Genomic DNA, 66,363 nt, shown 5'->3' on the forward strand with positions numbered 1-66,363 from the left:
TTACCTCATGGGATCATGAGGTCGACATGATCTCTCCGCGGCCAACACCGGAGCCACCTCCGCGCCGGGACGGAGGCCTTTCCCTTCCCCTCCACACAGGTGCAGCCCCGCAGCGGGAGGCCCGGGCCCGCCGCCATGTCGGGAGGCCGGGGGCGCCCCATCGGGGCGCCCCCGGCCTCCCGACATGGCGGCGGGCCCGGAGGGGGGGCGGGTAACGCGGGGCAGCCACCCCCGCGGCCGCTCAGCTCCCCGCCCTACCCCCTCCTTCCCCCGGGGGGCTGCCGGGCAAGGCGGCATTGTTGGCCGCGTCCATCACTCCCCGTCCCCCGGCTGACATAATGAATGCGCTTGGACACACCTTCCAGCCCCGGCGAAAAAGCGCGCCGCGTCTCCGCGGAGAGCCCCGCCGAGCTCTCCGCTCCCTTCCCCTCAGCCCTCGGGGAGGCGCCCCGCAAGCCCGCCCGGCCCCATAGCCCGGCGCCCCGTCCCAGCCCAGTGAGGGGCCGCGGCGGCCGGGCCGGGCTGGGCCGGGCCGGGCAGGGCGAGGGTGGGTTAAAAGCCCTCGCTATGCTGCCCAGCGCCCTGTACTGGGACCTGGTGGGCTCCTCGGCTCTCCTCAACCTGCCGGCGGCGCCGGGCTTCGGCAACCTGGGCAAAAGTTTCCTCATCGAGAACTTGCTGCGGGCCGGGGCGCCGCCGAGCCCAGCCCAGCTCCGTCCCCTCCCCGCCAGCCCCGTCCCCCTCAAGCTGTGCCCCGCGGCGGAACAAATCAGCCCCTCAGGGGGTCCCTACCCGACAAGATGGGCTTTTCAAGTGCTTAACCCCGCCGCGGCGGACAGCGGCCGCCTGCCAGCGCGGGCTCCGGCGGCAGAGAGAGGCGGCGTCTTCCCGCCGGCAGCCACAGGTGAGCGCCGGCCCCGTCCCGCGTCTCGCCGCCGGGGAGATGGGGCAAAGAAGGGGCTTTCGCGAAGGCTCCGCGCCTCCGCACGGCGGGGAAGGGCGGCAGGGAGATGGGGCGGCTATCCCCGACCAGCCCGGAGGCGGCGGGAGGCCGTGCCGTGCGGCGGGGGCTCCGGCGGAGGGTCTCGTCCTGTCGCCGGCGAGGGGACCCCGCGGCGCGGGTGAGGGCGGCCGGGCCGGCGCACCTGTGGGCGTAGCGAGTGGTTTTCACTGCCCTCGGTCGCTGTTCCGTCGGGTCTGTCGGCCCTTCGCAGCCCGAAGGGATGGTGGAAGAGCGTTACCGCCGACAGGCGCCCCGGGATGGGATGAAATCCCTGGTTTTGGGAGGAAGACGAGCGGCCCCGTTCCCCCCGGGCAGCGACAGCGCGGGCGGCAGCGGCCCCCGGCCCAGAGGGACGGCGAGGGGCGAAGGGCTGGGCTCTTCCTACCGAAAGGAACATTAATTCAAGCAAAGCAGGCAAGGTTATGCGTTAAAGTGACGTTTTAAAGTATTTTTCGGAGTGCGCACTTCTCTCAGCCGTGGAACCGATTGAAGTTGAATTCGAAGTTAATTCATAAAATTCGGTACTAGACTCACCAGGTATATTGTATTTTGCCTCTCCGTCACGATGCATCAATTTATTTCAGCCTTGTCTGCTCTCTTCGGAATTTTTGATTACCATCATGCATTTTTAAATGTACCTAAAATGAAAATTAGACAAACTGAATCATATTTATTGAAGTAAGGCTTTAAAGGTATGAAGCCAAAAGGCTCGTTTTAGAACCAGAATGAATAACAGCTGTTTTCTTTTCAAGCATAATTTTACTTCAGTTAAATCCTACAAACTGTTCCGCAAAATCCAAACCAGTTTTTGATGCTTTAGCATGATGTAGGCAGGAGAGAGTCAAAGAAGTGTGCATTAACATTTCTGAATATGTCAGACCTCAGCTGCAGTAAGTGTTATCTTAAGAATATCAGTTATTTAAACGTGTTTATTTTAACTAACTATAGGCCAGGTCAGGAAATGGGACAAATATAATTTTTCGGGAATTGGGTGCATATTCTTCCAGCTCCCAAAAAGCTGTAGACAAAATGCTACGTTTATGTGTACAGAGCACATGTAAAAGGGAAGATAGCAGATGCCCCAGCACTCACTGCTATAGGTAAACTTTTTTGAAGTATTACAGAAGTTCCTGGATGCCGAGTTTTTCAAATGCTTGCTTCCAGGATTAGTTCTTTCTTTGATTGGCCTACTGCGGTACTCATGAATTTAGCAAAGTGCTGTAGGTCTGCCTGGTGATTTGGAGTCCGATCCTACATTTCTGATCCTGCAGGGATTTCAGAGGGAGCTTTGGGCAAAAGCAGCAGGCTCTTACATTTGAGCAGTGAGAAATACTAGGTTTCCTCATGCATTATGCACTCAGAAAAAACATCTCCTGCAAATGTAGATGTACAACAAAGATGTATATATTCTAACAGGGATCTGTTGATTCTAGTCTGAATTAATGTCTTAAAGTGATGAGACATCTTAGGTGTCTGAACTTTTATAAATGTAAATTAGATTGGAACTGTCCTGCTGAGCCAGATTTTGTGGTTTCTAAGGAGTTTCTAGTTCAGGCATATGCTGGGGGAACTGTTCGAACTGGGCACTTGCGTTTGTGAGTAAGCCTGGGGTGTCTTGTTTATGCAATGATAGGACAAAGGAGTGTTTTTCAGAATAAGAATTTTAGCCTTCAGGTACTAATGAAGGTATTTTAACTAAGGAATTGGTACTAGGTAGGGTTTTTTAAATTTACTGGGTTTTTTGTGAGTATTCACTGGTTTTTATGATTTTTTGGAAGAATAAACTCCTATTTGGACCCCCCAAATCATATAGCACTTTGGAAAATCTAGGTCTAAGTGTTTAGTAAGACTATTGAACATGATAAAGCAATATGTTTTTTTAATCTTTCTGAACTAGCAAGTGCTTTATAGATCACGCAAGGAGTAAAAGTGCTCTGTCAGACTAGCTTGGCATAATACAGGATTTTTAAAATTAAAAAAAAAAAAAACATAGAAAAGAGAATTGAAAAATAACAGATTTTCTGGAATCAGTAATCTGTGTTGCTTATGTAGTCCCAAATTCTGGTGAGGTCACCAAAAGCTCTCAGAAAGGAGGGAATATAATATCACACCAGGGACTGAACTGAATGAGCTGAACCTTTTTACAGTTCCAAAACCAACATGTATCCGCAGCACCTATCAAGGAAAGACATGAAGAAAGCACTCCGTTTTAGGGTACCTTTTAACACTCCATAAAAGTGCCAAAGAATGAAAATCCTGTGTTCTTCCTGTAAACTGAAAAACTCTTATCCATGGCTGCAGAGGAGACGGAGTGGGATGGCACGCTTCATCTGTGACGTCTGGTCATGGTAGCTTTTCCCTTTGTAACTCCTCATCAGCAGAAGTTTATCAGCAAATTTCCATTCCCATAATTTGCAAATTTAAAAGGATTTAGTTTGACCATTTAGAGTGCTTGTCTGCTACATATTTTGAGTTCTGCTCCAAAATTATCCTAAAAGAAAAAAGTACTCTCAAAGTATCACTCCATAAGATACATCATCTAATGAGTGGGCTTGAAAGAAATATCTTTATGTTGTCTGTAAAAGATTAAAATCATCACTTTCCACAGTTACACTGATTTTTAAAAATGAAGCGTAATTAAATCATAGGTTTTCAAAATTAATTTAGTTTATTTTGACTTGAGAGTACAACTGCATGAATGAGCAGTGCATTACATACAACTTAAGAAGGAGAAGCTGAAAGAGCATTATTGCTAGAGGATGAACTCGCCTGCCTTCTGCAACAGTATGCCAGTTTATACCAGCCTGGGATTCCCGCAGACTTTCTGGCATCTTGCTCTGCAGCCCCAGCGCGGGTGACGACATGCTGAACTGGGCCCACTGTCCCCAGCGGGCGTGGTGAACATTTCTGTTCATCTGAACTGAATTTCTCCTAACCTCTTGTGCTGGAGGGACTGATTCTTCTCTTTCAAGACCTTTTGCTGTGATCAAATATATGCATAAAGCTGCCTTCTGCTTTGTGAGAACTTTGCATATATGCTGTGTATTTGTGGCCCTGACTAGGTAAAGCAGTGCAGAATATGGTTCTGCTTTTTAAACGCTGGATGCCCCAGACTGTGTTCTTCCTGGCTAAAAACTTTTTAAAATGCAGCTTATACTTGCACTGCCTCTTGAAGGAGGAGGGAAGATCCAGATAAAATTTCTGAGCAAACTGATAGACTCTTAAGCATGGAGGAAGTCCTCCATTTCTGTTTGCTGATCTGGGATTTGGTCCCTCTGTTTGGACTCCCCTGCTATCATTACCTTCTGGATAAATTAGAAGACTTGACAGTTTTCCTCAGTGTTTTCTGACATAGGAAAATTATCCAGAGGATGCTGAGATGCAGTTTGTTGTGGCACAGGCGCTTGAGAGGTCCATTCCACATCTTGCCTCATGACTTGGTTTCCAAAAGTATTGTCTGACACCAAGTCAGAGTGAACTCTGTGAGAAATGTGCAGTTACTTTCCTACCTGCAATCTTCCTAAAATCTCTCCTCTTCTCAAGTAATTTGCCCTGGAGGAGGATGACAGTAAGCGCTTTACAGCCTGAATATGGTCGCAGGTGGTATGACCACGAATATGAGCATAGATGGCAAGAATCTGTCTTTCTGCTTTAATCTTGGCATTTTGGTATATTAACAGAGAAAGGAAACTGAAAAGCACTGTGGAAAAAAATAAAGCAAAAGGGTGATATGGAAAACTGGTAGCATTGCGCGGGAATAAAACCATGCCTTCCTCTGCAGGTTAACTCTTTGGACCAGCGTCAGTTTTTCCCCCTCAGGTGATGACAGTGATTCTATCCTGCAACACTCTTATTTTAATCTATATATTTTATTTCCCATTTTTAGTAGAATCTCTTGTGTTTATGGCAACCAGGAGATATTTGAATTACTGTAATTAGGTGGGGGTTTTTTCCTTCATTTTGGACCCCCTCTTAGTGAATAAGTGCTTATTTTTAATTATTATGTAATTATTGATTTCAAACCAACTGTCAGCCAGAGTGTGTCCTCAAGTGATATGTAACACTGTAACTTTCAGTAAAATAAAAGGCAGGAAAGAGCTGAGTGTTTTATCTCATCTCCCTCTAGGCTTGCAGGAGCCTCTGGGACGTGCTACCCTCACGCAGGCAACAAGTTGTTGACTGAAGTCTCGAGATTTTCCCGTTTTGTTGGTGTTTTCTGGGGATGGAAAGTTTCTTTAGGGTGGGGAGATCTATTGGCATCTCTTCTTATGTCCCAGTTGCCAGGAGCATTGAGGCTCCTTCATTGATTTAAAAGTTTGTCTTTGGAGACAGAGAAGTTTTTCTAAGTATCAGAAATCACAATCTGATTTCTCCCTGGTGCAGCGTCTTTTCCTGCTTTGTCAACCTTTTAATGGAATCGGTTTGGGGTGCCCTGCATACCTTAAGAGTGGCTGCAAAATGACTTTTAAAGGACAAATCTTTGTCCTCATTGTAAGGCTGCCAGAGCCAGACTGGTGCCAGCTACAACTCCGACCCAGCCACCAGTCTGGCAGCCTGGGCTCAGCGGGGAATACGAGCCTTGGCTGGGCAGTGCTCTTGCCTCTGGTGACTCTTGCTGCGCCGTCTCTGAGAAAGGAAGAGGATCTCCATCTTGGTCCTTAGTAAAGATTTAAGCACTGCCAGAAGATCTCAAAGCTGTGCTAGAAAGCCAAGTGGTGCGGTTTGTAGAAAAGCAGTTCACTGAGGGGAAACCGTGGAATTGGTCGTGCCTTCAGTTAGCGAATTAACTTCTGTAAAATGTACTTTGTATTGCAAGATGAGCTGGTCCTCTGAAATCTTGTACTGTATTCTTCATGTGTTTAGAAAACACATGAATGTGGTAAGGATTAATCTCATCAGGCAAGTTCTCTACTTGAGTGCAGATTTCAGGGTTCATTGTACTCTGGTTTTTGTTTGTTTGTTTGTTTGTTTTTTGCATTAACAAATTTCCATGAATTTTAGAAGGCAAGTTCTCTGCCTCCATTGCCCACCAAAGATGTTATGCATTCTCATATAATGCAGCTCTGCAAAATAACTCCTACCCTAATTTTTCTGAGTGGTACTTTTGTGGTCAGTCATGACCCATAGCAGGTAATTTTTTCAAAATGAAAACAAGTTGCAGGTATATAGAGCAGTAGGAGGCTGCTTCACATGTCAGATCTGTAGAGCCCAATCCTTATAAAGTTAGGCACCTAAGTATTTTCTGCAACCGGGGCTGTGTTTCTTTGAGGTGAGTTCGTCATGTTGGAGAATAAGTGGCCTTTGCTTTGTGGTGAAAATCTCTTGAGAGTTTCCCTTGAGAGGCTGCCCTTTTCTCAAGTTATACCACATAATTCTGTTGAGGTGTTTTGTATGTATGTTAAGGATTTTACCTCTTCTGCATGAGTCTTGGACAATTTGGTGTTGTTAAAGTCCCCACCCCTGTGATTTTGTGACTAGGAATATCTCTGATTTCAACTTGAAAATGTATTTCCTTGTACACATGTAAAAATACTAAAAACCTCATTTGTTTAAAAAAAATAAATCCACTGTTTGTTATTTTTTCATTCTAACAATGTTTAGCTGCTGTTGAGACTTTTGTCTGGTTGGAGCTGCAATACTGCAACAAGTAAAGACTGGTCCAGGTAGGAAATTCTAACTAATCAGTGCATACCACTGGAATAAATGGTGCGGTTTTGCCTATGGTAAGATTTTGCATTAGGGCTACAACAATGAAAAACAGTGAATTGCCCTCTTGTAGCATACGACCTGAATTTTGCCTTGCTTGACAAAATTGTTTCTACATAAATTGTAATATGTTGAAAATCAAAGAAAATAACTTTACGGCTGAACTTTATAATTTTTTATGGAGTCTTTATGGCTGTACAGAGGATTGTATTCTTTTGACGTTACTGAAGAAGGATAAGAAGAATGTTATAGTAATTCAGCTGTTTATTAAAAAATAGGTGTCTTGTCTAATTTAGTTGTCTAAATACCTTGTCTAATCCATAGTCAATACAGAGAGATGCCTCTGGAGAATGGCACAACTTGTCTTCTTAGCCGTCTGTTTTAAGGTGATGAATCGTGATATAGAGCTACTTATTGCTTCTCATTGACTGCACAGGAGGCACAGACAAGGAGGTTAGACAACGCACTGAACTTTTAGACAGAGAAGTGACAGTAATGCCCCTTTTGACAAGAACCGGTAAGCAGAAAGTGCTGGGGCACACTAGCACATGGGCATCTCCCTCAGGAGGACGACAAAGCTGGTGACAAAGTTGGTCAATCTACAGCTTTCCAGATCCTCATCTTTTTTCTCAGTAGCGAGGCTGTGTACAAGTCATGGAGAGGGTGGAAGCCACCTTTACTGCTTACACCAGGACACCCATGGAGTCTTTGGCAAATGGTGTGAGGTTTGGTTGTTGCTTTGGGTTGTCACAGGGGTAGATTTGACCACGCATTGTTACCGGCCTGAGGCAGCCAGGGTTCCTCAGGTGGAGAAAACCCAATCATACATGTACAGCAAACCATGCCCTAATAATAAGGCATGTGAATGACACATCTGAAATTTGGGAGTGATTCACGTGATCTCAGCTAATCTGCAGCGTGACTCTGTGAACCGCTACATTGCTGTAGATGTAAGGAAACAATGATGGTGCTGTTGACGCTTTTCAGGCCCTTTTTGGTGTGACTACTCTGCTAATTTTTGGAGGCCCCACCGAGACCCAACATAAAAATGCAAGCCCACTTCTCATATCCACTTTTTGCGTACCATTTCAAAATACGTGTTTAGAACTTCAAAACTCTTTCTATAAACGTTTGCCAATATTCTAAAACTGATCTGCGTCTGCTGCTCTGGTCTGCCTTTTTGGCTTGACTTCATCTGAGCTTTCATGCAGTCGTGTTTTACAGGAAGGAATGGGAAGCGAATAGATGGTGACTTTGGGAATGCAGGAGAGCCAGCTCTGAGGCATGCTGTCCTACAAGCTCTTGCAGTAAACTTTGCCAGGTCCATGTGGTGGTGACTGCCTTTGCTGGGATGTGGCAGGGGCTGTTTCTTCCTTCTCATGGCCAGGGGCTCCTCTTCAGCTGGCTGAAATGCTTTGGGGGTGCACAGCTGCTGCTGGAACATTACACCCTAAACACAGGAACTGCCAGGGACGGAGCCATGGATCATTGCAGGACCCAGGGCTTGTGGTTCAGGGGCAGAAATGGTGCCATGTGGCTCAGCTGGACCACTAACCTGGCAGAGCCGCTGATGGACTATTTGTAGGGAGCTCTTTGTGACATGAAACTTTCCTGCAGCTGTGCAAAAGCCTGCTTTAGTCATTGCCAAAAACGGACGTTGATAGGAAATTACAGTTTACTTGTGCCCACTTCATGGGCCCAAAAGCATCCGAGTTTCTCAGATGAAATGGGATCATTTTAGTGATAAGATTTTTAATTTGCCTGCCAGGGCTGGAGCCTGGGAATCACTGTGGAGAGCAGTTCATGTGGACATAGCGATACTTGGAGAATTCAAGGGCTGTGTTTACGCAGCTTGAGGTCTGTCTGTTCCTGTGCTTACAGTTTCTTGTTAGCTGGCTGTAGGCAGCTTTCTCAATCACTCTTCAGAGTGTTTCAGCTCTCTTCACAAGACTATACCATATTTTTATCAGTTAGCTCTAAAAACCCCAACAAACAGCATGTGCAGTGAAGGAGCTCTGTATGGGTAATACCCAAAGTTTACTGTAATTTTTCTTTTTCTCAATAGCCATTTTTCCTTCCCCCCTTTCCTGCTGGCTAATGGCCTACATTATTTCCGAAGTCATTTCACAACACTAGGATTAGGGACAGCGAACAGTGACTTGAATAATGTACCACTTTTAAGTTACATATCCATTTGAATTGAATTTTACTTAGGAACCTTACTCTCAAAATGGTGGATAGTCAGGGGGAAAACTTCTAGTCACACAGTTGGTATGACTTTAGTATGGGAGGGCTTTTGAATTTTGAATATCTTCAGAGCTGGCAGTATATTTTAAAATATCAGTATCTGAACTAACATCTGAGTTTTAGCACTGGATGAGCTTGAGGTCCGTTGGCATGTTTAGTATCACTTTATTGTCTGTTTGTAAAATGCTATGAATTCACAAAGCTGAATGTAAATGAGCATTATTACTAACATTTTGCATGCAGCAATAGTGTCAAAATAATTTATCTTTTGTGAAAAAATAGAAATAAATTATTGATTTCATTTTAGATATTTCATCCTTTTATATTTATAACCCAATAATTTTTCTTTCAAAGCATATAGTACAGTTTTTTTGGGGTGCCAAAAGGCACTTATACCCTACTCTGATATTTAATTTTCATGCATCTGTGATGCTAACCTGTAAAGTCTCACTCTTGTGAAATGCTTAGTTCCACACAGTCTCTGTTTTTATGAAATGGGAATGCTAAGCAGAAAAATAGATATCTTGAATAGAAATTATTAGAATTTGGCCCATGGTTAATGTGTACTCTGCACGGCTGGAAGCAACAGCTGCTTTTTAGTTACAGTGTCCTTCATTCTGGCCAATAAACACAGAACTAATATTCTGGCATTTCAGCAATTTTCAGCCTTACGTGAACAGCAAACAGTGTTTGCTTCAGATCGTTTGACCAACAAATATTGGTAGAGTAGCCATGATTATGTGGCCAGAAAAAAAAAAGCATAGGCAGTGCTTTCTGTATGTTGTCCTCAGCACTAATGGTATTGTGTCATTCCTACAGGTACAATCACAGTATAATTCTGAATATGATTCTGAAATACATATACATTAAATACATCATTTTCCTCTGAGCAATTTTTATTCTGTTAATGCAGTTTCACGCAGACAATGGAAGCCATTTAATGCAATGAATATTCTTTGCTCTTTCTATCAAAGATAAAAAATATACTTGTGTGTGTTAAGTTGAAGCATTAACATTTTTCTTTACATAGGGCTCCTGAGGTACAGTTGAGTATCCCTGTATTATGCCAGATTTTTTAGTGCTGTAACTCTGTGTAACTGCTACACGTTGGTTTGAATGGTTTGAGTGCAGTAGATAGGACCTGAGGGTGTAGTTTGTTACACCTAATATAGAAGTCACTTGTGCATCGGTGTAGTTGGAACACATTAAAGACGTTTGTAAACTAGACACATTGGCTATAGGTTTAGGGAGAAATAATGCCATTTTTTTTATTCCACAGGATCTAGAATAAATAAATCTCGAGAAATGGTCTCAGAAATCACTTGGTTCAGAGTTAGATGAAGGTATCACCTGCATCTTATTTCTTAAGCAAATGTTCTGCCTTAGAGGGATATGCACCACACAGGCAGAAAAGGCAGTGGTTGGTTGAGGGGATTAAGTAAAATGCCCAAGAAAGCCAGAAGCACGATTTCCATCAACTTGAGCAGAATTAATGCCAAAATCTCTACTGTTTGCATCATGATGCTGTGCTAGTGCACTAAATCATTGCCAGCAACATCCATGGAAATACATAGCTTGTTTGGGGTTTCCTTATGCAACGTGCCTCAGGTTTTGACCCTGATCCATCTCCTGACCTTTATGCTTGCTGCTTGCTTGTTGAGAGGCATAGTGAATGGAGAAAACCTATCTTTTCCTGTTCCTCTATCTTTATTTGCAAGACCATGCTATCTATCTGAAGCAATAGCTTATTCAATTCTGATTTATCCCAATGTATCCTGGATGTGTCACATATCATAGAAGAGAATCATAGAATACCTCACCGAACAAATCATAGAATCTTCATGGTTGGAAGGGACCTTTGAGATTGAGTCCAACCATACACACACAAAAAACCCCCTACAATCTCTGCCATTAGAGCATGCCCTGAAATGCCAAATCTACACATTTCTTAAATACCGCCAGGGATGGTGACTCAACCACCTCCCTGGGCAGGCTGTTCCAGGGCCTGACCACTCTTTCAGTAAAGTAATTCTTCCTAATATCTAATCTGAACTTCCCCTGCCGCAACTTCAGACCGTTTCCTCTGGTCCTGTCATTATTCACTTGGGAGAAGAGGCCAACACCCACCTCTCTCCAACCTCCTTTCAGGTAGTTGTAGAGGGCAATGAGGTCTCCCCTCAGCCTCCCCTTCTCCAAGCTAAACATGCCCAGCTCCCTCAGCCTCTCCTCATATGACCTGGTCTCCAGACCCCTCAGCGGCTTGGCAGCTCTCCTCTGGACATGCTCCAGCACATATCATTATGAGCACAGCATTATCAAAAAAGAGCAAGGAACTGAAGAGAGTTAAGAAATCATAACAAGGAATATCAAGGACAGGCCAACGTCTAACAAAAATCATATGAGTAAGGTGCTCAAGCAATGATTAAGAGTGAATAGGACATCATGACAGTCAAGGAATATATGGGATGTGTGAAAAGGAAGCAAAGAAATTGAGTGTAATACCTTCTGTATACTAAGTTGTATTTTTAGAAGTGGATGACTGTAAGGGAAAGTTGATAATGGCATGAGGAACATGGCTCCCAAGGAAGGGAAGGAAGACTCTTTACCTGGGAGTTCAGAAACTGCAGCAGATAAAACATCAGCAGCAGATAAAACGTATTGTAGAGAACAAGCTCTCATGTTCAGGAGGAATGGATGAGGTTACCTCGCAGGTATTTTCCTTCCCCATCTCCTGTGCTTCTTCAGTTAAGGTCAAATCCTTTCCAGCTTACACACCCCACCAGTTGCACTGAAGCCCTTTGGATATGTAAGACAGGTAAAATTTGGCTGCACACTCTCGACTCTCTTAAGCTCCTTAGGACACAGTTCCGCATGGGATGGTCTCGTGTGAAAGAGAAGCATTAGAATACTAACGCCTGATGTAAATCATTCCTTTTTGTAAATGTTTTGCAAGCATATACCTCAAAATAGGCAACTAGTTCCTCTAGGAGTATATTTGTGTTTCGTTAGAAACAGTAAAGTGTTGATGAAAAGCTGTAGTAATAAAATGCTTATCAATTTGAAATTATAGTTGAAGAAATTTTCATCTAAGCTTGTATGAAATAAGACAAAAAATAGAGGCAAATATTTGCAAAATATTTAGAGTTAGGCTTCTACAGCAATAGTTTATTGCCTTGGGAGATCAGCAGATTTGAACATCCAAAAAGTTATTAAGATGCCCTAATATGTACCTAGGAACCTAATTTTGCATGATCTTTGGTTTTAATTTCAGTAGAAAAATCTTTAAAAATTGAGAACATGGCTTAGAAACATTTATCTATTTAGCTATCTTTCTTCCTGATTATTCTTCATTTTTTTTATCTAAGTATGCAGTTAATTTTTTTTTAATGAATCAGGTTATTATAGAAATTTAGAAAAACTATAGCACAAAGTCTATAGCTGTTTATTTTCTGCCTAAACCAAAACAGGAAAGTGACAAATGTTTTGATGCTGTTCCCATTTTACAAGTGTACACTTCTAGCAAGCATGATGTATCTATTTTCAAAAGAAAAAAGTACTCCAGGTTTCACAGCTGACTAGTACGAGCAGAAATTAATAGGTATTTAAGATTAATGGAAAAGCCCATGAGCTTAATAGAAAAAAAACTAAGGGATTATTAGATAATGAAGATCTTTCCAAGATCTGGAAGCACTTTTCAGACATAACAGGAATTTTGATTCATTGGTTCAAAAAACCCTATAGAAATTTTACCAAATATTACCTAATTCTGTGAAATGATTTTGCATTTTTTTTGTTATATTAAGCAGAGCCTTCTTCAGCAACTGTTTTATTAAATTTAGAGCTCTTTCTCAGCAAGAACGAGTTTACCATCAGGATGGCAGAATCAGGCCCTGTAGTTTGTGCCTGTAGAGCTCAGCTGGATCATCACGTTGCATTTTATAGAATTTATTCATAAAAGTTTCTTATTTATTGATGACCTTATTGGTTTGAGTACTAGTAACAGCATTGGAGTACAAGGAGAACAGACAGGATTCACTTTTTGATTCTGTTTTTCTAGGTTATCATGCTTACTAGAGTTCTTTAAAATAACTTTTTCAGATGCATTATACTCATTATTTCAACAATATGTTATTTAAGCAACATGTTCAATCCCAATATTTAGGAAAAAACCTCCATAATTATAGCAATTACAGAAGTAAATTTCAAATCTGCAGGGTTTCATTCTTAACGATAAGCATATCGAGAGTTTTGCATATTGTATTTAAGTTACACATGTAAAATAACCTTGCTAAATTAAAGAGCAATTACTTGGTTTATCATTGTTTGCCTTAAAAATATCACCATCTTGAAAAAAGGAACAAGACTTTAGAAGGGGCAGGACTTTACACACTGACTTTTTTGGAGGACTGTTGTTATGAATATCACCTAATCTCAATGGATAATCAATTAGATCTATGCTTTCTTTGCAGCTCTTTCCAAACACTTTTTTCTCCGAGCCCCGCCATTCTACTCAGCGTGCTGCGGTGGGTCCTGTCAGCACCCTGCATCCCCCACTGCTTTTCCAAGTAAGTTTTTATGCTTCATCAGTAATGCTTGAGTTATTCTGTAAACCAAAGCAGCAGGATTTAATGTGTTCTGGAAAACTAATTGGTGATGCAATGGCAGCAGCTAATTCCTTAGTAAAATCACAGCAATCCTATTCAGAGGCTTTCCAAAGATTTATCAAACTTAAGTACACTGAGCAATTGTGAGAGGTTTCTAATGGCATTGAGACACCCAGACAGAACTAACCTAGGAAAGCTCCTTGTTTTCAGTTTGCTAGAAAAGATTCTTTAAAATCAGTAACTCTTTTAAAAACCTGTGTCAATAAACGTTTGCAAATAAGAAAAGAAAAGAGCTGAAAGATCTTAAAATGGATGCTGCATTTTAATGTCCGTTAGGGATAAATTATGATTCAGGAAGCTCCAACATTATTTAAATAAAACAGTCACTCTTTTTGTGGCAGTCAAATGCATGCACATGTTTAATTTTTTTTTCTTTTTTAATTATAATTCCAAAAAAATGAAGTAAGTTGAAGAGAATTTTGGCCAGTATACACTATACGCTCAGGATTAAGACCTGGAACACACTTCCATTTATTCCAAATCTAAATTTAACCTCGATTGTGAAGTTTGTGTGCCATAGTGTAAGAATGGGTATTCATGATTGTACGTGTTTATGGCTCAGGAATACAAACAGAAGAGGCATTTTGTAGTCCTTCAAAATGGAGAAAAAGCACAAATCGCCTTGCAAATCCAAATGAAAATTGGAGTTTATGTATGCTCTAGCATATCGGGGTTTTTTTTTATCACAGTTGCATTCGAAACCTTCGTGACTACGTGCATGCGTTCTATGAATGTTTCAGAAGGGCAGTTGCTAAGTTGAATGATTCTTGACAAGTGAGGCAGCAAATGCTGGCAGTTTAATGAGCTGCAAGTTTCTGAGCACCTCTTTAGGGGGCTGACACTTTCCCACAGAGCGTTTTACATGGCCCCGGCTCTCCCACAATGCCTGACAGCACCATGACCAATCACCACTTTCACTTTACTCATCCACACGCGACCTCACCACAATTTTTCACTGTGCAGATGAACTTTAGGAACCATTTCACATTGAAAAGGCCTGGGCAAGGGTCAGTTGCCCTTTTGTATGTCCATAAAGCAATACTCTATGTGCCAGTCTTTTCTCCTGTCTCACATTCCAAGGGATTTTCTGGACACCATTTAAAGCACTTGACTGAAAAATAAAGCAGTGAATGAAACTGACTTTTATAGACTCATTCTAGCTCATCTTCCCATATAACCCTGTCTACCTGAAAAGGGATTTAGTGGATGAGCTGAGTGTATACAGGGACTTGCTGAATACATAGGCCCATTATCAACTGTGGGGATTGTTTATTAACCAGGACTGATACACTACTATTTTGGAAGTGACCTATTAATTGTCCATTTAACTAGAATGTATTGAATTCAAATGAAAAAATGGAAACCATGACTAAAGCTTTTACTTGCTCCTTCAAGGTGGTCTCTGCCATGAAGGCAAATGAAGATTGTTCCACAGATTAAGAGGACATTTATCACTATATATTAGGGTACAAAGGAAAGACTTAAAAAAACAAAAAAAAAAACAAAGCAAAACAAAATTCAAACCAGCAACAGAGGAAATAGTTGGTAACAGATTCACGTTTATGTCAGCAGAGCACTAAACCTTTTCATGCATGTTCAGACCGACAGGCTGCAAGCTGACTTATTTCATTTTGATGGAATTGTTGTAATGTACAAATGACTGCCTATCCCACTGTACTGAAAAATCCTTTAATCCACAAACTGAAATTTAGTTTTTGTGTGAGCAGTCGGAATGCACTTTGGAGTATGGGGTATTCTTAAAAAAATTCTCTAGGCTAGTCAATTGGGGTTGACTATTCATTATCCCAAACACGAGTTGCAAATTTGTTGACCCAGTGGCTGTTTGCTGATGCTTGTGAGCATTCTGCACATCATTAAATTTTGTTTAGTTAGACCTTTAAAATCAGTCACATACTGTGCCTTAGAGTGTGTAGATTCTTCCCTATTAAATTAGTCTAATACAGGTGTTAAGCAGTACCCTACATACTGCCTGCACGGGAATTAATTGGCGCCTCGGGGCTCTGGCAGGAGGTTGTTTCTTTGCTGATTGACTGTTAACAACTAGCCAGGCAAGACAAATTTTAAGGGGTCACATAATCTGGCGTTCTCTGTCCTTGGCTGACAACTCCATTGTGGCATGAAGGCGGGCAGGCGAGGACCAGCCCTGTTACGCCTCTTCCCTCGCTGGTGTCTCTTGTCCCGCGGCGGGGATGAGGGGATGCACCAGCTCCTCTGCTATCAGACTGTACCTTCCAGTACTTGAGAATGGCAGAAACTACGTGGAGGCTACCTGGAAAAAGGTACCTAAATTCACCAAATTTGAGCAAGAAGGAGAGAAAACATGCTTGAGGAAGAAAGGCCAGTGTTTGCCCCCAGCTTCATGGGCAGGATGGGAGCTTGGGCTGGGGGTCGTGAGGGTGTGATGCACTCCTCAGAGAAATATGAACCTAGCTTGCCCTTTGCAGAAACCTTCATCGTGACATTTTGACTTTTGTTCTGCAGATAGTTTATTTTGGTTTGGATGGAGTCTGACTGTGTCTCACTGTGTCATAAATATCAGGACAGTAACCAGTAGGTTATGATTTTTGTATCTGATCTCAAATATAATTTTGAAAATTGAAATACATCTATATAAATTTAGACTGCTTTATATTGCAACATTTTAAATCATAATAATTACTTTTTGCCACAGGCTGTCATGGGGTACAAATGTAAAGGTGGCTTCTAAAGGTGTAGAAAAATTGAAGAAAGTCATGCCTAGCAGAATGCAGTCGTCCCTAAATCAGTTGTGTTTGACAGTGGCAGTGTATTTTAGGGAAGGATCATTGTATACTTGCTGAACTTCTAATGTTCTTCCTCTACTGGTCACAGCTGCAGGCAGGATACGGGGGTAATGTATGTAGTATGAAACCAGTCACACATACCCGACAACTTTAGTCAACTTTGCAAGACATACAGATATACATTCCAATTTCTCAACATTATACATAGACAGTTCTACAATATCCTCAGTGTACATGTGTTTGTTTCTCAGTGGCTGTTTAAAGATACACATACCCATGCATATATATGTATAATATACAGAAGTTGAAGTGCGGTGTAGCCCCAAGGAACAGTTTGTGAAAGCTGCACCTGGATGTAATTAGTATTTTCAAGGCCATTATATCCACTGAGCAAATGTGTTTAATCCCCCCTACCCCATTACAGCTGACTAGAATAGATAGACTTTTTCACAAAAAAGTGCAGTCTTTTAGACAATCTGCTTTACATGGGGAATTTGCCATTGGCTTTGGTATGTAAATGATCAGATCCTTGACAGAAATTGAACAGCAGCACACCTTTGCACCTGCTGTAACTATAAACCAGGACAGCGATCTTGGCCCACGTACGTGGGAAGGTGGACAACAGGACAACAGCTTGCACCTTTACAGTCTGAATTGAGTGGGATATGAACTAAAGCCACATTCCTTGCTACCCTCCTACAGGAAAGCCATTGGTGTCGGTGGCTATATAGCCATGGCACAGGTTCCTGAGTCAAAGTGCAGCTCTTTCGTGGCCTGCTTGCAACTGCCCCTTGCAATTGTCACATACCATCCTTGGTGACAGGCCCTATTCAACTGGCCTCTGGTTCTGCTCCCTGGGAGAGCGTCTGGGGAAGCTGGGAGTGTTGGAGGTGTCCCCAGGCCTCACTAGGGACTGCTCCCCATACCGCACATCCTTCTAGGGAAGAGGGAGCAAGGAAAAGCACTATGGCTTTAGGCTTTATTGGGTGTGAGGAAAGCGAGAGATTTATCTGGATTTGGGGTTTCTGTGCTGTTTGTGAGGCCAATGAAGGGACAGTGTGAACACTTCTACTTCTCCACTGCAGCTCTGTCCCCTGACTTTGAGGCTGTTTTCCAGGGTAGGGTTCCCTGTAGGCATGGATCAAGGGGATGTGATTGGATTCATTGAAAACTGCCCTCCCAGGACTTGCTATGAGATGTCAAAGGATTAGAAACCAGGCTGAAAGGAGTAAGTTCAAGTACTCCCCAAATCCCGTAATAAAGAAATTGCTGCGGTTTCTAGAATAAGTGAGTGAATGGCCAGGGATTTTCTGAGAAATAGTTCACTCTGAAAGCCTTTCATTAGTAAACAAAACTAAAGAAAGCCCATTTAGTTTCTTTGAAGCAGTATTACAGACCACTTTTATCTGGTTCTACGTTTCACACAAGGAGAAAATAAACTCCTAGGAAAACTTACTGCAGTTTACTCAGTGATGGTAACATGCAAAGGAAAAGTGGAGAAGTTTCTGCCTGACTATATTTGAATTTTACAGTAGCATGGGCCCTGTGTTACTGTTCCTCTATGAACTCATCTGATTTACTTATTATCATGTCAAGGGGAGACTTTTGACCACTGACAACACCTCTAGATCCAAGTGAGGATTTAGTCCTTAATGAACATGACTGAAGCATTACGACACACTTATAACACCAACAAATCAAAAGTGGGACAGTAGTCTGCTAGCATTATAATGAACAGCGCTTAATATTTCTCTGATATGTGTTAGATATTATGTGAAACTCTCATCCATTTCCACTAGGAGAGGAAAGTGTCCTGCCTCTTCTGACCCAGGAGTCTAACTCCAAAGCCCGGAGAGGTATATTAAGAAGAGCTGTCTTTTCCGAAGACCAGAGGAAAGCTTTGGAGAAAATGTTTCAGAAGCAGAAGTATATCAGTAAAACAGACAGGAAGAAACTGGCCATTAGCCTGGGTCTAAAGGAGTCTCAGGTAAGGAGTGGCAGACCATCTGTGACTTTCTGTCTTTTTGAGGAAAAATCTTTAAAATGGCTTTGAAGGAGGAAAATCGAACAGCACAGGGGCAGCCTTGAGCTCCTTCACTGAGCAAAGACCACAGTAAATCAGTGGCAGTTTTAACCAAGGAATGCTTAAACAGGTTCCTAGTTTATTTTCTGAAGGTGTACATTCAAAATTTGATCACTTTATTTTTGCACAAAGTGGGAGAAACTTCACCTCTGCATTTCATTTCCAACTCCCATTTTGCTGTCTGACAGAGCCCCCTCAGGAGCGTTGGGGTGGGGAACTGTGCTCCATCCCACTGCCTGATAAGCAGTGATCCAGAGCATAGAGTCCTCCTGCATTCCTCTGAGCACCCTTTGCACTCACAGGTGAACAGCTAGTGACAATGCAATCAACAGCACTTGCTCTGAAACCATTCTGTCCCAAGGGACAGGCAACCATCCCTACAGAAAGAAACTTAGCTGCACAAGGAAAGAGATCCTCGGAGCTGGGAGAAACTGTAGAAGGAAAAATTTTGCAGGGTGACCTTCTAAAATGCTCCCACTTTACTTGCTAATTCACATTTTGTGTGATTTTTCACGTGGGTCTGAGTTGGCTTACTGCAGGACTTCAGAGTTTAGCTGAGGGTCTGATACCTCCAGTGAGCTGTTCTCACTCAACGAGTACATTAATGGTGGTGCTGAGTGTCAGTAGCCCAATCTGGATTCTCAGGGGCCTGACCTAGCTGCAGATAAAACCAAAGGAAAAGTGCCTGGCCTGAAGAGCAGAAAACCGGAAAGAAACTGGAAAGGGTGTTTGTGAGGGCATGTAACAACAGAAAATGAACATGGTAGCTGCTGGCAGGTGGGATTCTGAAGGTGCTGGAGTAGATGCAGAGCTCTAGAGTACAGCTGAAAGAGAGCAGAAGTACAATTTTATTTCTGCACGCAACAGGAGTGAAAGTGTTTAAGATGTGTATGGCAGAAGCTGTCTGGGGGGCAGAAAAGCCTGGGAATGGCAATGGGAGCTTTCATCATCTTTATTTTGGAGATTTTCAGAACTTGACAAGGCCCTCAACGACTTGATCTAGCTTTGCAGTTGGCTTCACTTTGTGGAGGAGGTTAGATCTTCTGGTCTGTGGTGGTTCCTCGCAACCTGAATGATTCTTGACTCCATCACAAGCACTACAACTATAGACAAAAAGAAGCTCAGTGTGATGAGCAGAGCTGTAATCTCTGCAGGATGAACTATTTCAGTCAAAATGTGCACTTGCACTCACCAGTGTGCTACCTAAAAATTTCCCAATATGTAGTCAAATTCTTAATACTACAGTTGTTTCCTTGAGTTTTTCTTCTGTTCTTCTTATTCAAGAGAGCCCAGGGGAGTAAAAAATAATGAAATGACACACAGATAGCAACTACCACTACACGAAAATAATGTCATGATAAAGCAGATGATATGTCTCTCTCTTTTTTTTTTTTTTTTTTTTTTTTCCCTGAAAGGGAGAGCAGTTCCTGTGAAGGTTACTTCAATTTTCTGACCAGTTGTACTGGAGGAACAGTACCTGCCATCTAAGGCAACGATTCTCAGACCTTTGAAAGCATAGTCCCTTTGTCTCCGTATCAAATATCTAAATACCAGAACAAAATGCAAATATTTACTGGAAAACAGAACATAATCTGAATAATTTGAGTGATTCTGCCCCCCGCATTTCTTCTTCTTATGTAAAACCAGTTCCTAGATGTATATTTCCACAAACTTTTCCCAGCATTTCATAAATGCCATTGAACGCTTGTGATCAAGCTTTGCAATTCAAAGTTTTTGAAAATGGATTTCGTCTCAAAAGCACATGGATTGTAGGCTGGAAACTCCTGGAAAACTGTTGGCAGGCAGACAAGATGTCTTTAAGTCCTCACTGCTTTGTCATATGTCATCACATACATTTTGAAGCTATAAGGCTAGGCTGTTTTTAGCTATGCTTGTGAAAGGGTCAGTCATAGTTCTTAGAGCCCCTTTTAAATAAAAGGCTTCACATTGCCAGTAATATGAATTAGTTTTGTTAATGACGATGCTAATTTACTCTGAGAATCCTTTTCTGTCTAAAAGCATGTTGCTGTAGGAAATTGCTCTATCCCTAGCCACTGGCCTGTCTTTTTTACAGTCTAAGCTAAAAAATCACCTCTTTGAGGTGGTGAAAGTCATGGAGAGTATTTGACCCAGCTGTAGTAAATAGTGATGGGAAAACCCTCAGCGAATGTCAGTCAGTCAGCTTCACTGGATCTACTATGACATTGAATAAAGAAGGAACATGAAACTAAGGGGATGGAAAATAAAAAAAAAACCAACACCTTGTTAGGGCAAAGTTGTTTAAAGAAAAGAATGATAATAAACTCTTGTTAACTTGCAAACAGGTGAAAATTTGGTTTCAGAATCGAAGGATGAAATGGCGAAACTCCAAAGAAAAAGAAGTGCTTTCAAACAGGTGCCTCCAAGAAGAAGGTCTTCAGGAGAACTACCTCTCACGATCCACCATGAATTTTACCTCCCCGTGCCCATCTGTGTGGGAAGTGTCTCAGGAGCAGGCAAGTCCAAGGTGGAGGGAGAATTCTCCAGGAAATTCTGAAAGACTGACCAGTACACAACCACCTCCAAGAGCAAATTCATCGCAGAGCCCGCTGTATTTGTATCCTGACCAAGACACTGCAAATAAGGCAGTTACATCATCAGCCTAAGGAAATAGGGGCAGTTTGTAAATTGAGTGGAGAGCACAGGCTTCAAATGAGCAGTCTTCTAAGACTAACAATATTTGGACGTTGTAAAGCTAACTAGTTTATGCCTCATAAATTTGCTAAAGTCTAACACCATTAAAATGACAAACAACTAATGATTTAAGAAGTATTCTTCAATACTCAGTCTTTTCTTGTGTCTTTTCCAGTCTTGTACTGACCTTAAAATGAAATAGGAACTGAGGGTAAGTAAAATGAAGCGAAGAACATGAAGCTGAATTTGTGCTCTGATTTATACATCTGCACTGTATACGATATTCATTAAAAACATACTGATAGAGAATCACTTCTATCTCTCATTGCAGTCAGACCAATTAATTTATCTTGTGCACAAAGTAAGAATAACCCTATTTCCCTCAAGACCGTAAGTTACTTTGGGTTCTTTTTGAGATCCATTGAATGACACAATAGGTTCATATCAGACAAATGTTAAGGATTTTTAGTGTTTCCTCCATCTGTCCTCATCTATCACTATTCAGTTAGTTTTAAATAGCATGGTCACAGGTCAGATGATAACCCTAGTAAAGTATTCAATACTAAAAGACAACCGACCAATCCTATAAAATATTCCGTCTTTAAATCACTTGGATTTGAATGCGTGCTGGGAAGCACAGTTCGCTAGCTCCTATCTTTTCTCCTGTGGATGAACCTTCTGGCATTCTTAACTATGAATTCCAGTGGCATTTGTCAGACTGTTAGTGCAATCTCTTGTAATTTCTTCTCTGTTTCAAAACTGTAATGGTGTTACGCAGAATTGTAGCCCAAATGCTCTAAGCAACAGAACTATAATTGGAAAAACTGCCACTACAGCCATCTCGGAGAAGTACTTAAGGAGATGGCACACCATATTGCCTTATTCCTGACTTATTCCCATTTAAACTGGTGCCAATAAGTACGCATTAGCATATATCTGTATCAAAGACAGGACAGTATATTCTGTATAATACAAGTAGCCTGAAATAATATTATTAAAACTGCTTTACTTAAAATAATTTGCTTGCTTCATCCACTTTAAGGAAATCACTCTATGAATTTAAGTATAATTTTTTGTTTATTTGCAAGTCTTTATGGCTCAAAATGGGAGCAGAACTTTTTTTTTCTTTATCATATATTTATAAATGCATTTGTTGAGAAGAAAGACTGAAGGTGTTTTATGTTACAGGCAAAACCTTTAGGACAACATTATGGTTTTTTAGGGACTATTTAATTTCTGGCTGATTCATATATTTTGTAGCCAAAAGACATGGTTATGATAATCTAGTCTGGCTTTTGTCATCACACATGCTGTGAATGTTTCTAATTATTCTTGCCTTGAGCTCCAAAGCTTTTTGAACTGTATCGTACATCTTCCAAAAAGCCATAAAATTGTTATTTAACGTTTTACCTTTTGGTGGATGATCTACTATTCCCCTTGTTAGGTTGTATTATCTGGCAGGTGAAGTTTAGATACATTTGCAGCTAAATAACTTGAGATTGCAGTGACGAAGCTTGTATCATAAACTTTATGCGCGATCAGGCTAGTTTTGTATCCCACCTTGTGCATGTCTTGCCTTCTAAGTGGTCAACTGTGCAGTCCTAGTCCTGCACTATATGTCATTCTTTGCATGTGATTTCCTATGCTTGTTTTAAAGAAAAAAGAAATTACAGAAAAATTAAGAGGTGTCTCCTCCTGTGGTCACAAACCCTCATTAGTGTAAGCTGCCTAGATACCTACCCTCAGAAGGCACTTGCAGACATTTAGTATGCCATGTGTATATGCTATTCGGTAACGTGAGAAGTTTAGTCCTGTCCTGCAACTGAAATCTGAGAACTAACTCATATTCTGCCTGAAAGCTTTAGGGATGAACAGACAGATTGCAAACACATGGGGATGAATTTACTGTCCAATTGTCCTGTTGAAGTCGTAGTCCTGCCCTGCTTGACTAACTCCTACTTGAAGGACCAGCAAGTGTTGGTGGCCCAGATTCTTCTGAAATGGCATTTGCTTGTGTCTGCTTACAGTGAAGGGCATGCAGGTATTTCCAAATTACCATCAAATGGTGAAGTGGAGGTACGTGTGTGTGTGGGTATTCATCAGTGCTTCCCATTTTGGAGGAAATCAGTGTATGGTGGGGGTGATTGGGATTTTCCCATCTCACCTTTCAGGGAAAGGGAGTCTTGACAGCTGTTCGTAGTCTTTTACTGCAAATCCATCGAGCATCAGTATTAGAAGCAACATTTCTGGAGAGGGGAGATGGAATTCAGTGTGTTCCTTGGGAAATTCTTTCAGTTGATGGTGTTGCAAGCACCAAATGGGAACCGCTGTCAAAACTCTAAGCCCATGTGCTAAACAGAGTACATCTGAAGGATGTCTCACTGAGGCAAAGATCAAGCAAGGCTCATGCAGAATTGGTTTCACAGTTATAATGTTATACGTGTTTTAAATTGAGCAAGTTCTGGTTTCACTGTAGCCTATTAAAACTTACACCATTTCACGACCTTCCAAACCTCTTAACACGTCCTACCAGTATTCTTATTCCACAGCTAGAATAAAGTTTCAATATGCCAGATAAAACATTCTTCACTTGAAAACGCTGATCAAGCTTTCTTAAAAAACCTAAATGTATACATGTGAATTTTGAATTATACCTAAAATAGTCTGATTCAGTCAAAATGGATTTAGGCCCATAACACATACAACCTTGATTCCTCTCATTCTAAGCTATTTAAAGAAGTTTCCCTCCAGTCCATGCTGTGAAAACTTGGTAAATGAGAACCAGGACTCAGCATGAATACAAAAGTATGATATACTTACAGTGCCAGTCTTTTCTGTATGAAGGACCAAGTAGTAAGTATTTGTTTTCATAGAATCATAAAATTGCCTGGGTTGGAAGGGACCTTTCAGATCATCAAGTCCAACCATCAACCTAACTCTGACAAAAATCATCACTAAACTATCTCTCTAAGCACTATGTCTACCCGTCTTTTAAATACCTCCAGGGATGGTGCCTCCACTACTTCCCTGGGCAGCCTGTTCCAATGCTTCGTAACCCTTTCAGTGTAAAATTTTTTCCTAATATCCAGTCTAAACCTCCCCTGGTGCAACTTGAGGCCGTTTCCTCTTGTCCTATTTCTTGTTAGGAGAAGAGACCGACCCCCATCTCTCTACACCCTCCTTTCAGGTAGTTGTAGAGAGCGATAAGGTCTCCCCTCAGCCTCCTTTTCTCCAGGCTGAACAACCCCAGCTCCCTCAGCTGCTCCTCATAAGACTTGTGCTCCAGACCCCTCACCAACTTCATTGCCCTTCTCTGGACCCACTCCAGAATCTCAATGTCTTTTTTGTGGTGAGGGGCCCAAAAAAGGACACAGTACTCGACGTGGGGCATCACCAGTGCCGAGTACAGGAGGATGATCACTTCCCTACTCCTGCTGGCCACGCTGTTCCTGATACAGGCCAGGCTGCTGTTGGTCTTCTCGGCCACCTGGGCACGCTGCTGGCTCGTACTCAGCCGGCTGTCGACCAACACCCCCAGGTCCTTTTCTGCCAGGTAGCTTTCCAGCAACTCTTCCCCAAGCCTGTAGCACTGCATGGGGTTGTTGTGACCCAGATGCAGGATCCAGCACCTGGCCTTGTTGAACCTCATACCATCGACCTCAGACCATCGATCCAGCCTGTCCTGGTCCCTCTGTGGAGCCTTCCTACCCTCAAGCAGGTCGACACTCCCACCCAACTTGGTGTCATCTGCAAACTTACTGAGGTGATAAAGATATTAAAGAGAACCGACCCCAATACTGAGCCCTGGGGAACACCATTCGTGACTGGCCACCAACTGGATTTAACTCCATTCACCACCACTCTCTGGGCCTGGCCCTCCAGCCATTTTTTAACCCAGCAAAGAATACTCCCATCCAAGCCATGGGCAGCCAGTTTCTCCAGGAGGTTTATGTCTTCAAATAATGCGTGCACACTAGTTATAAAAGAACAAAGCACAAATTGTACACAAAATACCCAGAAGGTGTTTGAAGTGCTTTGTGACGGGCGCATTGCAGAGGTGTAAGGCATAGAATGCATCTGGTATTACGGGGTGACATGGTAGATACCTATGGCATCTCACGGTTAAAACCAGCAATGTATCACTTTGACTTCAAATGTATGACCTGGCGGATGACCTTGCAGCATGGTTGTAGGGTATCTATCTCAGGTACTTCCTACGTGTGGCATTTTGAGACTGCAGCTCCAGACTGTAGAATATAATGAAGGACATTGGGATCCTGGGGCTGGGTAGAGTTCAGGTACCTCAAATTCCAAACTGCAATTAAAAAAAAACCAAGTCTTCAGAGGCCATTAACAATGCAGATACTTATACTTGCTGGGCACCTCTCTGTTTAGTCTGGCAACTTATCAATGCTAATGTAATACAGAATACAACAGGGAAAGGGAGAAAGGGCCAAGACTCAGTACTCACTTTGTTACCGGAGCTGCAGGCTCCCGTGCCCTCGGGCTGCGCTGCTGACACGGGGGTCTGGCTGCACAACCAAGCAGCCTGAGGAACAGGAGAGGCTTTTCTCGCCCCACCTATTGGAGATCCTCCAGACGACTCTGCTTGTGGATCTTGAAAGTCTGTTCTTTAAGTCAGGCGCTCAAAGGAGCTTCTCTGATACCTAACAAAAAGGTGCCGATTTTCATTTCTAGGCCTGGCTCTTGGTCTATTAAGAGGTATTACAAATAATACAGATTATGCCAGCCTACATCTGCCACAGTCACATTTTATTGCGTGTAAACAACTGTGAACATGAGAGGCCAGCTAGCTCCTCCGTGGACCTCATATAACATTGCTAAAAGCTGGCTTTGCTGACCACACCTGTGTCAGCACTTACACTTTGCTTGCACAGATTTATAGCATAAAATAATTTTCTAACAGTTCTCCTGTTTGTATTGATTCTTTGCCAAGCAGGAATTAATTGTTACGATCTGCTGAGGAGAACAGGACTCCTTTAAGGCACAAAACTGCATTGCTAACTTCAGTGTCAGAACAATAGTACAACGGTCAAATGTCACTCCTGAGCTGCAGTAATACATCAGATTTGTTTTATCCACTGGGATTTAGTAGTACTGGGTTTTAAATACCGGTTGCCATCACTGTAGCCACACAGCTCCTCTGACGAATATATGTTCTGCAGTCAAAAGATCGACATAAATTAAGTACATTCACATGCCTCAGCGTGCTCTTTCCAAGAAGACTGTTACTGATTTTCACAAACTAGAAGGGAAGACAAACCAATTTCAAGCAAGTTAGCTGTAAATTCAGTGCCTTAAGAAAAGCCCAGAGAGAAATTAGGGCCCAATTAACTTGAGACTTAGTTTTGGACCATGGGGAGACCAAAAGACCCGCACAGGGATAGGTTCACAGTGGACAGAATTGCCATTGACTGTAGAAGTCTTTGATGAACGTGCTTTTAAGTAAGTTCTGTGCCTGATGAGTGCTGCTGTACAAGGTAAACCGAGGTACATAAACCTGGAGCCGAGATGCTCCCCATGTGGGCTCGCACCTAAATTAGCTGCCAGGTTGGTTTCCTGTGGATACTGGTTGTATTTCTAAGCAATGAAGCTGGGCATGGTGGAGGGGGATGTCGCAAGGCAACATCTCAACAGCGATCCTCCAGTATGCACTCAAACACACAGACATCTCACCTTTTATAAACATCCAGCCCTCGAGGAATTCTTAGCTTTTCCCAAGTAATTTTTGCTTTGCGCGTCAACATCCGAATGTAATACAGGGTAGCTGAACATTGATGCCTGTTGTTCAATGAAGTCTGTTTCCATTTGTTTCTGCTTTGCTCTCATATGGTTTTAGATCAGAGTTGAACGACAAGTCCCTCTTGTGACATCTGTCACTTAATCTATCATGCAAACATCAGCACATATCCAGTTCAGTCTAAATTCAGCATACACTATCAAAGCCATTTAGCACATTATAAAAGAAACAAAATGCATTTTCAGTCACCGAGAGTGTCTCTATCATCCTTCATCATCCTGAAAAAAATGGAAAAGTTATGACAAGGGAATCTCTAACGTACAAAAGTGATTGGAAAAAATGAATTGGACTATAAAAAAGTCAGTATTCTGGGGCTACCCTGCAACATTTCATGGAATAAGGTGTGAAGAACAATGCAGATATTTTTAATTCTTAAATTTGTTTGGCTGACAAGGAAAGTTAATGGATACAGGTTGTTCTGCAAACTGAAATTACATGATGATTTACGTATAAGATACATGGTTACAGATAGATGCACATGAGCCCAGCACTTCACTGAAAGCCAGTCCTGAATTTCTGATTTTTCCATTAATTTGCAAAGTTGTTTCTCTTAATATTCTCAGACGCAAATGCTGCATTCTTAAGCTCCAAAGCATTGGATTGTAGTGCACAATTTTACATTTTCAAAGGTTCCTAACTAGCTTCACTGCTGTTTTGGAGAGAAATCCTGCAGGAGATGAAGTATCCCCCTGTGTAAAAGGCAACCATCACTGGTATTTCTGTTGGAGGCATCGGTGACCAGAGGGAAAAATATGCCCTTTTCAACCAACTGCTCAGTTGTTTTCTCACTCAAAAGAGGAAGCAGGGCGGCAATATAGGAAAGCACTTGTTTTACCAACGCGCCTTGCTTCAGCCAAAGGCAAATCTTGAAATGTAACACTAATTAGTGACGCCAAATGAGTATGAATGACTATGGGTAATACTTTGGTGCATTGTTGTTCCTCCTGTGGCACCCGCTTCCTCATTTTCTCTGTTTTCATGTTTCACTACAGCAAAGCATTCCCAGGGTTTTGCCCTGTGAAGGAGATGAGAATTACTTTTATGATCTGCTCCATTTGCAACATTTTTTTCCACCTGCCCCTCAGCTGCAGCCCCTGGTGTCTTCCCAGCTGCGGAACTTCCTAGTAGCCAATACGGTTGATTTCCAAGTCACCTTGCAGCATGCTCTGAGAGCCACCAAGCTCCCGCGGGGCCACCTCCCGCCCGCAGGGACACGGCCACCTCCCGCCTGTGGGGACACGGCCACTTCCCACCTGCAGCTCCCACGGCCACCTCCCGCCCGGAGGGACACGGCCACCTCCCACCTGTGGGAACGCGGCCACCGCCCGCCCGTGGTGCCCACGGCCACCTCCCGCCCGGGGGGGACACGGCCACCTCCCGCCTGTGGGGACACGGCCACCTTCCGCCTGCGGTGCCCACGGCCACCTCCCGCCTGTGGGGACACGGCCACCTCCCGCCCGGGGGGACACGGCCACCTTCCGCTCGCGGTGCCCACGGCCACCTCCCGCCCGCTGGTCCCCGCGTCGCCCCCGTGTGGCATCGCAGGGCTCAGCGCGTCACCCCCGGCCGGGGGTTCCCGGGAAGCGGGACGGGACGGGGCCGGCACTGCCAGTCCCGGGGGGAGCCTTCTTCCGTCAGCCCCTTCCATGTCTGTCACCTGTCGCTTCTGGTGGAGAACACATTGTCGGGCCTGCTGTGACAACGGCGTCTCTTCGCCGGGCTGGAGCGGGGTGACACCCCACCCTGACACCGGTTTTCTCCTCAGCGAACGCACGCTTTCCCGGTTTCGGCGTTTCAAGGGCAGCGATAATCCCTTGGTGGCACAGGAGACACACCACGCCAGCGTGCTGCCATCCTCTGAGTCTGCGGCTGCGCTAGGTGACAGGCAGGCAGAGCATCCCTCTCTGGTTCCATCGGTTTGCCCGGAGGAACCTTCCTTTAGTCTCTTTGGAACTGTGCTTTATTTCCAGAATTTCTTCAAAATTTGCACGAGTGCTGTATTGCATTGTGTGTTCATGGTGCCGTACTGCCTAAGGAATTGCAGCTAGTAACATCTTCGGGACAGGCACTGTATAACCCCTTGCATTCCTACCATACCTGGCACGGCAGGGACAATATAGGAATGGTGAACATTCACAGCTTTTAGCTGAGAAAGTACCTCAGCTGTCTACTAGATGGCAGATACCTGAGGATATCTGCAGTTACGGAGATGCAACTGAAAAGGTTGTTCCTCTGTTCCACATAAATGTTTCTTTGAAACGTTTTCCTGCTGAGTTTCTCAAGCCCAAATCCAGTATCATTATTAAATAATCACCAGCATTTTACTCTCCATTCTTGGCAGCCCAAGCTCCAGCTACTGTCAACAACCATCAAGATCAGGGGAGGCCAGAAAAGAGCATTCAGGGATGAAATAGTCAAGAATATTAAAGATAAATCCATGTTGATTATAAATGCCTCATTCAGGATCTGAATGCAAAGCTGTTTTACTCTAGAAACGGTCGTCAGCACCACCCCACTGCTAGGAAAACGTGATTGCTATAAAATATCTGACAGCTTTCAGATTTTTATTTACTGTGGAGTTTGTCATCATTACTGCAAACCCCAAGCCCTGTGTCAGCACGTGTTATGGGAAAGAGACTTATTTCTGCGTCAGCCATCCTCAGCCCTCGGACCGAAATGGTATTTGGACCAGAATTCTGACTTACCTTTCAGATAGAAACTTTTTCTTTAGGAGTTTCTGCTGAAATCAGTGAGGCCATCACAGGTATAAAAGAGCATTCAAAATGAATAAAAGTGCTAGGAACTAGATCTTATGGGGCACGCGTGAAGGCCCATAAAAATTAGTAAGTATGTTATGAACAAAAAAGTCTGCCATGGGCCCTGCAGTTACACGAACTGAATGACAGCAACACCACTCTTCAGCGTTAAGCAACATTCTGCAGGTAATTATGTACGTAGAAATAGGGGGAAACTTTTTTTTTTCTTACATAAAAATATACTTTATTGATAGTATATAGATGTATTTGTACCGAGGTTTAACAAACTGAATTTCACTTTCAGCTATGTATATATCTAAACTGCGTGAATCAGACATAATACAGTCTGTCACAGTGTGCAAGGACATTTATTTATCTACTGCTAGAGTACTCCTTTTTATCTATCTATCTGATGCGTTAACTCACATACACACACGATGCTTTATTTAATATTTCATCTGCATAGGTCAACTGTGTCAAGGAGCTGCCAAAGAATTTCAAAACCACTTTCCTATTAAAATTACTGCAAATGTGGTAATTTATAAATTCTATTTTTTCATCTTTATAAACAACATGCTGAAGATTACTTGTCAAGAGACTACAACTCAACAACTATTTTCTGGCATAATCCTACATTTAAGGATTTTTAAGTAGCTTTGTACTTTATTGGAGTCTCTCCTGAAACAGTGAATAAAGTCGGAGTCACTCATCATGTTTGCTTCATTACTAATTGATAAACCAGCGGCTTCAGATGATGTCATTCCATTTAACGAATTGCTGATGATCCCCATTGACTGCATCTGTATTGAAAACAGGAAAAGAAGTACAACTCGTAACTACACATACAACAAATCTTTAAAATACTAGTGCGGAAGTCAACCGAAGCATCATTATGTTGGGCTGTTCAACTCCAGACCTTTCACATGCTTATTGAAGATAAATGTGAAGTTCCTTACCTAGAATAACATTGTCTTTTAATCTTAACAGTATCTATACAACCTTTAGACTGATATACTAGTAATGCAAGAATACTGGGCTGTAACTCCATCTGAGTGTAAACAGAGGAACCCGTTTGGTAATCATTATTTCCTCTTGAAGTAATATAGCAAATCATTCTTGAAATTCTTTAGCCATTTATTTTAATGACTTTTGTGAAGGGTAGCTTCGAATGTGAGCATTCACCAGTGCTGTTTATCTTGGTGAACTCTACAGGCTGTTACCAGCCCTCAGAGTAGGAGCTTCACAACAGAACCAAGCTTAGAATAAGTGTCTTAAAGAAAAGACATGGCTGCAAAATATTGGAATGCATTTGCATTGTTTGCTTCATTTTTCTAAATTATATTTCTACCTTGTGGTATGCCCATAGTACAGAGAGGTCAAAACTTCAAAGCCTTCCTGCTTAGTAATTCCTTCAAAGTTGTTTTAGAAAATCGGGCAAATATACCAGAAGGGTGCAGCTAGCTTAGAGTTTGATGGCTTGCTTCAGTTACAGAATGAAGCCAACAAAGGTCAAGCTTTGAGGTTGAACACCTTTGAACTTTAAGGCCATTTTAACCCCGAACCTTGGCTGTACTGGGAAGATGGACTCTTTCCATTTGTAGCTCTCAGTGTCACCTTCATCAGGGCTGCATTCCAGAGCAGGGTACAATTCCTCCTATTCCAGTGATGAGCTGCTTATCATTTTAAAACTTTTATTCCCCACCTGTGTTCATAAAGCTGAAAGGTGATCTACTAGTGTAAGATATTAATTTATTATTCGCTTTTTAGTGCAACAGACACCTTGGCAGTGTAGCCATTTCAGAGAATGGACACGCAGCCCTCTTCTGTTTAGCCCAAACTACAAAGAAGTTTAGGCATGAATGCACAAGAAATACAAAGATCAGGACTCGTAGCTAGTAATAAGAAGACAGAAATGGAAATGACAAAAAATTGCATCCAATAATTTATATATGATCTGCCAGAATTTGGAGTGGAGTTTTGAAATTGTTTTGTGACTGGCATCTGACTTCAGCAATGCCACTGTTGTCTTGAAGAATTTATCCCAGCATAAAATTCTTGCCTTAGGAAGGAGCTCTTTGCAGCGGACAGCAGTGATACTTGAATTACTTGGGATGTAAATCCAAATAAAACTGAAAACAATAATTAAGTATTTGTCATGCTTTACCCACATCTCCCCTGCTGCCCTAGAAAATTCAAGTCATTACTGCTCTTATATGAAGCTGTAAATGGCTCTAGTCTTTGTACTTGTGCCTTTCTTTCATATATTTCAAATTAATAAAATATTGTTCTACACATATGGGCATATATAATGTCATCTATGTATCTGCCAGCACATAAACTAAGTCACATCCTTTGGCTGAAAAATTCCTGTATCTCTAACAAAGTCCAGCGTTGCTGGATCAGACCCTCTGTTGGCATTAAGGCCATAGACCAAGTGAGAGCAGGCATTGCCCCTCTCCCCCCCGACAAAGTCACTCACACCACCTGACTGGTGTAAATAAAAGCTACATTGAAAATCTTGCCTTTTCTGTTACTTTCTCAACTCCAGTCTTCAGCTCGTGTACCATATTGCTGATTTGCTTAGCTTTGCTAAGGCTGTCATCAGGAAGCTCTTGATGGTGCTGGTTAAAGTGGGAAAGTGGTTCTTTCCAGGCTTGCAAAAGTTTCAGTATCAAGTGAGTTAATTCTTCTCTCTTATAAATGAAAACAGTAAAGAATTTCTCTGTTAGTTTGCAGCAGGTCGTATGAACACTGTTAGACAGTCTCCTGGTGAAATCTCAGTGAGATTAAGATTAACATCTGCAATTTCAGAACTCAAGGATCTGTCTCTGGTTATTAGCTTAGATATAAGCAACTCACAGAAGTTGTGTTTGTCTTGTTTTCAGGTTTCTTAGATTCCTAAACTCTGTTAATACCTAAAGCTGTGGATTGCAGCATCCGCAAAATGGTGGCACTCCTGTCAAGCTTACTTGGTACTGAAAAAGTTTTCTGGAACTCCTAGATGTCTCAAGAGCCCAAGGAGCCTCCTCTAGACATCTCTGTTTGCTGGTGTGGAAGTGCAGGTGCTTCCTCACACCTGCCGTGGTTGTAGCTGTGTGGTTAGAGGTGTGCTGCAGACACACTTCCCAGAAGGTGCCTGGTGGTCAGGGCTTCTCTAACAGAAGCTCAATGGCCATAAGACTTCTCTTGCAAAATAAATTCAGAGAGAAGTTTGATTGGTTAAAGCCTCCTAAAGCAGGCAGGGCTTCATTTCTCATTTCCCCTCCAGGGGAGCTTCTACATGTCTTGGGGGAAGCTCCTCACTCCATCACAACCAAAGAGCAAAGCGTTAACATTTGTCTCCATCTGCCTCCTCCTAGAGGCAAAAGTTTCTCCCGCTGTTGTATCCTCAACTTTACAATCTGCTTTTTCTCTGTCTAAAGAAACTCCTCCTGCTCTTCTCTAAACTAATAACGATTTTTTCCTCTTTGCCATTACATGTCTAAAACAATTTGCTGCTCTTTTCCCCTTATCTAACTACCGATTCAGAGATAATGACTGTTATTTCTTTCTCCTGATTGCTTTTTGTACTTTTCAGTGACACTGATTAATTTATCTGTCACCTGCACAGCTCCCTAAGTTTCCCTTCTACAGAGACTGCCACAACAAAATCAAAGGGATGTCTGTCTGTCAGTCATTTGCACAAAGTACTACTGCAATACCTCTATTACAACTCATAATTTAAGCATATGGAACCATATACAGCTTTTTTAATAGAACGAAATGATGATTCATATGCAATACCTCTGTCATGTGCACCTGTTTGGGGTCAAAACTTACCAGCTTCTTCAATCCAAACTGATGATGAAGCACCAGAGGCATAAAAACCTCTGCCCACCTCCAGCTCGACTGGGGTGAGGGACCACCGCAGCGAGATGGGTGAAATATCTCGGGGCTCTGACGGGACGGGTGGTATTTTCCCCTTTCTTCAGGGGGGAGAAGGAGGCGGTGTGACCCGCGGAGCCCTCTCTCAGCCCCCCCAGCCCCGCGGGGGGTCCGCTGTGCCCCCCCGCCCGCCCCGTCTCCGCTCCCCGCCGCAGCTCAGCCTTACCGGGATTTTTTGGGCGTATTCTTTGCCGTTGGGGGTCAGCATCCCCGACGTGTGGCACTTCCGAGCGGGCTTCCCCAGCTCGTTGTCACGGGGAGGAAAATGTTTTTCCTATGGGGGAAGAATACCTAAAGAAACACCGAGAGCACCCCCCCGCTCTCCCCCCCCCGCGCCGACCGCCGGTCCCAGGGCGGCGGGAGCCCGCTCCGCGGCGGCGGGGCCGGCCTGGCACTCACCAGCTCGGCGTAGAGCGCTGTGGAGAGGCTGTGGATCCTGCCCGAGTGCCGGATCACCCGGTCGAAGAGATCGGCCACGGTCAGGAGGCGGCAGCCGGCCTCCCCCGGGGCGCAGACCAGCAGCCACAGCAGCGCCAGCGCCGCGGCGGCACCTGCGGAGAGCCCGGCGGCGTCGGGGGGCGTCGGGGGGGGGTCGCCCGGCCGGCTCCGGCCCCCTCCGCTCAGCTCCCCTCCGCCCTGCCCGCCTCCCTCACCTGCTCGCCCCGCCGCCCCGGCGATGGCCATGTCGCCGCGGAGCCCGCCGCCCGGCGCGGAGCGGCTGGGATCGGCCGGCGCCGGAGCTGCCCCCGCGTCCCCTATATATGGCGGGTGGGGATGTGGGCGGCAGGGGAGGCGCGGGGGGGGATCTCCAGGTCATGACGGGTCCCTGCCTGACGCGCCCAGCCCGCGGCCACCGTGAGCAAGCCGCCCGCGGGGCTACCGGCTCGGCGGGCGGGCGGGCGGGCGAGACCCTGGCACGGACGGGACCATCTGCCTCCCCCACCCGGCAGCCCACGGGTGCTCCAGGTTCCGTGGTGGGGATGCTACCCCCCGACGCCGTGGGGAGGGGGCTACCCTGGTGTCGGTGTCACAGCCCCCCCCGCCGTGGTCAGAGGGGGGCGGCTCCTGCTCCCGCAAAGAAGTGGCGTGGCCAGGTCTCTACTAGCACGCCCACTGCCATCGGAGGGGGTAAGGATGTGACAGCTGAGACCAGGCAAATAAACTGCTCTTGTCAGTGATAACGGGGGGTTTATACAAGGACAGCAATGGAGCAACGTGGGGGGTAGGACAGAAGCCTGGCCTGATGACGTTCTTCTCTTAACTATTTCTTCTAATGACACTGTTAAGATCAGATCTGCTTTCCCTGCTCTCTTTCAGCTGGTCAGAGGTAAGACCACTGAAAGTGTGATAGCTGGTGACTGCATGCTTGGTGGTGCAAGCGTGCCTGAAGACGCCCCGTGATGCCCCATATGGCTAAAAGGTTAAGGGAGTAATACAGCAAATCACTCAGATCAGGATCCCCAAAGCGGTGCAAGTTGTATGGACTCAGTTGCTCTCCTCAATTTCTGTGTGTGAAATCCTGAGCAACCCGGCAAGACATACAAGGAAAGCCGAGATGCTTGTTATGAGGTTCAGCGCTGCTGACAGGTCAAACTAGGAGCTGCTTCAAGCTGACCAACAGGGGAACCTGTGTACAGGGTATTTCTGCTGTGTTTTCTGGGTTTTGGCACCCTACCCCTTTGAAATCCAATGGGAACAGCTCAGAGTCTGGTAGAGCTGGAATTAGGCACATTCTCTGCCCATGGGTATTCAAATCTGAGGTTAGCTGGAGGACTGCTGTAACTGGTGGCTCTTATGACTTGGTGAATGAGTCAGCTCTGCCCTTCTTGTTGAAGGTTTTTCACTGCCAAGGGAGTAGTTTGCTTAGAAATGAGGATACATCTGACATGAAATCTCCCCTTCTACTCTGCTCTTTTGAGACCCCACCTGGAATACTGCATTCAGCTCCGGGGCCCCCAACATAAGAAGCACATGGACCTGTTGGACTAAGTCCAGAGGAGGGCCATGAAGATGGTCAGAGGGCTGGAAAACCTCTCCTGTGAAGACAGGCTGAGAGGGTTGGGGATATTCAGCCTGGAGAAGAGAAGGCTCCGGAGAGACCTTATAGCAGCCTTCTAGTACTTAAAGGGGGCCTACAGAAAAGATGGGGAGGGACTTTCTATCAGGGAATGTAGCGATAGGACAAGGTGTAATGGCTTTAAACTAAAAGAGGGGAGATTTAGATTAGACATTAGGAAGAAATTCTTCACTGTGAGGGTGGTGAGGCACTGGAACAGGTTGCCCGGAGAAGTTGTGGATGCCCCATCCCTGGAAGTGTTCAAGGCCAGGCTGGATGGGGCTTTGAGCAGCCCAGCCTGGTCTAGTGGGAGGTGTCCCTGCCCATGATGGGGGGTGTGTGTGCGTGTGAACTGGATGATCCTTTAAGGTCCCTTCCAACCCAAACCATTCTATGATGTTATGATTCTATGGAATTGTCATCTTTTCCTCTGTGACTACCGCAGCCACGATGCTACAGTCATGTATCTGTTTCCTAGTCCCTAATCCCAATTTCTTTTATGGAAAATGTAATGTCCATACCTCCACCAGAATGTTGAAAAATGTCCCTCTCCCCCACTTTTTAAGGCCATCTGGGTGACTAGGACCCCCTCTGGACGTGGAAGATGTGAGTTTGACTAGCTCTGGGTCAAGGAAGAGACTACCTTGGTCTTCTATAGTCTGTGTGGATGCTAAAAAAATGGTAGAAAAAAAGAAGAGGCAGCTACTTCTTTAGCCAAATTTTAAAAGTAATTGTCACCTGCAAATGCATTCCGTTTCCAAAGGAATTATATTTTGAAAATAAGAGCTTCTTCAAGGAGTTAGATGTCAGTTTTTAGGCTCTGAGTAGGTGTCTGCACGGCTATCCACTGAACGCCAAAGCCTGTCAAAGCTGACGCATTTTGGGACGTGCACAGATTCAAAATGTTGAGAGGTGAAGACCTTCGTGCGGAAAATGCCAGGAGAAGCCACTGCTAAGTAGGGGTCCTCTTTCCCTTCTTGTGCTCTTTGCCTGGGTTCTGTTTTCCTTGTTTGCATCTGCTCAAGGATTTGGCTTTTTGTTAACAAGACTGATTTATAGGTGGGAAAAAAAGAGATTTGGATTTCCTTTCGCCCAAAGAAAGATTGAAAAGATAGCACATGAGAAGGAATTATTCAAATGTCTTTCTCACACAGTCTACATTGCCTTCATTCACACAGACATTTCCAGTGAAGGTTATTTCTCACCGAGAGTTACCCACAAATCTTGTGACCTTCCAGGGAACTTGTCTTGCCCTGGTGTGCGCTGAGCTAGCTAGATTTCATTTAGGTAAGTGCGTGCAATATCTGAAAAGAACGTACTTTTTTCTTGACGGAGTTGGATCGATATATGCAAATACTAGAAATCTCACTATTGGGCTAGTCCACACGCTGCTCAGTCTCTACCAGCCCTTCAAACCAATACATCTCTGAACCCAACAGACCAAACTCCCTTCTCCAAAATTCCCCAAAGTCACTTCTAAAGTTTGATAGCACCATGGGTCCATTCAGATACTTTTTATCCCTCATTGTTTTTGAATTTCTAAAATTAGTTTTAAAAGCAGTTCATTAAAATGTGTTTAATGATCTACGCTATTCAGCAGAGGTTGTTCCCATTCTCTTACCTCTGCTTTACCTCTAGTGAACAAAACAACGCAGTTCATTTCAGTGGTTAGAGCTGCTGAGCCAGTGGGGGATCATACAGGAAGCCTTGGCGATAGCTCTGAGCTCTTTGGTAGCTGATAAAATACTTCTGGCTTGTGGTCCAACTAAAGGCTTGGAATATTAGTATTATTTCTGATAGCTAGCAGAAAATGAGAAATCACACATATGACAGGATCTGGAAAACACTGATAGTGTGCATATGGGAAGAACGTAGATCAGTGACTTATTTTTATTGGCAAATAGCCTTTCTCTTTTGGTTTTCGCATGTCTTGGAGAAATACTGACATACGCAAATCTTATCCTAGAAAAGGTTCCTTAAAATGTTAAGACAATTTGTGAGTTATGAAGGAGCTGTGAACTTGTGCTGTGTAAAATGTAAATGACTTGCACAGCAAAAAAATGCATTACAGCTTAGAAGAAATGATAAAGTTTTATTTAAGGTTCCAGTTTTGAAAATGAATGATGTTTTCTTAACCAGTGACATATCAATATCCAAAGAATTGTTTTTTCTGGCTCTTCACTGGTGTTTTAAGTTTGTGGATGACACCAAACTGGAAGAAGTCACTTGCATTTTAGAAGTTAACATGATCTTGAAAATTAGAGAAATGGCCTGAAGAAAGTAAGGTACGGTTCAGTAAAGAAAAACGCAAAGAACTATACTGGACAGGAACTTACAGAGAACAAGGCAGCAGTTGCACTAAAGGCGGATCATGACTTGTAAGAAATAACAAGCTGAATCCAAGTCAGTAGTATCTTACTGTTGCTTTGCCTTGTTTATTTCATTTGTTTTGCAATCTGGGGTATGTACTTTGAAGAAGAATTCTTCTGCCATCCCTTGTGTTTGTAAGGCCTCCACTAGAATACTGTATTCAGTGTTGGACATCCCATTTCAAGAGAGATATGAGCCAGATGGAAAGAGCCCGGAGGAGAAAAACAAGGATGATCAATGGGTAAAAGACCCCATGGCCTACAAGGAAAGACTGAAGGAAGTGGGGCTGTTTACTCCCTAGCAGGGAAAGAAGAGGCAGGGATACAGTTTTCAGACATGCAGAAGGTAGCAGGAAAAAGGAAGGGAATCAATTATTCACCATATTCATTATGGATACAAGATATAATGGGATTAAACTGCAATGAGGGAGATTTAAATTAGATATGAGAAAGAACTTCTTAATGGTTAGGAGAGTTAAGGACTGGAACAGATTGCTCAGGGACACCGTGAAATCTCCATCATTACCTAACCTTTCTTATAAACTTTCAAACAGCTTTCAGACAGTCAGCAGTGGTCTTCATCCTACCGTGGGCAGGAGAGTGAGTGGGCAGCATCAGACCTCTCCTCCTTCCAAGTTTTACAGTGCAAGACCAACCGGAGTTCATTATGTATTCAAAATCACTCCTAAATTTACATCATGAAAGAGTAAAAGCTGAAATGAAAAGTTTGTTTCAACCAAATAGTGCCCGCTATTGATTGGCCCTTTTCTTATAGCATAGCAACAGGCACATTTTATGGCATGAGAAGGGGCAAGTCACATGCTTTTGCTCGGAAAGTTAACAATATGAGCTCTTGAATAAAACAATATGGAAACTACGTAACCTGGATCTTAGAAGTGAAATGAAAAAAGAGCTGACTATCCACTCGAAGGGGTTGGTCATTTTCTGAAGGCTGTTTTTTCCTAGTTCTATAAAGAAAAAGGCATACTTCGCTTTCATCACTTCATGTAGAAGTGTTTGGCTTTTCTCTTCTCCCTTCTAACTTCTCTGATCTTCTGTTTCTCCTCTCTTGAAAAAAGCTGTGTCCAATCCACTGTCTCCCACCCTATATACTATACTCTAATCACCAAATTTACTGGTTTTGTCTTGATTTGGATTGCTCTTGATAGTTGCAGCCTTGAAAATCCAAAGACATAGACAATACAAGGTAAGTAAGAACAGATAGTATTTTTCATTCGATCAATTTATATAGCTGGAAAAAATGGAAACAAGCTTTTGGGCAAACATGACCTTTCTCAGAGTGAATCTGAAAAATTGTCTGTTTGCCCAATTATACATTAAAAATGAATTGTTAGCAAACCTCGTCTTGCTCTCGGTTGTATATTTCTTGCCTTTATATACTTCTTCTCCTCCTTCCTCTCACTCTTTCTTCACAGTATAACTATTCATTAGTCCCCTCATCTTAAAACAACAGTCCTTGCCTCCATTTGTCTCTCTGGGCAAAATCCTTCCTCACCCTCCATCTCTTTTAATAACTCTTCACTCACTGAAAAGTTGTTTACATTCACCAAATAGATTTCTCTCCCTTTTATGCTCTTTTCAGTCTCGTTTCTCTGTTTTGGTCTCCACTGAATCTTCTTTTGTTTATATCTATATATTATAATCAAAGCTCTCCATTGTCATCTATAAAGCCTCCTGCTTTCCTTGTCCTCTCTTGGCTTGTACAAGCATACCCTTTACTGTTTCTCCTGCTGCTTCTCTACTTTCTTACACAAAGAACCCTCACCATTTCTTCTCCAGTTTTATGTGAAGGCTTTACAGGAGTCTGTCTTGCATTTTACAATCTCATCAGCAAAAGCAAAAAATTCAGCTACTGCTTCTTACTGCCACTTGGAGCCTGCCTTTCCTGCTCCATATTGTTCTCCTTATGTCCCAACAGAAATCTCAGCTTGCCTCTTCAACATGTGCTTTTGTGTGCTTAGCTTTCAGCTCAAACATGTAAGAGCTAAAGGAAACAAGGAAATCACAGCTCTTTTTTTTTTTTCCATAGAAAGCATTTTATTTTTATTCTCTGTGCACCTCAGAGAGCTTGAACTGGAGATGTGCATGCGTTTGGTATGTTTGCTGCGATCCATGGCATTATAGAAAAGTAGTTTGGTTGAAGACTGGCCTCAGCTGCTGGATCTGCTTTCTGCATTTGTCATGTTAATTTCACAGAATCACAGAATTACAGAATCACAGGGGTTGGAAGGGACCTCTGGAGATCATCTAGTCCACCCCCCCTGCCAGAGCAGCATCACCTAGAGCAGCTCGCACAGGAAATTTGGGGAAGATGGTTCAACAGAATAAAGTGTACCTCCCTCAGCTCTCCTTCCACAGACCCACCTTGTTCTCTTCTGCATTCTCTTGGTTATGGCCTTACTCTGACCCAAAGAATAATGTCCATAAAAGATCATATCCTCCTTTCAGCACTCCGGAAAACAAGGCATTGAAATAAGAATTTTTCCCGTGGAGCACCAGGCCTTTATGGGACAAAAATCTAGAGGGAAGGATCTTGTCCTCTTTCATTTGTAAAATACTGAAGAGAAACATCAGTTCAGAGCATGCAGTGTGATCCTCTTCTAGTCATTCAGGATAGGATTTCTCTCCTCCAATTTTAGGCATCTAGAGTTTATAAACGGACACTTTCTGAGGTTCATCTGGAGAGAGGTGTTCATTACTAATTTCTGGTGGTGCCTGGTTTTGCCTGTTGATTGCCAGAGGAGCTTAGTAAGTGAGGGCAGAGGAATCTCATTTTCTGTTTGCAAATGTAGACCTGGAACTGGTGGAGCATATGCTTGACCCATCAAGTGGCACAGGAGTGCTGCTTCTCTTGCTACTTCGCTCCTGGACAACCTGTTACAGATGTTGCGTGTTTGCCACTTCTGGGGCTACGAAGATTATCCTTAGCAGCCAGGAAAACCACCTCCTTACTATTTGTGACTGTGATGGTAGAAAACAAGTAGAGAAATGTGTTTTTGAAATATCTCTCCGGAGAAGATTGCCAACCGTATCCTGGGCTGCATCAGAAGAAGTGAGTCCAGCAAATCAAAGGAGGTGATTCTGCCCCTCTAGTCCACTCTCGTGAGACCCCACCTGGAGTACTGCATCCAGCTCTGGAGCCCCCAGCACAGGAAAGACATGAACCTGTTGGAGTGGGTCCAGAGGAGGGACACGAAAATGATCAGAGGGCTGGAGCACCTCTCTTATGAGGACAGGGTGAGAGAGTTGGGGTTGTTCAGCCTGGAGAAGGGAAGGCTCCAGGGTAACCTCATTGCAGCCTTTCAGTACTTAAAGGCGGCTTGTAAGAAAGATGGGGACAAACTTTTTAGCAGGGCTGTTGCGATAGGACAAGGGGTAACGGTTTTAAACTAAAAGAGGGTAGATTTAGACTAGATAGAAGGAAGAAACTTTTTACAATGAGGGTGGTGAAACACTGGACCAGGTTGCCCAGAGAGGCGGTAGATGTCCCATCCCTGGAAACGTTCAAGGTCAGGTTGGACGGGGCTCTGAGCAACCTCATCTAGTTGAAGTTTTGCCTGCTCATTGCAGGGGGGTTGGAGTAGATGAATTTGAAGGTCCCTTCCAACCCAAACTATTCTATGATTCTATGATTAATTCCTTAGCTGATCTATTGCCTACTCATCAGAGTGAACTGCTGTGCTATTTTAGAGAAGAACTGTATGCACATAAAAATTCAGTAAAACTGAAGGTAAAAACCCAGTTACAAATTCAGGTACTTTAAGTTTTGGAACTCTTCATTATACATCCTGCCAAAGAGGTAGAATCAATCATGTAACGATGGATTGGGGTCTATGTGGAGTGTCTGAACAAAAAATTGCCACGTTAAAGAGATTACTGTAAATCAGTGATATCCGCCATACTAAGCATCACACAAGTCAAGTGGGAAAATCAATGTCTCAATGTTTTATTTATGAAATGATGGGTTTTTTGGATATTGTTTCAGTTTATTCTTTAAGAGGAGGATATTTCCATTCTCATCTCTGGTGACTGCAGTTGGATTGCTTGTATGTGTGAATTTAGTTCTACCTGATAGACTATTTACTTAATATTAATGATTTGGAGGGACTGATCCAATCACAGGGAAAGGTCAGTTCTATAAAAACTGATCTTTCCTGAAACTTGAAAGGGTAATATACCCTATTAGGTCTTGACTTTGAATTTTAGATCCTTTTCTACACAAATTTTTGTTCGTGAAATTTAATTATTTCAAATTTATGTATGTTGTATTAGATTTTGTATATTTCAATCTTACAACACCTGAATGTGGCCTGGAGAAACAAACTACTGAATTTGAACTTGAAACATAGAATCTATAATTAAAATATTTGATATTATTTAGACATTGAAACGTTAGGAGAAAATAAGCTCTGCACTCTGGGATGTACAATTCCATTGAAGAATGCACTTACATATAAATGTAAAATATTTATAAAATATAAGAAGAAAAGAATATAAAAATAGATTTAAAAAAGAGAAAGGCATGATTGAGTAGTACTATTTAATATCTACAAATGATTTTATTGCCTAAAAAAGACAGAGAGAGATGAGGTGTCATATTTTACCAGCTACAGATTTTGTAAAATGTTCAGTGGAACTTCATTTTCCTCTAAACTGCTATAAAGGATGCCAGTCTTGTCAAAAGAAGCTGCACCCTCACTATAAAGGTACATCACCACCCTTTCTACTCCTTACAGTGTCCATATAGGGTAGTCTGTATAGTACCTCTGATGAGCTATAGCAATACTAAATATTTCAAGGTTAGCCATGCTTCCCCTGTGTCAGCAGGATCAGTGGTAGCATAATAAAGAGGTGTGTAGAATTTTAAAGGAGATGGACTTGTATTTGAAGAAACCTTTTTTGAACATAAAGGTAAAATTACACATTTAGTGTTTGTAGGTGCCTCAAGCAAAAACGCATTCTTTAGCTCACAATCAACATTCTTTGGAGATAAATTTCAGGCAAGATCATTACTCCAAATCTGAGATTTTTAAGGAAATATCTTTTTCCATCATACGCTGGAGGCAATCTAAGGGTGATACCCTAGCGCCCATTGAAATCTCTAGTCAGCTTTGGCTGACTTTTGGAGACCTTGTAGCAGCCTTCTAGTATCTGAAGGAGGCCTACCAGAAAGCTGGAGAGGGCCTTTTTACAAGGGCATGTAGTGATGGGACAAAAGGTAATGGCTTCAAACTGGAAGAGGGTAGATTTAGATTAGATATCAGGAAGAAATTTTTCACCATGAGGGTGGTGAGGCACTGGAACAGGTTGCTCAGAGAGGTGGTGGATGCCCCATCCCTGGAAGTGTTCAAGGCCAGGCTGGATGGGGCTTTGAGCAGCCCAGCCTTGTCTAGTGGGAGGTGTCCCTGCCCATGGCAGGGAGGGTGGAACTAGATGATCTTTGAGGTCCCTTCCAACCTGAACCGTTCTGTGATTCTATGACTGTAGTAAACACTGTGTTAGACCATTGTGCCGTTATAGCTCTACTAACTTGGATGAATTACTTTTGGTTCACACTTTTGTTGTCACAGAGAAGGGGTTCATGTCCTGAGTGTGTATTATTGATAAGCATGAACAGTAGAAAATGAACTGTAACGCCCGGGGTTAGTTCTGTAATACCCATCTGGAAAAAATACATGCTATGTCCTCTGTTTAGGAAATCAAATTATTTAGAGCATTTAGCGAAGTAGGGAAGGAGACAATAGCATTATCCTATGCATATTTTGTTTTTTCAAGACTGTCCACAGATTTGAAATTATTCTTCCTTTAAATTGTGACTTCCCATCTGCCACCATATTGAAATCATCATTGCAGAAGAGAAGCATGTGAGAGGTACCAAAGGTCCAAGTTTTTTATGAGTGTAGTATGCACATAAGTTAACTACAGTTCATTTAACATCTGGCTAGTGTCAGGTGTTGCCAAGCTGTGTCTTCCCCACTGGCATGATAATATTTTGCAGCACAGAGTAGTTGGCAAGACCTCAAGCTTTGCTTTTTTATAGCAGGACTCATGGGCAAAACGACATAAATATACGAGTCCTCCATTTTATCAAATACTTCGTAATTTCTGCTACATTTTTTTCATATTCTCAGATATTATAAAGAAATTTGTTATTATAAGATGCTTCTTACTGCAGTTGAAAATACTAAGTATGCCATGGAATCTTCCTTCACACTCCTTGTGCATACAGGCGTAATAGCTTTTAGTGCCATGACTGAATGGCATTTTTTTCCACAGGTTTTCTGCGCTGGTTAGTATACTGTATTTGGCTCAGTAAGCAGCTGGTGAGTTTAGGTTTTCTCTTGCTTTTCACTGTGTTGTTCACTGTTCATTTAAGGCTCCCATGCCTTATTTACTGCACACTGTTCAAACCCATTCTACATACATAATCGTTTTCCTCCTGGATTCTCTCTATTGCTCTTGAATATCTCTGTCTGTTCACAAGTATTAATTAATTTATTATCCCAGAATATTCCTGAGGAGATGCTATCATAACTATTTTACAAACAAGTGGAGAGGCAAAGTGAAGTTACATACCCATTTGGACAGTCAATTTGAGATGAAAACGATATGAATAGTCTTGAGGAACGGTCTCATATCAGATTATGAAAAAATTCATATGTAAGCACTACCTTTACTGAATTCAGATATAAAAATCTTTTGTTTAGGTCCCAGCTCTGCTGTTCTCAAGAGGCATTTTCTTTCGCCCCTACCATAAGGGAAAAAATATGTAGTTTCACCTGTCTCTGCTTCAAACCCTGAGGTCTGTTTTCAGACTTTTTCTTTTACAGTGAGAAATTGATAGCAGTGGTAAGTTGTCATCTATTTCTGGGGAAAGGGTAAAGATACTGGCTGACACTAAGGTGACGCTTAGTGAGACCTGGGAACATTTTGCTCCGTCTCATGTTGTAAAGGGGCTGTGCTGTGGTCGGATACAAGTGATCTCTGGTTTAGTCTTGTCTCTTTGATACTGAGACACTGACACATGGTTAAGTATTCCCTTCACTAAATATGCCTAGTATCTGGATATTTTCTCCAGTTCTCCCCAGCCTTCTTGTTTTGAGATATCTGTTCAACCCATTGCATCCTTTCTTCCTACCTCTCCTAGCAGTCTTTCTCCTCAAACTAAGCTTCTAGTTATCCTATCTGCCCCATAATCTGTCTTCATTAATCCCCAATCTTCATTCCCTTCCTTGCAACAGACTTTTGGCTCCATTCTATCTATCTTCTCACTAGTCAGGCCTGAATCTTGATAGGACATACCTGAAGCTTGGTAGGACATACCTGAAGCTTGGTAGGACAAATTCAGGTCCTGCTTTCCTCCACCTGTACTTCCCAAACTGCCGTACACAGGACTGATCCATATCCTCTCAGTATTTCAATAGGGCAATTTCCTCTTCCAGGGTTTCAGAGCACAGCATGGAAGCAGAGGCAAAGCAGACGAGATGTTGCATACTCTGAATTCAAGTGTCATGGCCAAGGTCCTTAATCATTTCATCATCTCTGTGATGGGGGATGCTGAGTGGAAGTTGGATCGCTTGGAAAGCTTGCAGCTAATACCAAGAAGGTTATATTGCATGTATTCAGAGTGTTTTTCTTTGCCAAAGGGTTACAATTTGACCATATGAGGGTGGATTTACACAAGAATAAAAAAAATACCTATCCCAGATATGAAAACAACTCCTGATATCATGTGTCCAATCTCTACTTTGAAAGAGGAGGTGAAAGAAGAGTATTGGAATTTTATAAAGAAAATGTTGCCTGATCTTTTTGGAACGTAAGCAGAACAACCTTTTTCCTCCCTCCCTCTGTTTGGAAACATCCCCAATGATTCAGGCTGAAGTCTTTCAGAAAATCAATTCATATTCACTAGATCCTGAATTTTTGGTCATTTCAATCTGAAAAAAGCAAGGCTTGGGAAATGATAAGGAATCAGGAACCAGGGAAGTACACAGCCTCCTTTGTGATAGGCACTGTTACCTGCCTGAATGACAATAAAAAATAACAGAAAAAGATGAGAAGTCATTTTTAATATGCAATTCCCTAATGATCTGTGGAGGCTGTGTATCCAAGACGCTCTTCAGTCATAACACCTTCCCTACTTTTCCTTTTTTTAAGGGAGGGTGACTGGGGATTTTCTGAACTATTTCCATGAGCAGTATTTTCTTATTTAGCTCACTAAGATGCCAGTATGTTGGCCAGGCTGCATGGGTGGAGTGGAAACAAGGTGTGGAAACTATGTCCTCTCTCCAGTTCTCCAATTCTTTCATTCCAAGGAGGAATGCGAGCGAGCTAGCAGGCAGCTGGCCCCATTACACCTGCAGAATGAAAACCAAGGAGATAATTGACTTCTTTTTTTTTTTTAAACTTTTCCTCAACGTGCCAGGAATTCATACGTCTGTATGCGACAGGAACAGTCTTTCCTATTTTCCTTGACAAATGTTTTTCCTGGATTTGCACTACTGCTAAGATTCCCTGCCCTGAAGCTTACAGGATACCTGTGTAGGACAGCTTATAGCTCATAGCTGTCTTGTACGTGACTTCTGCTGAACAAATGCTGTTCCCTTAACTCAAAGGCTTTTCTAGTCCCTGCTCACCATGGCAGCAGTACTCAAGGGTCGGGGGAGGCAGAGAACCAGATCTCTTTCTCATAGGAAGCGCTAACAGTATGCACTGTCCCACTTAGGGGTTAGGAGGTGTTTTTTGATTATTTATAGATGGAAGAAACATTGAGTGGAAAAGTGACTTATCCAAGATGGTGCAAGGAGTTTTTCTGTCTAGTAATAAAGCCCCTGTTCGGTTCCTGTGGTCTAACCTCAGGAATCCTGCCCTGAACAGACTGGGTGCTCCTTGCTGAGGCAGGACTGGTGCACGTGCTTTGGGCATTTATGTTCTGGGATCTGTAGGAAGTTCCAAATTATACTCTTGTAGCTTTTTAATAAATATTGTATAAAGTGACAAATTATTCAGAATCAGAAAACAAAAACTGCTCCTTCTTGCTCTCTTAATGTTGTTTTTTCTAGAGGTTTTTTGTGTGTTTCCAAATCACTGACTTGTACTTCCTTTTATATTCACATGCTTATGGGCTTTATTCTTCTGTCATTCCCTGACTTTAGCCACGTGACAGCATAATGATAGTGAGAAAGCCTGTAGGTTTTCTTACCAAACTGCTGCAAACCATTTAATAGATTGGAATAAGTGGCTAACCTTCCACTTTCTTATGTAAGATGATGAGCATAGATTATTTATAGAGGCTGCTGTCTCTAAATTCGTTTACTGTCACATGGAATGTGTGTCTGTCTTTCACGTGTCTCTGTCAAAACTCCTTGGAAAAAATCAACATACCAACAAATGCTAAGAACTCACTGGTCCTGTTGTGTGTTGTAGTTGACAAGGATGAAAAATGACATACTTGTAATAAAACAAATTGGAATGAGTAATTGTGTATATATATATAATTATTGTGCTCATATGTTTACATCTAACTCATGCCAAAGGAAATCATTAAATACCAAATTACTGTAATGTAAGTTAAGGTTTCATTTCGGTGTTTCCTAATAATCTTTTGCATTCCCAGGACAGGATTTATTCAGAATGGGTGGCCAGAATGTCCTTCCAAAAGGAAGAAACAGTCATGCAAGGTAAAATTTGCTGTGTATCTATCTGCTGTAACTGACCTTTGTGTGAAAAGTGCAGAGAAGTAAAAATCTTCCTACCCTGAACCAAGCAGAATCTGTCAGGAGTACAAGATCCTTCCAGTCTGCTCTCCTCATCCTCTCGTATTTCTTAGAGAAGGAGTAATCATCTTTACTACACTCCATACTGGAACCATAGGATCTGTGCAACTGCAGGGCTCTTCTGGACTGCGCTGCAGGGCCCAAGGTGTCACTTGCCAAGATCTCCACAGCTCTTGGGAGCAGCCTTTCTCACTCCAGCCAAGCCCAGGATGCAATGGAAGCAGGAGGCCAAGGATTGCTGGTTCCTGTCCTCTTCCGGTGCTCCTCATGCTCCATCGGCGTTACAGCCCTGGGCACATCAGTATGCCTGGTCCTGTCAGGAGACAGTGCTATTTGAATAAGAGAGTTTAAATCACAGTAACATCATGGAGTTAATCAGAAGTGCAAACCACTACACTCCATAGCAGGCCTTGCCTTGGTCAAATCCTCTGCTCGCATTGTTCTTCCTTCTATTCTGTCTTGTGGAATAGAGGATCAGAGAGGAGTCAGGAGGAGGAAAAGTCTCCTCTGTGCCAGTGTTGCACTTGGCTGTGGACTGCTTGTAGCTTCAATTCCCCTTTTTTCTGACAGTCCCTACCCTGCCTACTTGCAGCTGGAACAACTCATCCCTAGGCAGCAGATGTGGACTAAGCGGTGATAGTGTGTGTGGTATATAAATCAGGGATGTCAGCAAGCATTTTCAGAAACATTTTCTGGGTAAGACCTCTTCCACCACTTGTGATTTAAACTCCGTTATTCAAATAGCACCAGTCTTGTGGTGTTGTGTGGTATATGGTCTGAGCGCCCTGTTCAGCTGCATCCCCTTCTGACGGGTTCATAAATCTAAGTGTAGGTGGCTGACTGTTCGGTACCCTTAAGGCATAACTAAGTAACACCCAACTCTCTTCTTATTGGGTGTCCAACATGGTAAAGAATACTGTGTTGAAAGAAGGAAAAAAGTGGAAAAAATGGTATGGAATGAATTGGCTTGGGCTAAGAGAAAAATCTGGGAAGGAAAATGTAAACAGTTAGTGTTACAAAAAACGTAAGCCCAGCTGGAAGGAACTAATGGACTTTCCTGCAAAAATGTCTGTAATTACTTTTCCCTGTAATGACAAAGAAAAATGTGAAGCCTGGAAGGAACGGGACAAATAGGAAGGGAAGCAATTCTGAGGGCGAGCTACCCTGGTGAAAGGAAGAGGATCCCAGGGGAGCCAAAGTGTTCGGCATTTCAAGTTCACTGCACAGACTGGTCTGTCACTCAGCAAGTGAGAAGAGTGAGCAAAGTTTTCCTGAGTTCTGAGGTAGGCCAGAGAAAGCTTTGTGTTCCCATCCCTTCTGATTTACATTTCCCATTTACTTGACAAGTAGACTGTTAATAGTGTTTTTTTTTTTTTTTTAATGTCAGCTGAAAAGATTTCTGTGGGAAGAAAAAAAGAGAAGAAAAACCAGGACTGTGCTTTTCTCTGTGTTGTCCAATGGATGTGTCATGGGAGTGTTCAGTTGTTCTTAGGTATACAGGTATTTTAGTCCATGTTTATATAAAAATGAATGAACCATCACATGATCACATGGAAAACTGTATGTGGTGTTAAGAAATAAGTTATAATTGTGTGTCACCAGCTATGAATGGTGTTTAAGAACTGACAATTCCTATCAGTGAAAAATTGTCCTAGACTTTGTAGTGGAACATGTGAACCCTGAAGGAATCGTTACAGGCAGACTCATTAGCAAATGCTCATTTCTTTAAACTACAGACAGAATATGTTGACAGTGAAACTTCATTTCCAAGAATGTATTTGGTTTAGAATTACTGAACCAAACACTGGGAGACTTTTACAGGGAAGTACATTGTCACACCATCTTTCTTATTTAAATGGGGCCATTAATCATCATACTACAAATCCAAAGCTTAGCATGAACAGTTCTGGTTTTTTAAATGCGTATAGATTTTGAACTATAGCTATTTCACCGTTCTTCTCTCCTAACGTGTCATTAATATTTTCCTCTCTATCTCCCACTGTCAAGTATAACATGTAAGTGTGTGTAAACTTACAAGGCACTAAGTCTGTGATTAAGTAGCCGTACTGAGTTATAGTAACTATTTGCAATGTAAGTAAGCCTGAAATAATGTAATTAAAATGGTGTGATTGTCTGTTTCTTTGTCAGTGGTAGAGTATGTTTTTATAAGGCAAAAAACATCAAAGAAAACAAATATAAAGACGATAGCTCCACAGAATATGAAAGCCTATTTTTGAACTGAAGCCTGAAATCTTCAGAGGTAGATTCAGATAAGACCTTCTGCAGCTCTGGAGAATCCAGGCCCAATACAGTGGTGTGAAGGACCGATGGCACCGAGGAAGCTCTGCAGAAACACCGCATTTTAGGAAATGACACAACTGAAATCAAACACTCACAGCTGTGATTTTCCTTTTATTTGGGATTGTCGTTCACAACCAGAGCTAATATAACACCAAGTCCAGGTGAGATTTTAAAGGAGTTCTTAATTTGAAATGATGGCTGTTTGTAATACCAGAAATGTGACAGATCATATTAACTTGCATGAGTATTATTAAAGTCTACAGTGCTAGCGAATAGGTTGATTTGCTATTTTCTCTGTAGTTTGCATTGCATGTCCTTTAATGGGAGAGATCTGTGTTTTGGAGTCACATCTTTGCCTAAGTAGCCTGACATTTATCAGATGATCTTTCAAAGGGACAGAAAAACAGAGCAGCAAAGAGATGAGAAAGTCAGTGGGAGCTGGAGTCAGGGTCTTTGCAAATGTTCTCTGTAATTGTTTTTTAGGTAACGTGTAAATATTATCCGAGAAGTTCAGTCTATTGTTTAACAAGTTAATATTTTGTCTTTGCCCATTAGCAAATATTTGACTCATACAATTCAAATCATTAAAAGTGTGCTTCAAGCATGAACATGTGTGGAACTAATTTTTGACTGGTGTCCTTATCATGCGGTAAATTTTCAATGATTAGGAGGCATCGAATGAGTCACTTCATAACGCGAGGTTAAATAAGGATGACCTTTACTAGGGTTTATTCTGTCTTGAAGGCAAGGAGGTCACAACATGGGTTTTTCTCCATTGCTCTGTAAATTCACCTTAATTTTGACCTGCAGCAGTAGCCTCTAGTTAGGCAGTAGGGAATTCTAGTTTTATACTTAATTAGTTTTTAGTCATCCTTTGACGTTGGATGCTGGCCTTACTGCTTTTGTCGTAATTTGTGGTATTTGTCAGTTACATGACAAAGTGAAGTTGATTTGAATTAAAGGCTACCAAAGGCCACCAAACTCATGTCAATTATAAGCAATAAATCCAAAGATGGTATAGTATTAGTGGTTTATCTTGTTGTAACTAGAATTTTCTTTCCAAAAGCAAAGATATCTATTGCACATGGTTTGTGTTGCCTTTACTGTTAGCTCAGTTTTTTATCATAGTTATTTGACACAACTTCACTGACCTCCGTGGGGCTGTGTTTGCTTATAGCAATGGATCTTCCAACCCTAACAGGAAAGTTTGATACTTTTGCCTTGCAGATTAGAGTTTCTTTCTCTCTTCTGCAGATAAATACTCCATAACACTTCCTAATAGAGAAAATCAAGGAGGAGATCAGTGAACTGAGCAGAGGTGGGTGTTGGACAGCAGAAGCAGTACTTCCACAGAGCTATGGCAAGGTATTAGAGCGCAGATAAATATCAGCTTCCTGTTATCCACCCCAGTCAGCCCCTTCCTCTGTGGGCAAAAAGCGGTGGCGTAGCATTTTACACTCAATTTGAAGAGCTTAAGGAGGATCAAGGAGCAAGATGGCAAGGCTGAAGGTGACGACAAAGTGCTTCTGATGAATCTGGTGTCAGTGCTGAGCAACTTCATGGATACAGTGACACTGAAGCTGATGAAAGGCAGCATCAGGAAGAACAATAAGAAAGAGATGCAAAAAACCATAGTGGAAATGGGAAGGGAGGATGAAGTATAACCAGCCCTGAGGACCAGTGTGACTGCCCTGTGGCACTCTTAGCAATCAGGATGGTCTCACACAGGACAGAAGTACAGGCAGATCTCCCCAGCATGGTCTCTGGGAAGCAGATGGAGGGGGCATGATTTAGTGGAAACCCAAGGGGGGAGGATGGGGCCATTCAGTCAATTTGTGAGGATATTTGTGGACCGTGTTGGAGAGGAGAGCACTATTAAGAGAGAGCGAATGGAGAAGAAAAGCGCAGGGCTGGCTCACTTACGAGCAGAGTGGGTCACTGAGGGTGGCAGAATTACTAGGGATGGATAGATAATGTTTGTTTTGGCTTGATGAAGTCAGTAGGCCATCCACTTTGATGAAAGGTGCATGACATTTTAATACAAGTGTAAAGCTAACTGAAATTACATGGAATTCAACAGCTGAAAGCAAAATCATTTTTCAGTCCTTCTGGGAGGAATAAATCAAACCCAAATAAACGTGGCAGTTTCCTGATGGAAAGAACAGTTCAGTATGATTTCTAATCATCCAAAGAATCATCTGGCCAAAGTAAAAAGCCATTCAAACAAACGGCCCTCAATTGAATGTAAACGTGCCAAGCCTCCATTGTATTTGTAGATGCTTTAGTTTAATGTGCATGTATATACCCTTTTTTCCCATAGAAATGTAAAAGGTATGGAGGCAAAGAATTACTTAAAAATATACACTTTTATTGTTAGAAGAGTTTAGCATTTATTCAATTATGAAAAATATTTAAAATTATATTTACAGTCATAAGGCAGTTACTGAAGAAAATATTTTGTAGCTTCCTAAAACTTCCCAAAACTTCACACTTTCTTCCCTTATCAATTCTATAACCTGTCAGTCACTGGAAAATGTCAGGTTATGGGGGCAGCGTTTCTAGCAGTGTGAGTAATGGGGAAAATAGCCTGAAATACATTAAAACATTTGTGGATGTTAGTATTACAAGCTGTTAATTGTGTGAAATGTTTCTAGAGGAAAAATTTCTTAAACAGTTCAGTGCTCATGTTTCAGTTCAGCCGAATGGCAAAAGAATCAGCGTTTTGATATCTAACTCTGCATTGTGGTCACAAGCAACACTTGTGTTTGCAATCAAGGAGCTAAATGTCAGCACTCTGCTTTTTATTCAGATATGAACGCAGAGGTCCTGGCGAGGGCTCTTTGGAGATGTGACCTACATGTCTAGCATGTAACTGATAATACATTTTTAAAGACAGAAAGGTAAAGGAGAAATTGAGATTCAGACCCAGCTATAGCAGGTAAAGCAAAGTGGCTGCTGGGAACAGGGTCATGGCTTCAGGAGTTGCTTCACTGCAAATTTATGCCTTTTGCCTGTAAAGACATATGTAGATAGTTAACGGAGGATTGGTAAAAGTACAATATATCCTAGAGTAAAGAAAAAAAAAAAACCCAACCTCCTGAACAAGCAAACCCTTCTTTCTTTAATGTTGAGACTTTTTTCTTTGCTAAAGTGAACACTGAAGAGTATTGCATTTCATTCCTCCTTTCTCTCCTTCTTCCTCTAAAAATAAATTGAAAAGAAAAGGAGACAGGTTATATTTTCACGCAGAGGAAAACTCCAGAAAATTTAGAGCAGAAATTTTTTCCCCCAAAGTGTTTCCGTTAAGACATTCAGTTTTATTTACTTTGGCTGGGTAGTTGCCTTGTTGAATTATGCAGCGTTAGGGTTGCATGTAAATATTTGAAGGGCTGGAGCTATACTCCTTGTCTGTAATTTCTGTTGGACCAACTGGATATCAGAGCATGAGTCTTTAGGCCATTGTTTGTTATGAGAAAATTTATAATAAAACAAAGCTCTCCAGTAGAGCCTCTCAGCTTTCTTATGACCTTGATTATCCACCTGCTCTTTCCCCAGATTTCAGTTTTACTCTGATGTTTGTTTTTTTTTTCTGGGCATGTTTTGTCATTAACAGGCTTTCTGGATTGATGATCTTTTAATTCTGACCTACTCAAGGCTTTCATTAATCCAAATGTACTTCTATTCCATGACCAGATGATATACCCTACATCTTCCAAGTCTATGGTTATAACACTGCAAAATATCATCAGTTTTATCCTCTTGCCCAATCCATGTTAGTCTAGTCCTGGAATCTTAAACTTAGTTTCCACATTTCCCACATTTTCTACCTATGTTTTATTTATTTTCTTTTTCCTTTTTTTCCTTTTCTTTACCAGGTACTGCAAATATCTCTGTCTCTAGCACATGTTTAGCCAGCATCATCACACATGCCATCCTCTTTCACTAGATACCTGTGAGAGGAACTAAGACTGATCTAAACAACTAACATATTGTGTAATGCTTTTTATCTGGTTGTGAGCATGCCGGAATTAGATCTGACAGCAATTAAATATTCTTAGATTATCACATGTATGAGTTGAACCTGATCTGCTCTGCATACTTTGTCTCTGCCTTAAAAAATTGATTGTTATTGACTGTAATGGGCTGGGCAGTTGTCACTGGTTGGAACACTCAAAAAAAGCAGGATTTCTTCAGCTATCTGAATAATAGCCACTGAATATGTAAAGTAAATTTATGATCCTTTAAAACAAAGGATTCAACAACTCACTTCAATGATTTTTCCACTTTATGCATCAGAACTAAAAGACTGTGCAAGCAAATAAGTGAATTTTGGTTTCTTTCTGTCTTGTTGGGACTGACTTGTTGAGACTATCTGCAGAATGATGATACTGTATCCAAGCACTGATGTGACAAACCACTATATATGAGATTTTCTATCCCATTATGATTAGGTACAGGAACACATCCTAAGGGAGCTCAGTAGGGGTTTCCAAAGCCTGAAGCTGTTCATGAGAGGGATGGCAATGCCTCTAAACTAAAGATTCACAGAGAAAGGTTTCCAGATTTCTTGCTGGTGCCAGTGTAGGTTTGAGTGGTAGCTGTTGTAGCAGTATTTCTGAAACAGATTAAATGCGTATTCAGCAAAACTAAAAACTCTTACTAGGAGGAAATCTCTCAATGCAACTACAATAAAATAGTCAATTTTTTGTAGTTCTTTGCATGATATTCTGTGCAAGCAATGCTCTGAGATGTATATTATGGCAATATAATGGAAATTAAGTATACCATCAACACAACCTACCTAAAACAATATATCGTCATCTGTGTGGGAGAAAAAGATGTAGAAATGCTGGAGCTAAGGATTGAAGACAGGCTGGCGTCAGGACCATCACACTGAAATAGACGCTGAGAAGTTTCTGGGCTGGTGTCAGGGACAGGGTATTGGACACATACGGGGTTATGGGACCGTGAAAGCAGCCAGGCTTTCTGAGGGCGTTGTGGATGCCAAAAGCACCCTGAAGATGTGAAGTTGGGACTGTTGGTTTAGAGGACAGTACCTCAAGCTACCGATAATGTCAAGAAGTTTGTATGTTTCCACTGCTTAAAGTATAGAAGATCTTTTATTGTTGGGTTTGACACCACAACTCAGTGGAAGAAGCGCTTTCCTGCCAACAAGAGGCCACTTCTAAGCACTTGGGAAACCCTTCATGGAAATGTGACGAAGAGTGGAGACAATTACTACCTTGTACTTCTTTTTAGAAAACCTCTAGCATAGGATAGTTATTCCTCAAGTCAGCTCATCTGTTTAATTTTTAAGGCTTTTTATTTCATTTCCCTCTTAGCCACAAACGGTACCCTATTGTCAATTTTAAATGGATTTTCTGCCACACGATGGCACTGCAATCCTGAAGATAACAACGAGGGACGGTGGCAAACTTTGTTAGTTCTCTTTCTAGACACAAACTTTCAGAACATCCACACAAAACAACACTTTGAAGAGACTGTTTCCAACAGCTTTTAGAGTTTAAGGAAAAAGGGCACGATAGTTGTTTTAGCTGTTATCATTTACAGTTATGGCCAAAATAATTACTCCTATGCCTGAACATGCACAACTGCTGTTTAATTATTGGGCACATAAAACTAGTTCCATTAAATAGATTTGCACAGCAAATGGGGGAGTTTGTGGTGATACACTTTATATGCATCCCAGATGGCTGCAATATATGGATGTCTTATTATAGTACATTTCTTTTGCGTGTACCTAAATGCAATCTCCTGCTGCCTGGAAGAAAGTTGGATGTCAGAGTGTGCCTTAAGTGCTTTGCGGAAACGAGATCCTAGACCACTTCTAGCTCGACGTCTGGCACTTCCTTAGCTTCCCCAGCCTCCCTGCCGCAGTGTAAAATTAACTGCAAGAGCGTTGTTGGGTCTTATTTTTCTTTTGTCAGTCGCCCAGAAGTTTCCATCTAGGTACCAGCTGGGATAAATTTTGTGAAGAAATGAAGAATCCCAGCTCAGAGAATGAATCAAAGATGGCAAGGTAAGAAAATAAGATGAGCCAAAGACCACAGTTCACTCCTCCAAATGCTTCCTTCATAGAGCTGTGATAAGCTGTATGATTTGGAAAGTTCCTTGAAGGAGTTTTCCATTCTGTTTATGTACAGCCAAAGGCACTCAAAGATAGTTTGAAAAGATTAACTTGAAAACCTGCTTTGTTGTTAAGGATTTAAAACACAATGCCTGCCATCAGTATATAAACAGCATATAATAAAGGCAACCAAGGAGACACAAATTTGTCTAATTAAATATTTATAAGATATGCCAAAATGTCGCATTTTTGTTGTTGCATTGACTTGCAAAAGCTGCTTTAGGTAGGAGATGGTTAAAGTCTGGGCTTGGCACTCAAAAGCAGCTGAGTGCAATTCTGCTCGCTGCCATGCTTCTGCGTGACCTTGGAGTCAAGGAGATGCAGAGAAGAACAGGGAGAGTAGTTTTTCTCTCGATGTCTCATTCCTCATCTCTGAAAGCAGAATTACAATTCATTGCTGCTTCCTCATCTGGATATCCCACCTGCGCTTGAACATAAGCACTTTAAATGCTTCTGTTTCTCTACATTTGCAAAATGTACTCGACTAAATTGTATCTTCCAGCTACTACTGTGATACAGCTAACTCTGTAATTAAATGCACTATCATTGTAAGAATAACTTCAGTGTGACTTGGCAATCTTGTGTTAGATAAGGCGTTTTCTCACGGATATATTATACCAGTTCAGTGTTATGCACTGTCCTTATTTAGGTGCTTGCTAATATGGAGATTATTTTTTCTCCTCAGAGTATTTCCACTCACCATTTTTCTCTAACAACATCACATTTCTCTGGCAGTACAAAGTGTTACAAGCAGGCTTTTTGTTTAGCTGAATTACTATCAACAGTCAGGACAGGTGTAAGTGAGGTTAACAGGAGCTAGGGTGACACGTTCGTGGAGGATTGCAGTCTACTACATGCTCTATAATTGATAAAACAGTTCAGCTTTTGGGGAATTGCTTTCATAAAGTTTATCTTTGTTCGTAAAAATAAGGCAGTGTTGATGCATGAGAGCCACAATCTTTTCAACTTTAAACCTTTCCAGGCAAGCAGGCCACAAAGCTTCCTTTAATGGTTCCATCTCCTCAACATATACCCTACAGCTGCCTGGTGCAGCGTTCCCTGCTTCTGGATCCACTGAGGGCATGTGCAGGTAAACCCTAGCTGCTGTCATAGACTGACCTTGGCAAAGGCGGCAGCTAGCAGTGACCTGTTCATGGCAGAATAATCATATAGTTCATTCCTAGGTCCCTTTTTGGGCAGGTCAGAGGCTGTGGGCTGGATGAGTTGTTTCAGCCATGCCTTTCTGGGGACCTCATGCCACAACAGGAGGTGGACAGGACACAGGGCAGCCAAGCCTCAGGAGATGCAGCCACCCAGTGCCACCTCCAGAACAAGGTGTTTGCTCTGGGACAGCTGCTGGGGAGCATCCAAGGAGGCTCGGAGGAAGGAGGAGGGATGTGGGTGCTGTACAGGCTGGGCTGGTTGGTTGGTTGCAGGCTGACCACCTCCACCTTAAGGAAATTGCCAAGTTGGGAATGGTTTGTAAATAGAAACTAAAAATTCTCAGGCTTCGAGTAATAAGTGAAGCCCCTTTTTTCTTAACAGTCACCTTGTCCCCTCGAGTTTTGCGCTGTATGAGGAAGAGCACGAATGCATGAGACCTAGTTGGAAAGAGCTGAGTTAGTGTCAGGAACACCTACACTTGTTAATGAAGCATGAAATAAATCTGTGTATTGTAGCAAAAGAAAATTAATATTGGCCATGAAACTTTCTGTTTTATAAATTGGAATAAGTGTAGCTGGTGCAGTATATCACTTTTAATAGATTACTTTGCTTCAGTAATCTTAGAGAACTGACTCTTCAGTATATCTGGGGCCTGTAGCACTGCGTACCACTTAAGCCTGCCTGATTATACAAGACCATTTTAACCAATTTTTATAATCAAGCTAAAGTCTGTTTTGTTTGAAATTCTCCATATTGAGATTATAGCCTCTCAGCAAAATTATTTTAACAGTTTCAGCTAAGGCAGTCCAGACATTCATTGAGAAAGAGATGGTTTTGCCCAGCGGCCTAGGGAAGGAGGCCAGAGGCTGGGGAGGAAGCAAGGACACGGTGGAACATTTGGACGACTCTAATGTGAAGACTGAGACTGGGTATTACTTGGCAGGGAGAGACTGGAGAGAAACTGAAGGGAGGAAAGGACTCTTCTGGAAGGAGAATTAGCACTGAGATAAAACTTGAGATGTGGAAATACAGATTTTCTATAAAAGATAACTGAATAGAGAGGAAAGAGACTGATAAAGCATCTTGAAAGCAAATTAGAAAGAGCTACAGAAATAGCAAAAGCATTTGCACTTGTTAGTGAAGAGCTAGCGAAGAAACAGGATGAGGACAAGAGTAGGAAAGCAACTGCTCAGAAGCAAATTTGGAGGAAATGGTCAAGGAAGGTCACATATCCCTCTGTGCTGGAAAGGGAACCCTAAGATTAACAGCAAACACCTTTAGACTATGTGTAAATGTAATCTGAAACTTGTTACCGATTTTATAATGTACAGACTTTTGTTGCACAATGTTAATTTCCCAAGCACAAAAATACTATACTCTAAAGGAGAGATTTCTCAGATTAGGGAAGGAATTATTAACCAGGGAGGGAGAAATACATACAAGCAGATGAGGTCTAATGTCTGATTTTCTGCACGCTCTGAACCCTTCTTGGACAACAATTATTCATTTCCATCTTGGCTTTTGTTATCAGATCAGAACATCCCACACATGCAAAGCAATCTTCACAGAAGTCCCACGAGACGTGTGTATGTAGGGTAATCAGGATCCTCTTCCTCAGGTGAAGACTTTAAGCCTGAAAGCTTAAAGGCAAAAGTACCCACTGGTTCTGAGACGTTTAGGAACTGGTTTTCAGAGCAGAGGTTCTTTTCATAGCACTCTGTCTGTCAGTTTCCACGCCAGAATGTGCCTTATATTTTGTCTGGGGCATCAATAAGTTCCCCAATGACCCTAATTTTTATCCAGCTCACTTGATAAAACACAGCCCTACCAGAACTGGAAACCTTGCTCTTTGGTGAGCCCACACATCATCATACCTGACAGAAAAGGGAAAATTTGGATCCAAGCTCCTGGAGTCTGACCCAAATATATGAGGTTGCTCATGGTGTTTCCTCCCCTCATCTTTGTAGCTCTCTCTGTGGTTTCCTCACTCTCTGCAGGTACTCTGACTTTTCTGTTCCTGAAGTATTAGTTGCTACAAATCACTGCAAGACGGTGTTCTGTTTTCTGAGACTTATTCCCCCTTTCTGAAATTTCCTTCTACAGGATTTGTTGGATTCATGCAGCAGTGCATGCTGCGTACGGTGTTTGGCAGCGCTTCACCTCAACCAACCTGAAGTTCCTTCTCAAATGCTTGAATCAACATCCAGGCAGCCCAAACACACCTCTCCTTGGATTGCTCTGTGATTTTCTCAAAAATCCCCTGTGTATACACATTATATGCAAAGGATTGAGCCTAAGCAGGTATAAAGAACTGTCGTATTCAGAAACTTACCGAGCTTTGAAAGTATCTGTTTACTGTGCATGGAAACACCCACAGAGAAGACCATTTGACTTAAATAACATGCATTTGTTTTCACTAATGACTTTTCTTCCCTTATGTTTCTACCAAATATTAACCAAGCAATAAGAATAAGTTCACCAGGGCCCAGACCACCCCCGTGCACGTGATATGATGATCCTTACTAGTCACTGGGCTTTAGTATTCTCCTGTACTGGCCATCCCAGGCTGTAAGCTGTGATGCCACCCATCAAACATCATCATCTTTCCACATGGCTCTGTGTCACCAGAGCCATGCAGATTAAGAGGCGCTTGAAAAGCTCTTGTTCCATTCTGTTTCTTGGCAATCTGTGCTTAAAAAAACCCCATAGTTCCTATAGCCCTAAACCTACATTAAACAAGGTTATTATGGCTGGAGGCTGAAAATTCACACTCAGTGACCTGAGTCAGGTTGTTATTTCTTCTCTCACCTGTGAGCGCCTTCTGTGCTAGCAGATGAACTTTTTACCAGGAGCTTGTGGTACTATGACATCAACATGCAGAGACAGTGAGTAAATGTTCTAAAATTGCAAGTGTTTTAGTGTGTGTCCAGTCATAAAATGGCTTCAGCAATTAATGGCTGTGTTTGCATCATTTGGACAGATTTTGCAGGAAACAGATATTTCTTGCTTTAATTTTTCTTTGCATTGTTTCTGATTAGGTCCCAAAGGTCATTCAGCTTAGCCAATTAAATTGTGAGGAATTGCATCTTTCCTCCCCGAACCAGAGTAATTACACCGCTGCAGCACTGGCTGTGGTTGTCCCTGCTAATAAAAGCCTGGAAAACGCAGCTATAAAATCCTTGTTGATTATACAATATGAAGGAATCCATGAATTTATATGCACAGCATTTTTTTAAATAGGAGAGAGTTGTAAAGAAGAGTGTATTCACCAGCATAATGGAGAAACACATACTGACTTCTCCTTTGCTTGTGCTGAAGTTAGCTTAAAAAAAAAAAGCAAAACCCAAATCTACAAGCCCTCCACTTGCATCAGGGCAGCAAAACAAAACTGGGCTCATGGTTAACCATCAGAATGATTTAAGGCAAAAACCAAAAGCTGGAGAAAACACATCTGACCACTTTCTGCACCACTTCACTGTTTCTTTTCTTCAACTGCTCTCTTCCCCGTCTCCATTTGAGATACTTTGGGAAAAGCATAAAAACCAAAATGACTGAAACGAGCACAAGAAAAGGCAGCTGCAAGAGGACAAATCAGTCAAAGTAAATATACCATAAGGAAAAGAATTCAAAGAGCTTTTTAGAAATTTTTAGAAATTATGACATGAATTCATCTGACGTGATTTATCATTTGGGGCATTTCACCATTGCAGCTGAGAGTCCTTCACTGAATGAATTATAAGTGTTTGGGTACAGTATCTGTTACCATTTCTATGGGAAAGGAGATCTGAAAATGGGCCCAGTTAGTTCACAGCTGATACTTTGAGGGGAATAAAAATAGCCGGTGTGGGGGAAGGGATCATGGAGAGTGGCAAAAAGCAGGGACTCGTGGGTGTAAGCCTGGAGGACTGGTAGAGAAGCTCCTCTCTCTGCTGCAGCAACCTCCTTCCAAGGTGAACATATGCCATTCAGCCCCCAGAAAAGCAAACAGTTTGTGGGAGGTGGTTTTTAAGTCAGATTAAAAGAAGCTTTAGCAAATCTTCCCTGTCAGCAGTGTGGTGCACAACATCCCCGTTGGTCTGTGGCCCAAAAGGCTCCTCAGTGACTCACCACCTGGGGCGAAGAGAAGCTGCAGGCCCTGTCTGAGGTTTTAGCTGGTTTGTTTAGAGGAAAGTGAGGCCTCCAAAAGACCTGTGTGAATGTGCTCAAATTTTCTAAGGATACTCGACTTTCTTGCCTTCTTTGCTGAGACTTGCTTCTACCAATGCTCTGTGTAGCCGGGTTCGACTAAATGTCCTGCCATTTCATCTCTGACAGACATCTCTGACAGACAGACATAACCTTTGCCAGCTATGATTCTTATTTCTTTTTAAGAGGACTTCTTTGAGAAAGTAGATCTGTCTAGTGAGAGAAATCTAGTTTCGGTTTAACTTCTCTAGGGCTTCAGGGACTTTAATCCTTTAGGTTGCCTGGAAAAGTGGAGATGTCATGCTAAGAAAGACAGAGAGAATGGTTTCACAAAAGTAACGGCTGCAGAAATGACTGTCCAGATCATGACATTATAAGCTCTCATACAGGATGTTTTTGAGCTATCACTTGTTACCCAAACTCCAGAGAGAGAACGGAAGTTGATACTTGGAAATGAAACTTAGTACTATACTGCTTGTTCACCTCAGTTTAAGGAAATACTATTTCTTAAGACAATTCAGCGTGGTACATAAAGGCTCCATTAAGCTCTTCAAAATGACTAAGTCTTTCAGAACAGACCCATACATCTCTGGCAAGTAGAGATGTCTCACAGCATAAAGCAAAGCTGATGGTAGAACTTGGATCAATTTTTCTAACTTGCTTTATGCTGTAAAAAACTTGCTCTGCCTGATGATGAATTGGTACACATCTAAGTCTGAGCTGGTCATCTAGATTTCCTTTATAGAGAGAAATGGGGTCTTCTCTGATATTATTATCTCACCCTGAAGCAGACATCTAGAATGGATCAGATGAATCAACACCTAGAAGTGTCTCCTTCAGATGAAGGGAATTTAGTGTGATAACCTCAGATGGAATCACTTGTATTGCAAGTGTCTCAAGTGAAGTAAAATGAATCTACCTATCCATCTTTTTTTCCTGGACTGTCCTGTAGAAGACTGAGAAGTTTTCTCAAGAAGAATTCAATCCCTACCTTACTTCTAATTTCTTTAGTTCTATTGGGCCATGTTTCCTGGACTGCCTGTTTGAGATCATTGGTTTTCAAAGCAAGAAGATCTTAATTCTCTAGAGTGATCAAATCTCAGATATCTTGAATTATTTTCTGCAAGCAGCATGATACAGTTTATCTTGAGCAATACCTCATCAAATTGTTAATAGTGGTCCATATTAACAAAAAATTATTCACTTTGCCATGTCTTCTGTGATGAGAGAAGAACTGAAGAAAAAATTGATGCTTTCCTCCACAGGGTGATAAAGCCACAATCCAGTCAAGTGCAGGCAGGGAGGTTGTGTTATGTCACAATATCGTATGCCCCAGGTTGAGGGACATATGGGCTGTAGTAGGTAATGCTGGTGGTGAAGTACAAGAAGTGTGAAGAAGGGTGGTTACAGCCCCCCGACCTTTCCCTTCTCTCCATCCAATAAATCCACACCTGCCTTACTCTCATCAAAGTCAATCCGAGAGAGAGCTGATACCAAAATACAGCATGCTATTCATCAGTTGCAATGGGGGAAACACTCCTTCCTTCGGGGAAGGAATAACATCTGTCACACACTTGTCTTTATACCTAGTCACCACACGCTCATACAAAATGAAGTGCTGGTCTACCCGTTTTGACTTCCCAGAAGGGCCACTGTGGCACTCTGCTACCCACCACCCTAGTGCATGCAGTGATTATGATCTGATATGAAACATTTTAAGCTTACCCAATAATACCAACTCACCCACCCCACCCTCCCCCCCCAGCTTTTCAATCAGTTCGGTGTCATTTTCCAAGGCACATACTTATTCCCTTTTCTCACATGCAGCATTTGTATGACTCAGAAGTCTAAGCAGGTAGAAAGCTGGCACAAACAATGGATAATTGTAGAGACACTTAGCTGTCAGACAGAAGATCTAAGATGCAAAACTCCGGACATTCAGTTGATGCTGTGATGTGGTTTTCTAATATTTTTAGAAACAAGCGTACAGCATGTAGAATATATACTAGAAGATGAAACACAGCTCTGCCTTCCTGAAGAAAATAGAAGTCATGTGGAATGTTAACTAAATTGTTCTTGCTTTCTTTTTTTTCTCTTCTGCAAAGGAAAAAAGAGGTTTTTTCCTGCTGTCCTAAAAATAAAAGATTGATGAAAATGATGCATGACATGCACATCAGGAAAATGCACCCTGACATTTTTGCACAGAATATGCGTTGCATGTTGACAGATTTTTGCTATAAAACTGACAGTTTTGGTGCAAGCTGTTCCTGCCATGACTATAGGGAATAGATAGCAAAAGGGAAAAGTATAATTTACACTATGCACACGTGAAATGAACCTGACAGGCTACAAGGTGGCTCAGTTGTTCTATGTAAAGGTACCATAAAGTATCTAAAACTAGTTCCCTTGCCCTTTATAGAACAACATCCCTAAACATTACACTTGTAATGTGGTGAACTGATTACAGGAAAATCACAGGTCTCTAGATATTTTCACACGTATTTTAAAAGTATTGGTGTGGACCAGTGAATTGAAGTCTTTGTGACATTCCCTCTCTTACGCCAAACATTTATAGTGCAAGACCAAATTTCCTTAAAACATTTACATGAAACAAGACTTCTTATTTATGAAAAGATTAGCAAAGGTGACCGTGTTGTGTCTGCATAGTTCTAAAGACTTTTTACAAGAAATACAAATGGTAGCAGTCCTTGTAGCAAATTAAACATTTGGCTGCACAGAATGTATATCTATTAATTTTAAATGAGAGTACATCCAAAAAAATCTTTCTTGTTGTATAAAGGTTATCATCAAAGCTATAATATATTCAAATGCAATACAAAATGTCATTTTACTAATAAATTCCTTATGCTTTGAAATTTCAAAGAAGTGGAAAGATCTTTAAAAAGCAATGATTAAATATGCAAATGTGATCCTTGCAGCCCTTTTTTTTTTTAGAGAAATGTACCTTTTAGAAACCTATCTGCAGCGAAATCTTACTTTTTTCTCATCTTATTTTTCTTCTCCACCTCTTCTATTTTTAATGATGGATTGCTGTACAGTAGGCTGAACACTGCACAGTTTCAGTCTTCCCTATTTAGACTAATCTAGGGAGAACATTAGATTTCTAATCTTGGGCAGTCTCACTTCCATTCTCCCATTGCTTGAGGGCTTACCTCCTGTCACCTCAAGCTAAATCTTTCTCATTTATTCGCATGAACCATCAACTTCCACGAGGCTGCCAAAATAAATAAGACCAGCAGGATATGGCCCCTTATTTATTTCAGCAACAGCTTGCTTCAGTGTAACTGCTACATTAGGGTTCTGCTCTTCACACTGACTAGTTTCAAGGAGAACAACTTGATTTTTGTTTTCTTGCAGCGTCAGCTAATTGGTAAAATTATAAGAAATGGGTAGGTTAGGCATATCCTCCAAATCCAACTCAATTTTGAGGTATTTTTGTTTTCCTTGGCATTATGGTTTGCTGCTATTCTGCTCAGTACCTCTTGCAGCTCTGGTTTTTTTTTGACTTTTATATGCCTGTTCTAGGTTTGGCTCCTTTTTAGAGCTATCTCAACGGGCCATGTTTGGAAAGACACATGATTGATAGAATTAGTCTGATGAAGTACAAGGGGTTCAAGGTGGAAATTTTAAAGCTCATTCTGAAGGTAAATGAATATGATCCTTCATATGAAGAAGAAGGAGGAGGAGGAGAAAAGGACAAGGAGGAGGAAGAGAAGAAGTAGAAGAAGAAGAAGAAGAAGAAGTAGAAGAAGAAGAAGAAGAAGAAGAAGAAGAAGAAGAAGAAGAAGAAGAAGAAGAAGAAGAAGAAGAAGAAGAAGAAGAAGAAGAAGAAGAAGAATCCTTCATATTCAGAGAAGCTGCTGCACACTGGCTAGTGTCAGAGACCTGTAAAACAGGTGGAGCTCAGTTGCATCCTTTGCTGCCTTATCCCATTGAGTGCAGGAAACTGGTCCTGGAACTATATAGGAGAAAGCTGGAGTAGAGCCTTAAAATAATTTAAATGCCGCTGTAACATGTTGTGATCTTCAAGACCGTCACCTTTTGGAGTCTTTTTATTGGAAATTAACTTTTCTCTGGACCCTGAACTGTATGTATGCCCTGTTGACCCAGAGGTACTCCTGCACCTAGGTGGTCTAGCAGGCTGCTGTGGTCATGACATGCAATTGTGACCAGCAGTATTGAAAGAAGTCACATGGCTGGCATTACATCTGTCCATTGTCCACCTTTCATTGTCCACCTTTGAAGACCCTAAGACTAAATACTAAAGGCAGCTACTGCCCAGGGCATAAGGGAAGGCAGAAAAGGGGCAGAAAGGTGTTCTGGGTCAAGCAATAGCAGAGAGTCACAGAATCATAGAATCATAGAATGGTTTGGGTTAGAAGGGACCTTAAAGATCATCTAGTTCTAACCCCCCTGCTGTGGGCAGGGACACCTCCCATTAGAGTCCTTGCATCCCATCTGACTGCTTTGTTTAATTCTAGAGCAGTGGTTCTCTGGTTTCTTTGAAGAGCCCCTATGGGGTCTGCTGCCTTCTCCTTGCTGAAAGGGACACAGGGCATAATCAGTCTCCGCACTCTCTCTCTCTCCCTCCCCTTCTCACTCTATTGGAGCTGCTGTGCTACGTCTCCCAGCATTGATGCTCCCTCCCAGTCAGTGGTGGAG

General features: G+C 42.2%; 2 protein-coding genes across 4 annotated transcripts; one reads left to right on the top strand and one right to left on the bottom strand.

Annotated features, from left to right (window-relative positions):
• Positions 1-221: 221 nt before the first annotated feature.
• On the top strand, positions 222-21,297 carry DBX2 (developing brain homeobox 2). Of its 2 annotated transcripts, none has more exons than XM_063323102.1 (4): positions 222-904; positions 13,426-13,521; positions 18,203-18,390; positions 20,811-21,297. In XM_063323102.1, the coding sequence occupies exons 1-4, from the start codon at positions 343-345 to the stop codon at positions 21,129-21,131; spliced, it is 1,167 nt and encodes a 388-aa protein (XP_063179172.1). In that variant the 5' UTR covers positions 222-342; the 3' UTR covers positions 21,132-21,297. The 2 variants fall into 2 exon arrangements, with proteins under 2 accessions (XP_063179172.1, XP_063179174.1); XM_063323104.1 differs by having other exon boundaries at positions 20,829-21,297.
• An 8,825-nt stretch (positions 21,298-30,122) lies between these two features.
• On the bottom strand, positions 30,123-34,403 carry LOC134510909 (prolactin-like). Of its 2 annotated transcripts, XM_063324115.1 has the most exons (5): positions 34,314-34,403; positions 34,060-34,211; positions 33,827-33,934; positions 32,259-32,429; positions 30,123-30,536 (listed from the first exon to the last, which is right to left on the bottom strand). In XM_063324115.1, the coding sequence occupies exons 1-5, from the start codon at positions 34,342-34,344 to the stop codon at positions 30,342-30,344; spliced, it is 657 nt and encodes a 218-aa protein (XP_063180185.1). In that variant the 5' UTR covers positions 34,345-34,403; the 3' UTR covers positions 30,123-30,341. The 2 variants fall into 2 exon arrangements, with proteins under 2 accessions (XP_063180185.1, XP_063180183.1); XM_063324113.1 differs by having other exon boundaries at positions 34,060-34,377.
• Positions 34,404-66,363: the final 31,960 nt, after the last annotated feature.

The sequence above is a fragment of the Chroicocephalus ridibundus genome, chromosome 1 (genome assembly GCF_963924245.1).
Source record: "Chroicocephalus ridibundus chromosome 1, bChrRid1.1, whole genome shotgun sequence".
NCBI classification, from domain to species: domain Eukaryota; kingdom Metazoa; phylum Chordata; class Aves; order Charadriiformes; family Laridae; genus Chroicocephalus; species Chroicocephalus ridibundus.

What these genes read in the sequence shown, in the direction of transcription:
- DBX2 (XM_063323102.1), top strand. Translation starts at nt 343, where the DNA reads ATGCGCTTGGACACACCTTCCAGCCCCGGCGAAAAAGCGCGCCGCGTC. An exon ending in CTTCCCGCCGGCAGCCACAG is followed by an intron (nt 905 to 13,425) that starts GTGAGCGCCGGC and finishes CTTTCTTTGCAG; the next exon opens with CTCTTTCCAAACACTTTTTT. An exon ending in ATCCCCCACTGCTTTTCCAA is followed by an intron (nt 13,522 to 18,202) that starts GTAAGTTTTTAT and finishes CATTTCCACTAG; the next exon opens with GAGAGGAAAGTGTCCTGCCT.
- LOC134510909 (XM_063324113.1), bottom strand. Translation starts at nt 34,344, where the DNA reads ATGGCCATCGCCGGGGCGGCGGGGCGAGCAGGTGAGGGAGGCGGGCAG. An exon ending in AATACGCCCAAAAAATCCCG is followed by an intron (nt 32,430 to 33,826) that starts GTAAGGCTGAGC and finishes TTCATTTATAAG; the next exon opens with AGAGAAGAATTAACTCACTT. An exon ending in TTGAGAAAGTAACAGAAAAG is followed by an intron (nt 30,537 to 32,258) that starts GCAAGATTTTCA and finishes TTTTCAATACAG; the next exon opens with ATGCAGTCAATGGGGATCAT.